Raw genomic sequence first — 64,317 nt, forward strand, 5'->3', positions numbered from 1 at the left:
GGCATCAGCTGGTGCTGAAATGTGGTATGGCAGGTAAGTAAGAGCAACCCTCCATAAAATTATGAACTAGCACAATCCAGCTGTCACCACTGAGTTTGAAGTCCCATTAGAGAGATGGAAAAACACTGCTAGAGAGCAACCAAATCAGTCATACTTTAGGTACTCGGCAGCCCAAGTAACCATCACATGGAGGAAACATCTTCAGCTGACCTACTTGTGCAATGGGAGCTGGAGTCCTGGTCTGGACTCACACGAGGAGCCAGAGCGAAGGAAAAACTTCGTCATTCTGAGCAGCTTTAACACGAGTGTGAGTGCTGCTGGGTGGGGAAGCCTTCAGTTCACAGATTGCTCTGCACAGCAGAGCTGGTGCAGGGAAAGAGGGGTGGCAGGAGACATGAACACCAGAGCTCAGGGCCAAGCCAGCTGCCCTTGCTTGCCTTTGGTGCTAGATTTGAGGTACTCTCCCATTACATGTCCTGCAGCACCATGTGAAGCACTAACCCAAAGCATGCAGCTTGCACTGAACAGTTGCTGGAAGCAGAAAGAGGCAGGAGAGGAAGGGTGTTGCAGGCATCACAAGGGCACAGGGCCCACGGAGGACTGCGGTGTCAACTGACCACAGCAATACCTCCGCTGTCCTTCTCTGGGGCCAAAGAGATCATCCTCAGCTCCCAAAGCTCAGCCCTGGTGGCCCTGAGCCAGCCTAGACCCCTGCCCCGGCTATGCCCCTCATGCCAGGGAGCTGCTGATGAGCCACCTTGCTACAGTGCCGCTCGCAGCTCAGCCACACACTGGTCCATGCCATCACCTCAGTGACACATCCAGGAACGTCTGTGGCTAACGGTAAGTAGTGGTTGTAAAGCAGGGGATGTTCATGGGCTTAAACTTTAAGCTCTGTCCCTAAAATGAATTGGAAGCATCTGGCTGTTTTGCTGTTGGTGGGTAATGATGCAGCCCCGTCACAAGTCCAGATGTGATTCTACATTCCTGCAGCTGTTCTGGTGGGAGTTTCAACACCCGAAACATCTGCTACTGGGAATCAGAGGCACGATACTTACATGATCTTTTAGGGCTGTTATTTTTATATGTTTGCGATTTTGTTTTTTCCTTTCCTTTGGAAAATACATTTTCTTTCTATAACGTCATTCTCCATTTGTCTGGCAGTGACGGCTCCCCCAGTGAGAGGGGATCCTCACGTAAAGTTGTGCTATGCAGCACTGGGCACAAACCGCAGCAGATTCAGGGTGTCACAAATGAGGTTTATGGGGGTTGACGCTGCAGAACGTTATGGTCTGTCATGTAAATATATATGTAGGGAGGTGCTAAAATGAAGTCATTACTGTCGGCTGCATAAATATGTATTTAGACCATCTTAATAATACAGAAATGCCCATCTATCAGGCAATTAAATATTTAGACTGTGGGAGAAAAGGCTGTTTTGACATCCAGTAGTTACTTACATGCATTAAAAAAAATAAACCATCTAGGCAAAAGAGATGAGAAGACCATATCATGACTTTACAAGGACAATAAAGGGAAGATGAAAGTATGCAGGAGAAAGCGAGCTCTGGACTGTGGGGAGTTGGTAAAGCCTTATAGTGCCCAGACTGATCTACTGAATTTTGTAGGGGGGAAAAGGCAGTCCAGCTGGGACCTCTAAATACCAGGATTAATCCTGAAGTGAAAGTTCATTTTCGTATTACTCAAACCCATTAGAAACAGATTTTCTAATGGAAATGCTGACTTTGCACTGTAACACAAGCGGTCAATATTATAATTTCTTATTTCCTGTTACTAGGGACAGTTAATACACTGTAAAGAAACAGAGGACCTGGAAAATTTATACAAGAGACTATATCGTGCCATTTGTTACCACTCTGATAATCACACTTTGGTTCTCATTGCGTGACTCGGCGCAGGCTCACCAGCCCCCTGCATCTGGAAGCCATCCCTTGCCCTCCCGCTTCAGGCAGTTAATCCTACACCTTTTAGGTGCTGCAGAGGACATGCTACCCCACCAACTCTTCTGCATGCTGATCACCTCCCAAGCACCCATGAAAATGATGATCATCATGCCTCTGGTCCCCATGTTACTGTACGGAAGTGAGGCACCAGGAGGCCATGGTGGTGGTCGCTGGTGGCAGGGTCCACCTGCATGGGACTGGCAGGCAGCACTACACTCAGGAGAGAGGGGAAAAAGCCAGAGTAGGTGATAAGAGAAGTTGGGGACACCAAGGACAAGGTGATAGGTGCAGCAACTGAACGGGGCGGAAAAGGCAAGGAATGAGAAGATGGGAATGGTAGGTCAGAAAAGGAAGGAAGGCAGCCTGGAAAAAACTGTTGCCCTCAGAAACGTTGCTTTATTCATGCAGTTCATGGTGGGGCTGCCTGGAGAAGAGCCACTTCTGGACAGGGTAAGGGCTCCTGGGACAAACTGGGAAGCCCTGAATTATCCGCCCCAGCATAGGGAAGTAATGAGGTAATGGAGCTGAAGGGGGAAGCAGGGGAGCAAAGGGAAAGGCACATCAAAGGGATCAAGCAGAAATATTATCTTCTTTTGCAGTAGGGGAGGAAGCCCCCATTTAACTTTCCGATGTTTTTTTTGGATTGTTTTCAAGCAAGGCACTCTGGGTTGGTGCTACATCTCAGGCAAAGAAACTCCAGCAAAGCAAGCCCAGCTCCTCGCTTTGGCATCTCAGTCAGCAGTAATTTATATCGCTGTTCCTCCTTAATAAAATCCATCGTGCACTCCAAAAGAGTAACTAGGACACTTAGTTTTTATTCCACATGCATCTCATTTGTCTTCAGCAGGTTCTTCCATAATCTCATCATTATTGCAATCACCCTCTGAGGACAGCTGACTTGCATTAATCAGCTAGGCCTCTCATCCCTCACTAGATTCTTTACAGTTTTACTGTGCCCTTGGGCATCCTAACTTTACTTGAAAAATTAATAAACCTCCCCTCTCTTATCTTACCTTATTAATGTCTGTCTTTGTAACCCATTATCCCTGCATCTCTTTGGTGACCATTTGAGAATGTGGTTACCACCAAAGGATTGTGCCCTGGTGAGGCAGCACACAAGAGTGCCCTACATAATTGAAAAAAAAAAGAAAGAAAGAAAAAAAAAAAAAAAAGAAGAGTGGGTGTGATGAGAGAAAGAAGGGAAAAGACCCTAAAAATTTTCAAGTTCAACATCATTGTTTACAAGACAGAATAAAAATATAGGAATTGCTAAGAACCCAATATAGACTATTAAGACTCATCAAATAGTTCCTTCTTGCCTTATTCCTCTTTCCATGTAAGCAGCCCCTTGCCCTGCAGCTCTGCCCTCCCCCCCCTGCCCCATGCATTCTCCAGTTCTCACCGATCCCCTCCTGCTCCCTTTCCCTCTGATGTACCCCATTAAACCTGACTCAATCGTTTTAGATGTTTTGAAATCCTGGTACATTAATCATTTGTGTTTGCACACACTTTATGTGGGTTGTTGGTCATGGTCTGTAGTTATACTGGCTGTCTCCCTTGCTTACTTAAAAGTACAATCCAATTGAAAATAAAGATTTTGCAGGTTTGCTCATTTCACACAGCGATAGCAGCTGGTAAGTGTCTTTTGCAATTCATCAGAGGCCTCCCAGACCACCTGCTCTTGGCATCCTGCAAACAGCTGGCTCTGTGTAAGTACCATAAGCTATTATCTTACTCAATAAATAATGAAATAAAGAAAGAAAGCAGGACAAAACCACATCTTTGTGAGCAACATACATTCACGACTAGCCATCTATCCTGTTTCGGAGAAGAAAATCAAGTTAAGATCCTTTGCTGGATTTAGCAGTACCTCATGACAGAAGAGGGAGATAAATCAGCACCAATACATAGGGCTCTGTATTTTCTTTCTTTCTTTCTTTTTGAAACCTGCTCTATTTCTAAAAAGGCCATAGGGAGCTTTTATGAAAATTCAGCTAATGTCACCAGATGTCCCACTATTGAGAGGTGACTCTTGGTCTTTGAAAGACTGTCCCACTTAACATTTTTTTAAATGAACTTTTGTCCTCTCTTTCTGGTCCCAAGAGTAGATACGAGGTCACTTTCTCCTCCCCAGCGCTCTGCTGCCCGTGAGGCTGCTGCCAGGTCTCCTCCAGGCTGGGGGAAGAGCTGCCAGCTTGTCGGGCAGGAGACAGGCTGGAGCTGAGATCAGAAGGGCTATGAGCTGCCAGAGCTGGAGCATGAAACGCATCCCTGTGACTGGGAAGGAACTTCAGAGGTGAGAAGGAGGAAGAGAATGATGGGGGAAACAGTGCCAGAATATTCCCTCTAAAGACAAATAAAGGTTTTAATAGGAAAGTGCTGCATTTTGGGCACAAAGCCTTTATCTTGTAAGGATTTTTATTTTTTAATCTATGAATTCTACGAGGCGCATCTAACAGATTTCTTGTGCTGCAAACAAAGGCAATAAATAAATGCAATCTGTTGCATGAATGATTTATATCAGCACAATTTAAATTTAGGGTCTGATTTATCTTATTTTTTTTAAATGGCCTCCTGTTTTATGTTTGCCATAAACTGAGGATGTGAGGGATGTCAGTTGGAGATTTGACTGCCTGAGCAGCAGAGAAAACTGGGAAGTTCAGTGTCTGCCACGATTTGCAGACACAGCCGCTCTCCCTCCCGCAGAGGAAAGCCTTGCTCGGTGGGCTGTCTCATTCCCTTTAATGGCAGTCCTCCTGTAGCAAGTTATTAATCACTGCGAGAAAGGATGCCTGATCCCAGCTCCTGTTATTGCAAGTGGGGACTGGGAGAGGAGTGTTTAAGAGCTGGCTTTTACATCCTGTAAAAAAGCATACTTGCGGTGGTTTTCAGAACAACTATTTTTTTGCCTTGCAACCACCATAGGGGATTTGTTACTGAAACTGCAGACCAAGGTATCATTCCCTCTCCTTAAATCAGATGGAGTGGCTGGTTCCAGAAGTGGGGTGGAAGGAAAGGAGCCCTCGTTTGATCTCATATGCGCCAGGCAGCACAGCTGAGCTGGCGCTGGGATGTTTTAGTTTGCTCTTGTCATAGATCAGTGGTGTGTTAATACCTTTCTGACATGGTGTGTAGCCAGGAGGGGGGCAAGGCAGGTACTCTGCCTCAGAGAGATGTCTCTGATGGGCCCCTTAAAATCCTGTGATTGACAGGGCCATGCCATGCACTTCTAATGAAGCATTAAAATGCCCCGGTAAGTACAGCAAATGTGCATGACATCCCTGCAAGCTTTCCTGTTTCATTTCAACCTTTCTGCCCTTTCCAGTCCCTCTCTCCTCTTGTTTCCAAGAGCAGTCAGTTCCGAAGGCCAATTTACACATAAACATGAGATGCAAACAAACCTGCCCAACACTTACCGCTCCTTTGGGCAAATGCTGGGGACAAACAGCTGCAAAGAAGTCTTTGGAAAACCCTGGTGCAAACATTACCAGTGGCTGGTTTCTGGGAATACTTTTCAGGACTGACTTCCAAGCCTGTGACATGGCAGACCATCTTTTTGGGCCATTGCTGTTCCAGCGGCAGGGCGGCCCATTCAGGGAGTGTGGCTGGCCAGAGGTCTTAGCAAGGGAACCGCTCACCCCAGTCCCTGCAGGCAGGGTTTTTCTGATTAAATGGGAGTGAAGGAGCAATGGCTTTGACAAGCATTGAGCAGTTTGGCTGCTTTGATGAATCCCGCAGTCTCAAGAGAACAGCAGAATGGATGGCAACATCTCTGTGATGTCAATGGGATCTGCAGAGGGTGGAAAGATCTGAATTGGCCTCAGATACTAAACGTTTTGCAACTCCTCTCCTGTGGCATTTATATACTTCTGCTACTAAGGAGATGAATACTGTCCCACTGAACATTATGTGTTTCTTGTGCTTGCAATAAACTGGAGCCTGAAGCAAAAGCCCAGACCTAAATGTTCCTCCATTCTGCGTATCAGATTTTCTTTATGCCCTATATCTTGCAGCTTTTTCTCTTTTTGCCACTAAGCATTTTCTGAAACTTGTGGCTAGAAGCTATAGTTTTTATGATATTTTTAGTACACTGCATGGTTGTTTAAAGTGCACCTTATAAAACTTCAGTCCTCAGCCAGCTCCCTATAAACTGGTTCTGTTTTACATCAACAGGCTTCAAACCTTCCTAGCTGTTCCCCACCCTCCCCTTTTAATAACGAGGCAATCTATAGCAACAATTTCTCTTGCATGTGGTGATGCAGCCTACTCAGAATTCAAGACGGGAGGCTTTTACTTTATTATTTCACCAAGACTAAAATCCTCCAGATACTATTTACATTTTTAAGAGCAGCCTGGGTAAACACTGAAGATAGAATTAAGAATTTTGCTCTTGACAGAAAGAAACTGAATAAAATGAACACAGGACATAGCGTAACCTAGCCAGGAACCTGAAAAATTAGCTAGGGGGGAAAAAAAAGAAAAAAGGCTAGCAATTCACTATGAGCACAGGCTCACTCTATCAGAACTCAGGCTCTAAAAGTCCTGAAACACGTGGGCAGTTCAGATCTCATTTCTGATCTGGCCAAATATGTGGTCGAACTGGTCTTTCAATATTAATTTTGAAGAGTTTGGCTTTGCAGCCAGCAGCTTGTGTTTTTCTATAAAAAGCAACGATGGGCCAAGCTTAAAGCGTATGAGCTTTGGCTAACATCTATTCTTCAACAGCAAGGCTATTTCTTTGAGAGTTAAGTGAACTACCTACTTCAAGACCTGCAAAACTGGGTTAGAAACAGCATGTTTTTTCCAATTATATTGACTGCTTCTTTTCCATCAGGACAGAAGTATACAAGTATCCTCTCCTGTATGGTACTGATGCCTCTAATTAATACATTACAATACTTCAATTTCAATACAGTAGTATTGGAGACTGCCTAGAACAATCAGCCAAGCCTAGAGCATTGCTGCAGTAGGCTCACTATATATATATATTTAATAGGAAACTTAACGCTGGGAAAAAATAACCATCAGTGAATCCCATTCGCCACTTTTGCACCAGCCTCAGTGGAGTTTCTTTTATGCTTGGACAGGGGGCACATGCTTGCAAAACTGGAACCTCATTAGACTAAGAATAACAGAAAGGAAGTATTTTTACTTTCTCTGTCATGGTTATTGTTACTGTTTTGGTTTAGTGTTATTTTCACTGAGGGAATGGAGTAACAAACTCTCACCTGTGAAAGTTCCTCCTAGTCTCTTCTGCAATATCATCTTCCACACCAGCAATTCAGCACTTGCTTCCCTTTCTCCGAGTGTCATCACGCACAAGGCAACATGTTTTTCAAGCTGCCTGCCACTGCAGTTGAAACTCCCATACTTAAAAACTAAAAGTAGATGGAGGATATGGAGTATCAATGGGAGGTAGCACTCAGGCTGATGGTGCAGCACTGTTAATTACACAATACTTTTATAGAGCAATTCAGTGGTAATTCTTACTGCTATTCCTCCTTAATAAGATCCATTGTGCACCATAAAATAGTAACTAGGACACAGTTTGTATTCCACATGCATCTCATATCTCTTTAGCAGGTTCTTCCATATCCATAATCTCATCATTATTACTATTACCCTCAGAAGACAGTTGACTTGCATTAATCAGACAGGCTGCCATTCCCTTGCCAGATTTTCTGCAGTTTTATTGTGCTTTTGGACATTTTAATTAACTTGAAAAATTAATTAAAAATCTTACCTTATTAATATCTTCTACCTTCCCCCTACTCGGTAATCTATTATCACTGTTTATCATCACTGACCATTCAATTCCAGAATGGTCTTGTAATGGAAGAGCACACTAGAATGCCCAGGTAATGCTAAAATGATAGGGTGACTCTGAGACATCTTAAAATGCTCAGTTTGCTCTTTTACTTAAAGTATACACGACCGTCGGAGAAGTAAAACCAAACTGCTACAGCTCATTAAAGACTATTCCAATTCCTTCCCACTCACAATCCAGTTTAAATGCTCAGACTTTTCTTCTGTTCTTGTAAAGTTGGTTGGAGATTGCCAGAGAACGGACTGAATGAAATGAAAGCAAACTCATTTAAAGATGCCATGACACATCCCTGAAATTTGGTGACCAACCACATTAGTGTTTTACAATCTTCTTTATGAAAAAAAGAAAATTAAGCAGGGAGCTATAGAAATTAATAAGGAGTCCATGGAAATTACTCTTAAAACATATGTACCTTAATGGAGTAAAAAAGCCTTTCTACTGATATTTTTAAAGCAAGCTACAGGAATTAGTAAAGAACAGTTGCCCCAACACTAAATTCTTTAGGGTGGTTTAAAATTCTCAAAGGCTGCAATATTTTGTGCAAAAAATGCAGTGTTAAGCAGAAAGGGTATTTTTCATGCATTTTTTGTCTTTTCTGCCGTGTCTCTCTGAGTCGCTCAGCACTATTAATATGTAAATTATGATTGTACTAACATGAGCCAACTAGACTAACTAGACTAACACACTAAGAGTGCCACATGCCACAAGGGTGCACAGACCTGTCCTCAGCACTTCTGTTTGAGGTGACAGCTGGGATCTCACCTCTGTTCTCCAGCTCATACAAAGTGTGATGCCTGGACTAAGATTTGGAAACAGAATATAAGATTTTTTATTCAGTGCATCGCTACTTTTAGTGATGATCCAATGATATGTCAGTGGAGCCACTACATATTACCTCAGCTTTAAAAACCTATTCAATGTTGTATCTTGGTCTTTTGTTAAGAAGGGCCAAGAGACACCTGAGTCAGTTCCTCAGGCTTAGGAATGGGAGCCCTCAAGCTGCTGAAGTGATAAATTATCACACACACATCCTGCAAGGGTTCATCTCCCTTTGCCCTGGGAAGAAGAAAGATAGCACCTGTGTACTGTAGTCATCCACGCAGGGTTTCAATAGTGAAAATAAAGAAAGAAACCCAGGTTCCTACAGACATTTCTTGTGATGCTGAACTTCTTTTAGAAAGAAACAACACCTGCTGGAGACGCAGTGAGATTCAAGGTTTACTTTCCCTAAGAGTAAGAAAAGATTGCCCCATGGTAAAGGCACTTGGCTCATGGCTTAGGAGATGTGGGGTAAATCCTACCTATGGGCATCCTATGAGTCTAAATAAAAGTAATTTAGACATTGCCTGTCTCTGTCCCTCACCTGTAATCAGAGACATGTAAACAACTATAACTAACACTACTGCTCAATGGAGAGTCCCAACAGCAGAGAAAAAGTTAATTGATTATTGCTAATTAAAAAAAAAAGAAAGTTAAAAGTTCCCAGCAGATAACATACAAATATTCACAGCAAGAACAGCACACTTCCAGCTCCTCCTAAACAGGACAATTCCAAGAGCTCTCCATAGAGGAGGATGATCCAAAAAAGAGATAACACAAACTGCCTGTGGTTTCAGTCCTTCCAAGAACAAATTTGTTTTCTAATTAATGTCAAAGTTTCATGCACAAAGGCATTCACCTACTTTTCATCCAAGTAAGCACCCAGATTACCAGAAGACAAAGAAAAAGGAGTGGCCAGTATAGCTTATTTCCTAACAAAAAGCACTTTGAGGTAGTTTAAAGCTGTGCTTACTATCACAGCCAGGAGACAAGCTTCTGAATTATTTAGTAACCTCAGGCCTTTCAAAAGGAGAAGAAACTCATTGCCCGGTTCCATGGGACTTAGATGAAGTTGTGTGGGTAAAAGTAGTAGATATTTATTCACCATGGACTTTGATAAATAATTTACTGGTTCAACTGTGACTAACAAAATCGCTGAATGGTGAAATCTCTGCAGTAAGGAAATAGAAATGTTTCCTCTGCCAACTGCACAGGTGAGGTCCCAAACTCATCAAAAGAAACCCAGGCTGCATTTTCTAAAAGTCAGCCAGGTAGCCAGAAAGCTTTAGGGCAGTGGACAGAAGTACTCTGCTTCACAGTTATCATTATGGACCCAGTCTTACCTGGCATATGGTAAATTAATATAAGCCTGCACTACTGGGTCAGAGGGGCCCTCTGCCCAGTACCACAGTGCTTTTCACACAGATGTGTCAGAGAGATGAGGAAAGTGTCTTGTTCTTACAGCAAGCAAGCAAAAAGCATATGAATCCTTCTCAAACAGCAGAGCACTTTCAGCCATGCGTACAGAAGGGAAGGGAGTTCCCTTCACTAATGCTGCTAAATGTACAGAAGCAGAATTTATGTGCATTCCTAAATAGTATACCTTTCTCATTCCTTTTAAATAGGTGGCCCAGAGGCTTTCTTTAACCCCCCTGTCCCGCTCTTCTTTTGAACCTACCCCATTTATACTCTTACAGTTACATGTACATTGTCAAGCAATAGTGACATCAAGTGGCCTAGTTCAGCTGATGGCTAGCATTTTTGGTTCCCCACTCATCTGGAGGCCAGATATCGATCGTCATCAATCCTTTGTGTAAACAGATCTGAAATAAATCCAGTATCAGACATTTATCCTGTTGAGAGTATTGCTCATCAGCTTGATTTAAGTTATGTTTATATGCGAGTACAGTATGATTTACAAAAGACCTCCCGACTTTTCACTGTATGGTAGTTTAAAAGTTCTCTATCAGAAATATACCAGTATAATCCTGACAGTAAGAAGATTAAGCACCACCTTCTTCCATCTGATCTATAGCACAGGTAGACCAATGCAGCAGGAATGAGTATTATTTATTGTTTGTATTTCCTGACTGTCTAGTATCCACCAGCAGAGATCAGGGCTCTGTTATGCTAGACACTGCAAACACATGAGGAAAAATGATCCCAGCACCAAGAGACCTTGTAGTCTCCCCAGTGAGAAATGAAAAAGGCAGAAGCAGTCAGCAGATGGGAAAGCACAAGGCTATGAATAGACAAAAGCAAGACAGCAATGTAGTCCTGCCCCACCAGCTCCCTAAGTAACAAGGAGGCATAAAACCTTTTTTTATGGCTACGCAGCCCCTAAAACTATAAAGACATTGTGATGGCAAACCCGCCACCGTTGGCTGAAGGTATCTGGTAATGGAATGAACTTCCAGAAGAGATTAAATGATTCCAGGGTCTAACCATCACCTGGGACCACAGCCAAACCTTCTCCTCTTCCCTAGTGACACCTGCAATGGCAGGTCCACCTCACCTTCTTGAAAACAACAGCTGAAAATACTTATCCTTTTCCTCAAACCTACCAGCATTTTGAAGATTTCAGTCAGATGCATTAGCTGATGAGTACAAACTATTTTTACACTATTTTCAACATATCCCTAGTGATATATTCAATTGGTTATTTCCTGTGAGCTGTAAGTCACCTGATGTATTTGAATGGCCACAAATGGTACTTCAGTAAACTGCCCCTGAATTCTGAAAGTTTTCTGGGACAAAGGGTTAAATTCATACAGGTATCCATTCTTCAGAAGTACTCTGACCAACATCAGACAGTAGCACGTGGAAAAGGAGTCGCTTAGCAGACAATGACTCCACCACACACATTTTCATCTTAATCACAGCATTTATGGGCCCTAGCAGCTTTAACACGTGCCTTCGGTCCCTTTGGAGAGAGGGATTAGCGCAGCATACAAGGAGGGTGAGCATATGCTAGTGCATGTACTGAAGATGTCAATACAGAGAAATAAGTATAGATGCTTTTGAAAGCACACTTCTTCATCAGTGACTGTGATGGTGTATATGAAGTATACTCACCATCTTTTTAGAGGTACCTTTGGGTTTCAGATGGGGTCCACCATCAGCGGTGGATGTGGATGCAAAGCAAATTGGGGGAGGTAATACCATGAGCCTGCCAGCTTTAATCTAGTAAGGCAAGTGTAAGATCATGGAAGGCACAAACGAACATGCCTAAAAAGGTTGAATAAGGGTGGTAAGAAGTAGAAACATGCAGGGATGCTTTTTCCTTCTACATTAAAGGTGATGGTCACAGTCATATGACCGCACAGCCTGTCTAGTCTGGCTGCAGCTGTCCAACCTCCAAGCTAGTCACTGGGCACATACCCGAGTCCCTGGTTGCCAGTGGGTGTTGAAGCCTGTGCAGTGCACCTTCAAGGCTACTGATAGTCATGCTGGTCAACTGGCATCTGGCACTGGTTCCTCTCCTTGTGCTAAAACCACACCTGCAGTTTGTTATGGAGGTACATCCATGGCACCATGTGGTTCCTCTGCATCAGACCCGCAATATGTGGGAGCTGGATTTCCAACAAGAGTAAAGTGTGAGGGGCTGGGCTGACCGTGGTCTTGTCCTGTGCTTCTTTACTGTTTCCTGACACCTAAATAGCAAGATTCCTATTTCCTTCCTCCTGTATTGAGAAGTTAGCTGTGGTACAGCCCTCATGTGGGTTCTTGAGGCCCAGGTCCAGCTGAGCAAAACAGTGGTGTCTCGTGGCACACAGCAACACGGTGCACTACCCAGAGTGACCTGTATGGCACATGCACAGTGTCACAGCCAGGGGAAAAGAGGCCTTTGCAGCTGGGAGGTCCAGATCATGGGTCCCACTGCCCCATGCTGTCAGACAGCCCTGGTTATTGCTGAGTACAGGCGCAAGTGAGAGAACATGTTCCTGGTTATTAGCTATTCACCATGTGTGCTCCAACATGCATTAGTCTCCTGTTTAACTAGAGTTATTCAAGTAAGGAGCAGAGACAATACCATATGATTTATGTGAACACACACACGGTGAATAATGAATAGTGAATAGCCAAACTGAACCTCTCACTGGACTGAAAATGCTTTGTCCAAGCTGTTTAACAAATACTTAGGAATAATATTCCCATTGACAGAAAATGGATCTTGTTGAGGAATAATTGATGCATGCACAGAAGAAATGGAAAAAAAATAACCTTTACACACACAGTTTACTGAATTTTCTCACAATGAATAACCTCAGTAGGCTCTATTTTTCTGCAACTATGGAAATCCTTCCTTGGATCCACAAGAGGGGGAAATATATAGTTTTATATATCTACGCACCATACTTTTTTTTGTTGCTGTTACGGCTTTTTGTATTTTTCTAGACAGCAATAGTACTGAAATAGTTTCCTCTGACAGCAGACTATTAAGTGGAAGCACAGTGGAAAAGTAGGACAATGTTGCAGCCATGCAGGGGCTCATTCATCCTTTCAGATTTCGAGGGGAGGGACGTTCCTTCCAGTAGCAAGTTGCCCACATAGGTTGTAGGGACTATGCAAAACAAACAGAGATGCCTGGGCACAGACTCGCTCTGTCATTCTGGTCTGTCAGGGGATAACTTTTACTCCAGCTTTCTCATGTTGGGTTGTCATGTTGTGTTGAATTCAGTACTCAACCCAGAAATGAGAGGTGGCAGGATCAGAACGCTGAGACAGCTAACAACAAAGATTATATGAGCTGGAAATTATCTCTTACAAAGCAAAACCGTAAAACTAAAGGTAGCTGTATCTCCTGGTTATTATACTAATAACAGGTAGGCTGGATAGATGTTCTACAAGGTTCAACAAGGCTCAGTGCTGGCTCCTGCACTTTGGGTCACACCAGCCCCACACAGCGCCACAGGCCTGGGGCAGAGCGGCTGGGAAGCGCCTGGCAGAAAAGGACCTGGGGGTGCTGGTCAACAGCCAGCTGGGCATGAGCCAGCAGTGTGCCCAGGTGACTGACAGCATCCTGGCTTGTATCATAGATAGTGTGGCCAGCAGGGCTAGGGCAGTGATTGTCCCCCTGTGTTTGGCACCTCAAATACTGGGTTCAGTTTTTGGCCTCTCACTACAGGAAAGACACTGAGGTGCTGGAGCGTGTCCAGAGCTGGGCAACGGAGCTGTTGAAGGGTCTGGAGCACAAGCCTTATGAAGAGAAGATGAGCGAACTGGGGTTGTTCAGCCCAGAGAAGAGGAGACTCAGGAAGGATCTTACTGCAGGTAAGGATCTTATGACAGGTGGGGGTCAGTCTCTTCTCTCAGGAAACAAGTGATAGGACAAGAGAAAACAACCTCAAGCTGCACCAAGAGAGGTTTAGATTGGATATTAGGAAAAATTTCTTCTCCAAAAGGGTTGTCAAACATCAGAACAGGCTGCCCAGAGAAGTGGTGGAGTCCCCATCACTAGAGGTATTTAAAAGACATGTAGATGCAGTGCTTAGGGACACACTTTAGTGGTGGACTTGGCAATCCTGGGTTAGTGGTTGGACTTGATGATCTCAAAGGTCTTTTCCAACCTAAATGATTCCGTGATTCTATGATTCTATATGCACGGGCTATGCACAATGCATTGGATAGCAGCTTGAAAGCTGCTCCAAATGGCTTAGAGAAGCTGCTGAGGAGAAACTAATGTGTAAGACTTTTGAAACAATCAAAACCCTAACAGAATCTGAAATGGTTTCATCTTCTGCATTGTGTTTTGAATTAAATGACAGAGACACAAGCTGAAAATGAGGAGCTGTAGCCACAGCTTGATCCCTATATAAAGCTTACCTCACCTCACCAGAAGGATTCAGGGTAGTGTTATAAGCCAAATATTCACATCCTCTGTACTCTGGCATAACACACAGCATCATCTTTGGAAAATATATGACCTACCAGAAATAGAAATGTATAGACCCAGGATGCTGAAAAAATGTACCCTTTGCAATCAGGATCAACTTTTGTTCTTAACACACCTCTTTGTCCATTTCATTTCATATCACTCTGGTTTTTTGCACAGGAGCCATGCATAGCGCTGCAGATAGAGAGTAAAATCCCAGGGCTGTGTTAAAAAAATTCCAGATGTAAAGCAAAATGGATTAATACACTTTTCTACAAAGTGGTAAAATGAAAACACATCTGATGGACTTCCACACAGTTTGCCTCAGGCAAAGAGCATTCCATTAAAATAAAACTACATTTGGTTAGAGCAAATTAAATGTTCCCAAGGAGGAATAGCTTGAGGTCAAAGGTGAAGCCACTTTACTTGCACACATGTTTTCAATCTGTTTGACCTCTGTGATCAGCAAAGCTCAGATGTGCAAAGGGGAAGGAGCTTAAAAGAGATTGGGAAGAATAAAAAAATAAAATACAAAGAAATGCATAAAAGATCTGCATAACATAGCTGTAAACTCCCTGTACTGAAAGACAAAAAGTTGTGAGTTTTTCTGTGATCCTTCTCTGGGTAATAAAAGACCTGGAAGATCTTGACCACATTGCAGAATAATGTTTTTTCTCATCAGCTGGGACAGAAAGAACCACTCTTAAGCTGTTGTGGCAGGGATTGTGTGGCTGATGGTGAGCACACCTGAAAAGACTCAAGGGAATTGGATCAGAAAGAAGAAAAAGAGCAAGTGAAGGACTTTCTGAGGAACCAGTCCCCCGTTCGGCACACACTCCCCATGGAATGTGCTCTGGCTGCTCTCTTGCAGGCAGGCTTTTGGGGCAGGTTAGTGCCCAAGAAACCAGGGGGTTGAAGCAATCAGGCAGAGAACAGCACCCTGCCAGCTGGCCAGGTGACAACCTCCAGCACAACTTTCTCAGTGGCTTAAATCCACAAGGGATAAGCAGTGCATGTCCTGCCTCCTTTATGAGACTAACCTAAGCCAGGGTCTTATTCCTGCACTCCGGAGAGATTCAGCAGGCAGGGGAAACAGGGTGAGCAGGGGCAGGAAAAACGGGATTGTGTGTTTTGCCCCTCAGCTGCTTCCCATCTTCTCCTCTAATAGACATCATGAGTCACGATCTTCTTCAGCACAATGTGAATGTTTCAAACCCAGGCTCAAATATGTCCAAAGAAAAGTGAAAAACCCAAACACACCTCAGCTGAAGGCTCTTTGGAGCTTGCTCGCTTCAGCATATGTAGCCCAGAATGCTACAGACTACAGACGCCTTTAGTGCCAGCCACAGGTTTATGGTGCCTGCTAGCGCTGCACGTTCGCTGCCCTGGCAGCCCGCATCAGACTGGCTTTCCCCTGCGGCTGGTGCTTGAGAGAGGAGCCTCTCAGCAGTAGCTGTTCCTTGCAGCCGAGCCTTAATTGGGTCAACAAGAATGGATTTTGCTTCACTCTCCCAATGAAAGGCTGTCACATGAGCAGACTAGAAGTCCACAGATCCTTTGGACAAACTAGACTTACCCAGGAGCCACATTTGGTCGGATTGCTGTTTTGAAGCCAGTTGGTTTAGCTACTCAGTATTTCACAACTCATCTGTTTGCTATGGGTTAGCAAATCCATTGGCCCCTCTCCATCTATGACAGCTGTGTTATTGCCTATACCACTGCAGGAAAAAAGAAAGGTGCTTTACAACTTTCCCAGGTTATTACTGCAGATTGATCCATGCAGAGTGCTGCAGCTGCAGGTTGCATCCTTGGTGGCACACTACTCACCCACATGCTAGCAGGCACCAGTGCAACCAGTGCATCTGCTATGCAAAGCCCTGGGCTCAGCTGGGGCTCATGGCTCGTCTGTGCACCCATCTGGGCTCAGAAGATTTGAGTGGTATTTCCACTGGGACTTTCAGCACTCCTTCATCTTCTCAGCTGCTGCAAAGCAGCAGACAACCACAAACGCATTTTTCAGAAGGGGAGTGTGTCAGCATCTCTACTAACTCCTGATCAAGAAAAGCAGCTCTGTCTCTGTCACAAATCCATCTTCTCGCTGGTCCTGAAATCCCAAGCCAGCACCTCAGCCAGCATGAATGAGAGGACCTGAATCAATTTCAACTATATGATATGGGTTAAAATCAGCTGAAAATCTGGGAGGCATGGGAGGCAATGTTCAGAAAGTGCACAACCAACTAACGTGTGCTTCAGCTGCAAATCAACCCCAAAGTTCTGACCTAAATTCACCCTGCTTTGAGTCAGTCCCAAAACTCACACCCCGGAGCTTTGGGGCAATGGGGATCCTGAAATCAGACTTGAATCATTTGCAAGACCAATGCTATTTATGCCTTACCTGATGGCAGCAACACACCCAAAAGGGATTTGCTACACCTCTCTTAGAGTAGCCAGGATCTGTGAGGTCAGCTTTTTTTTTAACAGGTAAGTGTGTGCCATGCGAGGAACAGCAAAATTTGCACTTGCCATCTGCAAAATGAATTACATGTTCCAGGCATCTGCAGCTTCATAAATTATAACGCAGTGTCAACAGTGCACCTGTGAAGAGATTTTAGACAACAGGAGCAGAGACACTGCCAGGGCACCAAGGGGATGCACAGGCAGACATGCTGGAAAGGCATTTGGATGCTACTTGCTTCTGCTTGCTGAGCTTTTCCCTCCCGTGTGCTCATCCACCAGCAGATTTGCACCACCAAGCTTTTCCCTCCTGGCAGATTTGCACCACCATCACTGACAGTGCACACTTTCATCAGCCTTTTAAAGGCTCAGCTCCTCTCTGTAATTAGGCGTGGTGATGAAGCTCTGCTTGGCATTCGGATGTGGTCCCCCTTGAGCACCGCTGGTGCGGGGCCCCTGGGGGAGAAGGGGGGCAGGCAGGGGGCGGCGGGGGCTGAGGTTTTGCATATGAGATTAAGGACTGAAGATCTCGTTCATTTCCCTTTTATCTGTCTGTGTGCTGCAGCACTGAAGTCTCTGCTTTCTCTGTGTTATATTCAGTGTGCAGTGACTCATCTGCAAGCGCAAATTACCTTGCTAAAGTATTCTTAGGAGAAATAATTAGCCACAAGCACCTCCTCTCCAGCCTCCTGTATGTGCCTCCGGGGACTGGGGCGCTTGACATAAATCATTTAGTCCCGAGCCCTAGCACACACCTTTCCCAAAGGACTCCATAATTGGCAAAGTAGTTGCCAACCGGGTTTAAAGTGATTTGGAATTGTTTTCCATACAGCCTTGCTGATAGCAAAAGGTTTCCCCCTTTCCTCAAGCATGAGTTACAGTAACATGATTGGATGTAACCCGTTATTCAGTTCAAGCTGTGATTCTGATACGGTATAGACAATATAAATTCCCCAGAGGTCTGTGAGGCCACCTCAATGGTCCATTTAAGTCCAATTCAATTAGGCTCACTATAGTTCTTAGGATTTCTTAGGTATGTTTGCAGCAGCCTTGGGGTTTGAATGTGAGAACAGTATTCATCTAGGAGTTTTAAATTAGGTCTCAGGTGTCATCATTCTAAATGAATTATTACAGTGGTGTGTTCATGCCATTACAGGTAAGGTTATGTTAGTATCTCCACTCAGCCATATTAATGCACCAAGGGTTGGAGCTTGGTATGTATGTGAGGTCCTTGCCTTACAGTGACTTTTTTAACCCACTTTTCAAAATAATCAGACTGCCGGGCACCGAGCGGTATTTAAAATGCATGTAAATAAGTTGTTTACTTTCAGTTTCTGACTGATTGTCAGCAATGTGGTGTAGGCGACGACGCACTGCCAGGGCATTCCCCTCCACAGAGAGTCGGGGGAAAGCATCCCTGCCCTGCCCAGCTCGCTGTCACTGCCTGTGGCAAATAGGTGGCCAGGGGGGAAGGGAGTGCTGGGATGGGCAGAGTAATGGGGGAAGGAGTGCAAGCTGCTGCCTCACTCATGCCTTCCTTTCAGTTGTTGGATTTTGGAGTCCGTCTGGTTTTGCTTTATTTCCCTAGCTACAGCTGGTGGGGAGGGAAACATAAAGATGTCCTTTATTTTGCTTTCCCCAGCTTTTCTCCATTTGTATCTGAATCCAATCTCTCTCTGATGTTTAACACTTTCAGGAATGAGTGTGGGGAGGGGAGGGAAGCGCTTCAGCAGCCCAAATGGCTCCTCCATATTTCGTGTCTACAGATGGACACCGTTTGGTTCCTCTAATAAGGCAATGCAAACGCCAGGTATGCAGATGAAGCTTACTTCAAAGAAGGAAGAAAGGACCAGAGAAGATGTTTAATTTTTAGCAGGTAACTCTGGAAATCTGGCATTTTGACTGAATCCCAAGACCAGTATTTAAAGGGGAAAGATATGTCTTTATTGGCTTAAATGGAGAAATTATTTTCATTATTTCACTCTGGTCCCATCGAGTGGTTCCAACAGAAAGTGAGAGCCCCTTGGTCCATCACTGTATTAACAGGAAAAAACAGTCCTGCTAGGGCTAAATAGAGAAGGGGCAGGGGATATGTCATGGGGGGGAGCTGAGGAACAAAGCAATCAGCTGTCCTTTACATAGTTTTACACAGGCTGTCAGGTCTCCTGGATCCAAGCCCCCTCAGACCTGTGTAGTACTTTCTAGAGGAGTATCTTACCCCTCATAGCCGTAACCTTTTCCTATTGCTTTTATCCTAGAAATATCACTTAGTTTCTCTCTATTCAGATATGCTATGACCTGCTCCTGTGCTCCTGGGAGAGATATGCCAATATTTTGCCTGTGTTGTGTAGGGGAATAGTCGGAAAAAAAGACTCAAAATCTCTTTCCTCTGCTCTCTGTCATATCTTTGCTAGGGCCGACTGTAGCCCTAAGGTCCTTCCAAGATCAAATAAATGCCTCCAGGAAGAAAAGATCAAAGGAGAAAAAAGCTTAAGAAGTCACTAGTCTGGATATTTCCTCATATTAGAGTGGCCCATCATGATTCAAGCAGTCTCCTGGGTTACAAAAATTAAGGGGCAAAGCATCCTTCTCTGGGGACAGAGGTCCCCAGGTGAGGGGGAGGATCCCCTAGGGCACACCCATACAGACAGGGCTCACTTTTCCTTTCTCCCAGCCATCTAGAAGAGTTAGACCTTATCCACAGGCCAAGTAGCAACATTAGTACTGATTATTTCCAAGATTCACAGTAAGGTTTGCGGGCAGTCCAGCACTAGCAGAGGCTTGGAGAGCCACTGCTTCTGAGTACCTTGCTGCCCCTTCTGCCTGCCACAGCCAGGGTCCCATTCTGGCTGAGCACAGAGACATGGGGCCCGGGAAGGTCATGGTTCCTCCAAAGACATTTGGGGTACACATTGAGGAATGGCTCAGTTGTTTCTAGACCTGGGCTGGGATATCCTGACTGTCATTATGCCATGGGAGCTTTTCTGTGGGATTAACACTAAGTGGGGGATGCCTGCACTGTGCACAGATTACAGTTTAACCAAACATATTAGGCCACCTGCTAGGTGCTGGATGTTTTCCAGGCTTTCTTCAGTATCTGTTTCTAGTAACGGAATTTCAGCAATTAATTTTCTTTTTGCCAGCTTCGCTTTTTCTGTCTTAAGGTTTGTTTCCTCACTCTCCCGTATCATCTTCTTTGCTCCTTTTAACACTGCTACTATTAAAGTACAATCAAGATCACTTTTGGGTGTCACTCATGGGACTGTCCCTTGTCTGCAGAAACCCAAGGGAATTAGATCCAAATGACTTGAAGTTAGTCACATAGATGTCTTATTGGCTCAAGACTCCAGTGAGAGGGAATGTGTTAAAAGGAAAAATAAACATCTCCTAAGGAGCAATGTTCCTTTGCAAAGTTTTATCTTGTTCAGCAGAATGTTTTTCCTTCAGGTACTGGGAAAGCCTATGCCTTTCTGAAGTTTTATTTAAATAATTAGTTTGTATGGATGTATTTTCTTACCATTTAACTATCCCCTTTTGGAAGTTTTTGCATCAGCTGGAGAACAAGGATTTAGTAGGAAGACATCAGGTGCCTACTTTATACCTTAAGAAAGGTAGGACATTTCACACAAGAAGACAAATCTTGACATTTCTACAGAGTTAATCTAAAGTCAGACTGGCAACTGGGAGCAAAAAAACTTCCCTGAAGCAAAAAAGCACAACAGCTCTGTGTTGGACTCTCAGATCTACAAATTGATCCTCATCCGTGAGGGACCTGTGTTCGGCACAAGTATTGGGGAGGAAGGAAAGAGAAGGAAAATTACTTCTGTCTCTGCTTCTCCAGTCCTAGAGCCTGCTGGGGCCTAATCTGTTCCTACACAAAGCAGGAGCATTCACAGCTTTGCCTAACGTTGTACTGGCTGCAGGCACCCTCGAGCGCTCCCAGTGCAGGCACAGGGCACGGGGAGCAGCCCCAGGAAAAGTCAGAGGCACCCTAAAGCTGCTGCTGGGGGATGCTGCTGGCTGTCTGGCCTGGACCAGCTGAGAAGAGGCTTTGTTTGGGCCAGAGATTTGTTGCCACGTTTCTTCACTGTTTGTGCCTATTGCATTTTCGCAAGCTGTGAGCCAAGAAGCTGTGAATGTTCTGAAGTGGTCCTCAGCCCAAACCTGTCACTTCAGGGAAGCTCTTTCTGCCCTGTACCCAGCAGATTTCGTCAGGGTTTGCTTCCAGCATCGGTAAGGAGCAGACTCTATCACCAAACAACGCATGGCACCAGCAGGGCACAGTCTCAGAGCTTGCAAAATACGGCACCCATAGCATCCATACCCCACACCCACCGCATCCATGCGGACCCTTTGCGTGAGACGGGACTGCTCGGAGCCACTTAAAAGCAGCAGATTCCACAGAGGGTGTGAAAATCTGCGCTGTGCTCTGCCACCCCTTGCCATCAGCTCTGCTCCGGCGGCGGCTGCCGCGGGGGTTCCGCGGAACAACAGTGACATCCAGTGGCCGCGGCCACCCAGCCGAGCCGCCTAAGCCCTGCTGCAGGCGTCACTTGGGAGCGGGCGGCTGCTTTGCCTTCGTTATGGAAAAAAAAAAATAAAAAAAAAAATGTGCAAAGTACAGCCAGGCTGGTGAGACAGCAGCCTTACGGGAAATACAGATCTCGCTTTCCCGCAGCAAACCTGCACGCTGCTAAAGGCAAGCAAAAAGGAAGGGTCGCGGTTCAACCAGGGGACTCGGGAACAGAAACTGCACAAAGAATGCAGACGGAAATATTTTGGTGACAGAGGAGAGGGTATTTCTGGAAGGGGAAGGTTACCTCCATGCCCCTGGCCGCTAACCTCCAAAGCCAAAAAAGTGATGGGCTGTAGCCTCATATTAGCAAAATTGGCTTGGTGTAATTTTTCCGTCTCCTCCTTGTTTCAAATCTCACGAGTGTGTCTGTAAATCTTTCAACCATAATCAAGGGGCTTTAAAAAAAAAAAACAAAAAACAAATGCTGTGACTGTCCTGATACCTGCCCATCACTGTAACCTAGTGAGTACTGGGAAACAGGCAAAATCAAAGGGTTGGTGATGTTGCAACCTCTCAGACTTTTTTTTCCCCCAACAGTCCAGCTTTAGTGTAAACGCTGACAAGAGCTACCCTTACAAAACTGACCTGAGGCTAAGTCTGCACTAGAAACCTCTATCTGTGGAACCACATTGGTTTAAGCAGTGACATTTTTATTCCTGTTTTTTATTCCTGGTAAATCCCTAGAGCAGGATTAGCTGTACTAGCAAAAGCTCCTGTGAAGGAGTGACAGGAGGCAAGTTAACAGGCAGTAGTCTCCGCTCACTAGCGGTGCCTGGGGCAGCCCTAGCTCAGCCTCAGTGTCCTTTCCTCCTCACCTTCCTCCCTCTGAAGCGCATCCCATTGCCCGTGAGCTATGCCTCTGCGGCTGCGCCAGCTCGGCTCTCCCGCTACAAAGCAGCCCTTCATCATCACCCTTGCCTGCGAGATCCCTTACACGGCAACATGCCAGTATTTCCAAGCATATGAATTTACTGGCAACAGTACCGATTACAAGTGCTTCAAGGTAATTTACCATAAAGCCTATATCAATCTTTCCTCTCATAAGATCTATAATAGTAAAAATACTCATCAGGTGGAAAAATGCCATCATAAAGGAGGGAGAAGGGCTCTGAGCACCAGAGTCATTGCCTGTGCATTAAAAATCAAGGACTGGAGTAACTACCTGAGAAGCCACTTTCCAATGTCATCATCCTCGGTACATTGTAGATATCAAATCTTTAACATTTAAAAAAGTTACATGGCTGTTGAGAGAGGAATCCATGACCCATGAATGTTGAGAAGTGGCTCCTTGGTTCCTGAGAGGAAAGAAAAACATCATTAATTAAGGTAACTAGTAGCTTTATTTCTAGCTTTCCCAGCAGCTCCAGGGTCATTCAGGACTGTCAGTGAATTGGAAAAAAAAATTAATCAATAACTAGTTGAGAATTAAACATTTGCTGCTACAGGTCATCCCATGCAACCTTAAGCCATGGAAGGGGAACTCTATTCTTGTAAGATCTCTATCCCTGGGGCAGGTTGAAGACATTGGCAGGGCATTAGTATGGCCACCTCCCCCGACCACACGATACCCCTGAAGGAGGACAGGTCCCCTTAGGGCCTCCTACTATAGCAGGAGGTTGCACTGTCACTCCAAATCATCGCCTGCTTCTCCCATTTGTATGCCACTCAGAACAGTGCCTGGGACATCTCCCTTGCCCCAGCCATGCTCCAGCCCTGTTCATGCCTCCCAAGAATCACTTGCTTTCTAGAAATCCTGTAGGTGGTTTCTTCACTAGCAGTGAACATTTTGGGGATGCTATGGGTACCTAAGCAGTGCCAGACCTATGCTGGATGAGACGGCACCAGCAGGTGACTGATGGCACAGGAGGGCCTGCACAGGTGCCAAATCCAGAGGCACATCTGTGGATGCACACCCAGCACATGAAAAACTTCCCCTTCTGGGGAATACCCTCCACTGATCTCATGATGATAAAATGACTTTTTACCACTGCTGCTTTCGTAGTTACCACTGCTGGCTGCCCTGGCAGGCAGGCAGAGGGATGTGCTCCCTGTCCTCATCAGAATGCTACTACATCAACAGAGCACCCACAACTGCTCCATGCATGGAGGCCAAGGAAGAAAAAGGAGGACAGACTCCACTTTTCCACCCCTCATTAGCAGCTGCAGTGAAAGATGGACTGACCCTGCCTGTTAGAAAAACCCTCTCACCCAAGTTGCTTGTTTAACAGTGTTGGCTACTGCTGCTGCCTTTCCTCCCAAAGCCTAACAGGGAAAAACCCACGAGAAACCAGCTGCTGCTAGGTGTGCAGCAGTTCCAGCAAGGGGCCTGGGTCAGCGACAGTGATGGTAATGTGCCAGGACTCCTGGAGCCAGGGTACAGCTGTCAGCACAAGAGGTGGGCGCCAAAATTACACCAGCACCTCATTAACCTGGAGAAGCAGCTCTGCGCAGCAGAGGAGGCAGGGATGGCCGAGGAGGGGGAGGCCAGGCTGCTGCTAGGGTGTCAAAGCACAGGCGATAATTGACAGCTCCATGCTGGCAGGCAGCAACGAGGGAGAAATCTGTAGACCTGTCCTCCCAACATGAGGAAAGAGCCGCGTGGTTCTCTAACAACCTCGCTTCTGCATCGCCTTCCTTTTCATGTGTGTAATAGTTACCAGCAGCAGCAGCAGCAGCATCTCCTGTCAATCGCTGACAAAGGATCCCACCTGGCACTGTGCAGATGCTGCCTCACAAACAACAGGCCACCAAGAGAGAGGTGTTGAGTGTCGGAAGATTTATAGGAATCAAACTCTTCTTTGTAAAAGAGAAAAAATGTGGGTGGCAAGAACAAAAAGGACAGGAATGAAAAAAAGACTAGGAGGAAAACCTGCTGTGAGGAGGTACAATAAGGCAAATAACTACAGGAAAGAAGACAGTGGCCCAGACGGGCTGTTGTGGTGAATTTTAGTGCTGTGCTGATTTTGGTCCCCCCTCCTGGTTTGGTCCCGCACTGATGCTCCTTGTTGTTGCTGGGGCCCAGAAGTGGAGCTGTGATGGGCTTCTACTGCAATGCCAGTAAAGTCCATCGCTTGTTGCTCTTTGCTGTCACAATACTATTGACTCCAGGTATATTTAGCCAGTAGTTCTTCACAAACTCATGATACCCCAAGTGGGGAACTTGAAATTTTTTGCTTACGTATGCAATAACTCACAAGTCTTAAATAAGTCCAGATCCATCTTGGTCTGGCACCAAGATAATGATATAGCAGTTCTGTAGTCTCCCCAAGTCTCTATTGTCAGCAAAAATGCGCAAATTTGCTGACTTCTACCCCGTTTTGTCTTTTGCTATTAAACTATATCAGGATCTTCAGTCACGAATACTGCTCTGTAGATGGAGGCCTGAATTTCCACAGATAGCTCCTACAACTCTCTTTAACTAATAAGATTTCTAAGTAGTTGTCATATCCCTTTCCCCAGGAGGGGCCAATAGGTGAGGTGAAAGATCTGAGCAGTGGCATTTTACACGGATACTTCTCCATCCTTTCTTCTCCTCAATTTAAGTTTCAAAGGTGCTGAGGGCTTTTCCTTCCCTCTAAATGTCATTAAGTGTTGATATTAGGTAGCACTGGATCTACAACCAAGACATAGCTCTACAATATGTCTTCATTTTTCACCTTTTTGTTTTGCAGAGGCACAGCCCCTCTTGCTCACCTGGTGAACTGAGTCATCTGACATTACATTTGCACTTTCCCAGAGGCCAGCAGGCTTCAGCTACTAAGCCATCATCATCTAGCGTCCCCCTATGGGCGTAATATGCTAATTTATATCCACAATCAAGCATCTGTGATACCATTTGTGCTGCAGATACTGTGGAGGGAATTGATGGTTATTCAGATCTTGTGTTAACTGAGGAAAAACTGATTTATTTCCCCACTGAGTGGAGCAGTTACTAAAACCAGTGTGGATGAACTCTCCTTTTTCACTGTGCTTTGGCTGCATGCTAATAGTTTGGAGTTTAGGTGACTCATTCATTGGAGAAACTTTGCTCTCTGAATTATTCACTTATTCAGCCTACTAAGCCAGATAATAGGAGATGGCAGAACCTTTCCTCATCTCTCAGAGGGTATATTAATGTCTTTTAAACATTCATACTCTGCCCAAATATATATATTTCAAGACTTATTTGTGCCTGTGTTCTTTTTCTTTAGTCGGCTTGATACTCTTTTGTTCTAACTTCGCTTGTATCAAGAAGGTTTGGCTGAGAATAGAGCCATGCTTCCACACAAAGAAAGGAGATGGGTTTCCTTTTTTACACAGACAACTTATATGTGAGGATGCTTGGCATTTATCCCCAATGATGGGGGAAATCCCAACACCACCACCCTCTTTCCTGCCCTATAGACATTGTCTGTACCCTAGGATACAGTCATTTCAAATTTATTTTAGAACACAAACATTTCTATATGGTTGAGTCCTTCATCATAATTTATGTAGTTTACATCAGCTTTTTTCTAAGATAAAATCCAAGATGCACGTTACTTTTTGTCTCTATTCAAAACGGATTTTGTGACACTTTTGTAGCCGTCTGTCCTTTTCCTTATGCTGATCCTCATTTCAAGTCCACCTCCTGCCTTACAGTCCTTTGCTGTGCCAGGGCCAAGCTTCCCAAAGTGCAGACCCCTTCCGCCTGCCCTCCTCTTACCAAAGGCCCTTGTCCTCTGTCTGCTTTACTTCCCGTTTGAGCCACAAAAAACAACATACTACTCCCACTTCCCTCTTTTTCACACCTTCTTCTGTGCTGATCCCTCCTCCTGGAGCACACTCTCCCCACCACAATGTGGGTCACTCACTGTGTCCCCAAGCTGGTCCCAGCTCCTCCAAGGTGAATCACCGAAACACTGCATCAGGGAGATGCAAGCCCCAAAGGAGAGAGAGGTACCAGAAGACCTTGCACACTGGCAGGGATTTTAGCATTGCTCTTGCTCTTATATACATATCACCATATATTTATTTATTAACATGTATTTCATTAATGAAGAACAATACTGAATCTAACATCAGAGAGACAAGATAGGTCTGACCCACCATCCTAAATCTCTCTTCAAGACCCACTTCTTCCAGGATCTCTGAAGGCTGAGAAGGAGTCACAAATGGCTGAGATGCTCTTCATTTACAGGTTTTATTTTATTCTATCACATACCAAGAGTGTTAACAGTTTTTCAGGCAGGGAAGAGATCATTCTGTGATTATAAAGCACCGTTCTGTAATTGTAACGGCCAAATCTTAGTCCAGCTTGTCTGCCAGCTCCCAGTTACACAAATTATGATAATATCTGACTTCATGCCTCTCCCTTTGTCCCTCCCTTGGAGCATCCCATATAAGAGTCAATCAGGGAGCAAACCACCCTTTGCATTCTCTGTTGCAACAGACTACTGTCCCAAGTTCCTCTACAAAATTAATAGAACAAAATAATACATAGAAAGTCTTCACTCATACTGCTTTTTTCGCATTTACTCTTACTATAGGAACTTAGCAAGGTCACATGTAATGATAATAATCATGAGATTAGGTGTAATTTTGAACATATATGAGGACAGTTTCTGATCACAGTGAGGTGAAACATACCTTTTTTTTTTTTTTCCTGCTGAGGCCTATTTGCTCTGAGTCATTATTTACCTCTGGCTCTTCACAGCCCTGCTGTGCTAATACTGTTTCAACAGAGATTTTTAACATTTAATCGAAGCACTATGTTAGCTTTTAACCAACTGATTGTTATATTCTTCATTGCTGAACTTAATTTTTTCCCCTTCACTTTTTTCAGGTGAAGCATTACATTTCATCTCAACCTGTCTCTGAATAGGCCAAATTTAAATATGTGCAAACTTTGTTGTGTTTTCTCCACTTCAGGATAATAAGGCAGCACATGAAATTAGTGTTTCTGAAGTTTAGTGCTGAACGACACACTGAGAAATAAATAACACAGACAGTAATGGGTGAGAGAAAGAAACAACATGGTGAGTGCTGTTTTAAGAATTAACACTTTCAAGGACAACTGGAAACACACAGGGACTGTGCCCATCCCATGGATATAAGCATAGGAGGGACCCAAAGGAATTTTTGCGCAGCCAGTGTAAACCACAGCAATACCCTTTGTGCCTTGTTGCTCCTTGCAGGGTCAAGAAGCAGTGAAAACCTAACACATATAGAGAGAGACACAGGCAGAGCCAAAGAAAAAAAAAAAAAGGTCTTTCTCAGAGGTGTCCAAAGCTCTATGGGTCCATGCTATGGTACTATCTAGCACAGAGCAATATGCCAACCCTTTACAGCAGGTAAATAAAGGAGAGACAGTGTTAAATTTTTTGGCATCCAGTTTAACACATGTTCCATTCTGGGACCTTAATTATATCCAGGTGGTGTCCAGGTGCAGTTGTCTGGACTATCTCCATTGGGCACATTTGCTTATAGAATAGTCTGGTGGGTGGTTTGGTTGGGTTTTTTTTGTTGTTTTAGAAAAATGCGCTCTCCTGGCCATTCATTATGGGCTTCCACTCTTCCCAAATTTTCCCTATGTCCCCAAACTGACTAACAGCTAATCAGAACCATAAATAAAAGAAGCCCGCTTTGAAACTGAGAACACTTTTAGCACAGTTTATACAGTATGCTTGGCCTTGCTGATTTTTCAGAAATCCACAGCAAGGGCATATTTCAAAGCATGGAGTATTATTCCTGAGATTAATATAGCTGGGGGTTTTCTTTTTGTTCTTGATACCACTGAATTTCACCATGAAATTTACAAAATAACCTGAAATTTATAAGGCACTTATAAAAGAAGAAAGCCATAATAAGAAAGAAGGATGATACCAATATAAAAGAAGAGCTTGAGGACAAAAATAAATCACTGTTGAGTGACAAAGGCATTTTCCAATGATCGGCCACTGAATTCCACCACCACATTCAGCTATGCCCAGCAATCTCACTAAGGTTGCTCAAGAGGTAAGTGCTGTCAGAAATGTTATTTTAGCAAACACTGACAGCTTAGATCTAGGTTAGCAACCAAGTGCTCGTATGGCAGTATGGTCTGGCAATACTGTTAGCTGGGATGGCCAACAGGTATCTTCAGCCTCAGCAACCTTTGTTCAGTAAACATGAGATGATCACAGTCTAGACTTGATTTGGTTCATACTATTCATACTAAAGGCATTGTACAAGACAGCTGATCATAGAAAATACCTTTTATGAAGTTATTACAAACTGGTTCAGCTTAAACTAAATGGGAAACACAGCAAAAATGTTTTCTAAGTTAGGTCATTGATTTGAAAGAACAAAAGTGCAGGTAAGTCTGCCAGAATGAATATTGAATACAAAGAAAATGTTCAGCTTCCCTAAGACAAAGGTGACCAGCGTGTTCAAATAGGAAGGATGAGAAAATATCCTGCCTTAAGTTAGGACAGCTTTGTCATATGAATTTTTAAGCAAACCTCTTTGTTAAAGCAATCGAGTTGTGGACAGTGGCATAGGATTGGGAAACAGCAAAGGTATGACCTACAATTAAGAAGGTGAAAAAACTGACCCATATTTACAGATTTATTGGAGCCACTTAAGTAGCTTGCTAGGCTTTAAAATAGCATTCTGTGGGGAATCTAATTAATGATGCAGAGGTAAAAGCAATATGGGATAAAATGCAACATGGGTTTACTAAAGGTAGACCTTGCCAGACTCATTCCATTTCTTTTTTTTTAAAGGTAACTATGAGGGCAGCAGGGGAGGTATTTCCAGTAAAAATAGGGAAGCATTCATGTCACTGTACAAGGCCCACGTGATACCATATGGAAAACTGCATACAATCCTGGTCACCCACATTTCAGGGCGATACCTTCCAGCTGGAAGAGGCACAGAGAGGTCAGCAGGAAGGTCAGGAAAATGGATGTGAGATGTCTGGCTGTTCAGCCTAATGAGAGGTGGCTGACTAGGGATGTGTCTGTGAGAAGCAGCCTGGGGGGAGGAGGCGTATCTAAAATAAAAGACTACACTGCCACAGAACCTATGCATACAAAGTGGTCAAGAGTGAATTTAGGTTTGAAGGAAAACGAGCTGCAAAAGCTTTGCATCTCAGACAAAGGTTTCCAAGAAGAGTTGTGAGACAGCAAGCTAATTACATCTCAGGATGAGCAGTGGGTATGCGAGAAAGGATGGCCCAACAAAGTGACCTGAGAGTAGGGAACTGTCAGACATGCAGGAGTTGTCTTTTATTTCCTTAGTTCTCACTCGGTGCTTTTCAAAGACCATCACTATGTTTTACATAAAGCACGTGCTCTGAACTGACTTTCAAATCAAATTATTCAAATTAGATCATGTTAAGAAATACAGCATAAAACTAACATTAGGTTTGCACGTTAGTTTTGCAAAATGGCAATTGAATGCAAGGTTACTTGAAAACTGATATACATGGGTCGTTATAATATTTCACATAATTTCTATTTAAAAAATCCTGTATTTTAATATCTATTAATATTATCTTTAAAACAATTTATCACATGAATAAGTTAATAAAAGTAGGAATAGAAAAAAAGCCCAGCAGCAATACATAGTTATTGGTATAGGTATAGGCTGGATGTTACTAGCCATGAATACTGACTTCCCCTGTGAGTAAGAGGAGATACAAAAAGTCCAATTCTGTTTCCAGTTAAAACAGCTGGACAAGAGTCAAGCACTCCCCCACATTTTGATTTGGTTTCCCCACCTGTAGCACTGTAACAGGGCATAGCATTTTCAGTCAAAACTTTATTAAGGCTGACCAGGCTGTGAAAGAAATTAGGATGGTTCACAGTACTCTGTAGGTGCACAAAGGCTGGGAGACTGACATAGCAAATGGAGGCAAAAACCTGGAAAGAAACAGGGGGAAAATGTTGTTTTCATGTTATGTCCACTACCGCTTCTAACATTTGCCACCTTTAGTGTCCAGTTTTCACTAGACACTGACTACGTTATCTAGTTATTTTTGTTATTTTTGCATATCCATGTTACCTATGTGAACTAGTCAATAAAATAGGGCCTGCCAGCAGTGGCAGGCCGGGTGTGAGGTGGCAGGGGATGTTGCTGGCTGTTGGCAGTGCCCTGGACCAGTGAAAGCCCCTGTCTTATGTCTCACTCTGATGGGGCAGGGTGCTCTGAGGAGGTAAGTACCACACTGTGGTGGATCCCATGCATCGTGATTCCCATTTCACCACCTCAGAAACATTCCCCACCATGCAAATTCTGTCTTTCTTTACAAGTCCCTTAAACAGGAAAACAGTTGTGAATTGTAGCACCGTACTTCCTGTGCTTTCACTGCCTTGGAGAATCAGAACTGATACAGAGAAAGAAAAGACCAAAAAAACCCCCAAGGTAAAACTTGTTTGCACATTTAAAGTGTTCCCTGTCAAACGAAATGACCTTCACAGGCCCACTCCAGCCAAACTTATTCTGCAGTTATATAAAGTGGCACTACATCCCCCTTCAGCCTCTTCTCTCAGCGGAGCACTCTCATGGAAGCTGGAAATGATGTGGAGCAGGAAGGCTCTGCTCAGCGCCCGGTACAGTATATCTACAAAGGTGACACTGCAAGACCAAGCTGTAAGAAAACTACTCACAGAATCCCTAAACTCATGAATGTTTGAGGGGAAAACCCCAAACTCTGGTTAACAGTCCATTTCAGTGTCATAGATCACTTTGAGAGGGACATAATGTATAACTATATATGTATAGCTATGAAACATGCTCGATTTGAAAACAAACTCTGTTGCATGAGGAAGCCTTAAAATTTTTGATGTCTGAGGGATAGCCTGCAAAGCTGCAGCTAAGCTGCGTTAAAGATTTAAAGACAATTTATTATTTCCTACTGATCTAAATCCTTAAATCACATTAAACTCCTACCTCACCTAAGACCTTAAAATAAAAGAACTTAAACTCCCTGTGTCACTGTATCAAGCATTAATCTGATCAATATGTATTAAGCTTAAGTATGTAAATAAAAGTATAAAATTTATATTATTAAAAAGTTGTGAGGTTTTAGAAATGTCATGACTGACTGTGGGACACAGCTGCCTTCACAAAGGCATTCATGTAAAGGTTAAAACTTCAGAGAGAGTTTACACCAGGGAGAGTTTACACTCTGCATTGTAGACATCCTTTAAGCCTGGGGATCCCTCTGTCATTTATGAGGTTGGGGACCGCTACAAAAAGGAATAATAAAATGACACCATAGCTTTTTGGGGTTGCTTGTTTTTATGAGTAAAGAATGCATTCCACATTATTTGAAGCTTCACTCTATCATTTCATTTTCCTTCGGTGGGGTTTTAGTCGCACATTGCACCTTTGTCACCATTATTATGAAACAAATAGTCTTGCAGCTAGACTTCTGCTTTCTTTTTCAAATCTTACCTCATTTTCCAGAGAAAGTTTACTTTCCCTACTCAGTGTTAAGTAGACTTGTACTTCCTCCTGTCACTAAAGGAGGTAGCTTTTCTTCTTCTTTCTGCTCCGTTAACAAAACCACACAGATGGAGAGAGAATTTTGCTTTCCCCAGCACTGAAAAGATGTCCAGGGCAATTAAGGATGAGAGAAGGAAAATAAGGAAAGAAAAGAGACCTTAAAGGACTAGCAGCTCCTGTTACTGGAACCACCCTGAACACTGCAAGGGGTGGTAGGTGGGGGTGGTGGGAATTCACGGCTCAGCAGAGAAGAGGGACAGCAGCACTTTCATATACCCCAACAGCACAGGGGTGATGGGACAGCCTAAGGACCTAGCCAAAGTGTGTGCTCAGCCAGAGGTCTTCCATGCTGGCCCTTGTCTCTTTGCTTCGCCCTTCAAGCAAACACCTCAACCACACTGACTCTTGACCAGTAAATAAACAGATTATAGCCTGGAAACCTCCTGAGACAGCATTTGTAGCTTAATTGGAGGTATTAAAGAGGAGTAAGTATACCTTTTGGGTGTAATTGGAGCAGGAACTGAACATAAGTTTGCAGGCAAGAAAAAAAAAAGTTATTTTTTTGTAAAGCCTGAAATATAATGAAAACCCAAAAGAATCAGAGGACGTTGCCCAGCTTTGAACTCATAAGCCCAAGGCAAATTTTAAGTTAGGCAAACCTGCCCTAGACACATAAAGATAATTTAGAATTGGGGCCCCTGCAAGCTGGGCCATCCAGGTCCCCATGGACAGGGTACCCAGCTCTTGAAAGGTGTCTCCTGGGCATGGTGCCATGTTGCCTGCCTTACATCTCTGCCCTCTCTCTGGGGCAGGGCATGTCTTTCAAATTCATCTCATAGCTGTGGAGTCCTTTTTGCTGATTGCAAAAGCTAGATTGGATACTAAGTGCTCTGACTGTCAGCAGAACACAGCTGATGGCAAGATCCACTGCAGCAGTCTGAAGCATAGCACTTCTTTTTGCAGGCTGCTTCCCCACCACAGGCTCAGCCAGCATCCCTTCAGGTGCCATGGTGGCAGCTTTCCTTTCAATTAAGAAATCTAAACTGGTAAAAGCCAAGGAGAGGCAGGAATTATGCAGGGCAGTCAAAGGCGACAAGGCAAAGTCTTGCCTAAAACAAGAAAGAGAGACAATCCAAGATTAAAAGATCCTAACCGCAAGGTCCACCAAAAAGCATGCACGGGAGCTCTTACACTGGTGATTTGTGCTTTGGGAGGGCCAGGGAGAGGGAGAGGAGGCAACAGCCTACACAAACACTTGTGGCCTCAAGTGTAAGAATAAGCAGACTTGCTCCAGGAATACTAATCACTGCCAAGAGACGCTGAGTTACTCCACTGTGGGTGAGGTAGTCCCCTCTCCCTGACATGACCGTAAAGCTGTGATATTATCAGCAGTGCAAAAGTCCAGCTCACTTTTTTTCCCTCTCTGAATATTTCTTTACACAGCTGACATGAAAAAAATTACAGGAATATTTTTTTAAAACCCAGCAATATAATAAACTACACCCATGTTACTAGCATCATTTTTTAAAGGCCCTTAGTTAAAATTCTAGCAAATTGGGGGGCAGAGGGAGGGGAAGGGGAGGGGAAGGCAGGGAGAGACCTTATTTAACCTGTCAGATATTTTTCAGCACAGAACTAGATATAGCGTAACACTGAATCACACCTGTTGTTCTGCTGGTTCCATTTCTCATGAAAAATACATCCAAAGAAGTCTGCTAGGTATCTCTGTGGTAATTGATTCAGCTGATCTTCAGTTAGTCCTTCACAGCATCTAAGAAATTATGAGAGAAGAGACATTCAGATACAGCTCAAGATCTTTACCTAAACCAGAGGGGGTTTGCCTGTTTGCTGTTTTAATAGGCAACTACTTACTTTCCCTTACATCCCCCATTCGGCTCAGGCTTTTCCTTTCTACCTTTCAAGATCAGTGTGGTTCAAGCAGAACTACAGCAATTCAACAAGTTACATTCGGATGCGCCAGAAGTCTACATATGCTAGTCTATGTGTCCTTTATTCATCCATCAAAAAAATATGTATATTTATCCATTGGAGCACTGGTACATAAAATGCATTTTATTGCTCAATATTCCAGGTCAAAAGTTAAAAAAAGTAAACAATATTTTTGCTGAATTAGGAGTAGCAAAACTCCCCTGGAGCTGACCAATAGTACTGGCTCCAGCATCCCAGTGCAGCAGGAACAATGCACACAAACACCCCTCAAACAGAGCTACAGTTTTGGTGTCATTCTCCTCCCACCTCCCAGTGTCACTGGAAAACCAAAGTCCTATCAATACGAGTGTCAGTAAAACCACTGATCTCAGCCTGTGAGCCCAATCAAATTGGACATGAGTTTTTTTCCCTAATAAGCCCTGTCCTGCTCAGCAAGGGACCAGAAGAAACCTCCTTGACTCAATCTGAAAACTCATTGCCCTCTCCGAGTTGGTCGTGGGTTTATTATATGTTTTAAATGACAAAGCGGCTCCTCAGCTCAGCATCAAATGTTTTTGCAGGTCTAATACCTTGGTGATTTGCTCTCCATGCTGGCTCCCTAATGGAGTTCAGGTCTCTCTTTTAAGGCTCAAAAGCTGCAGTAAGTTTAATCCAAGCCTCCTGCTTTTCCTCCCTGTGCTTATGTGCCCTCCCACAATACCAAGGAGCAACAAGCCTAGTGACTTCACAAGAAATAATTTGCACAGAGAGCAGGGCCTAAGCTCTGGACATGGCAAGAATCTCTGAAGGAAATTAAAGCTCCTTTTTGCCTCGATTTTGTTTCAAACTCTCCTTTCTTCAGTCTCTTATATGTACAGGTTCAAGTAGCAAGGGAGACATAAGCCTGCATATTAGGTGGGAAGAATATTACAAAAGATAATATTGCCATTCCTTATAAAAAAACCCCAACAAACACAACAAGCATTTACATACAGCTCCTCAAAGGACTCTTTCCTGTTCCTCCGGCATGGTGGAGAGGAAGGGTGCAACCCCAGCTGTGAGGCTGTCAAAGGAGGCGAGTCAGAGGCCAGCGCTGTTTGCTTCTGGCGGGATACACGTAGCCCGGTGGTCTGGTGCAAAGGGGCAGCTGCCCAGGCAGAAGACAGCAAAGGAACCTGGTGTATAATAATGAAAAAACTAACCAGTGCTTTCTGACGGGAACCAGTGTGAACAACCCGCAGATAGAAAACAGAAAATAAACAGTGTGCTTGTCAGTATAATGCCAGAAAAGCCGGACAGTTAATTAGCCTGAAATAGTAATAGTAGAACAATTTGGAAATTAATTGATCTGCATACACCAGAAATTGTTACTGAAATACAAATAATGCAAACAGTTAAACTCCAGAGGCTATACCCATTAACTTCCATGGCATTATTCCAGAAATTAATTTGGCTCATGTCCTATAACACAGGCATTTGCACTGACACACTGTCTTTGTATATATGTGAGGACTGACTGTACTTGCAGTCAGCTGTCAAAAGCAGCAGAATAAGTTGAATGTAAATGTCTCAGCAGGAAACCACACTAATTTCAACAGTTACGGGCAGTTTCCCCCATACAAAAGAGCTAAAGTTGCTAAGGCCCTTGGCACGCCAGGGAAAGCAATGGAACTGAGATCTGTCCCTCTGGGGAAGCCCCTCTGCCCCAAAAGCCCAGCTGAGCAGATCCCCTTGAAGTTGTCTACCATACCGATCAGGCAAAGTCTGACTCCATTCTAGTTGGGCGCAACTTTGCTAAAGTCGCTGGAGGTTTACCAAGACAGCCAGGCTAAAGCTCTGATCTGTAGAAAACGACTGAGAAACATATCCAAGTACCGATACCCAAAGCCTTCATCACTGCTTTCAGCTGACCCAAAAGCAAGCTGCTGACAAAAGCAGAGCTGTCACCTCTTCTGTTACACCAGCAGCTAGTGCTTCTGTGCTTGTGTGATAAATTCACCCTAAACTAACCAATCAAACAGAAAATTGTTACAGACTGACTGTCCTGTGCAGCTGCACAAGCCCTCGCCCAGGCCAGCAGTGGGGCAGGACTGCGGGGCCGGGAGCAGCAGCCACAGCAGGACGGGTAGGAGGGATGGGACAGCTTTTAGAGCAGCACTCCGCAGTTAGAATAGTTTAAAGAAATCGTGAGAACAAAGCCTTTTATATCAGAGGAGAGGGCACATTTTTTCAATGAGCCAAGGCTGAGGACTTGCTCCCAGCTCAGCAGGACTCTCCTCTTCCACAGGCGATGTAAGGCTCTGCTTTAAATGCAGAGCACAGGGTGATTTCTGCGCAGGGCAACTTAGGAAGAAGTCCTGCACTGATTTATGATTATCTGCATGACTAAAATCTTCTTTTCTTTGCCAGGGTAATAAGTCCTTCCTCTAACATTTTCGTAAATATTAGATGCAATGTAACACATTCGGTGTAATTTTTAGCAGAAAGATGCCGGTGTCATATTCATATCATACAGGATTGTGCGTATTAATGGCACCTTTTGAAAAACCCACGGATTTGCAAGGTTTAAAAATACCGTGTAGCACTAGTGACACCTGCAGGAGCATCTCAGTTGGAACAGCGAGAGGAAAATGCCAAAACTAAGGCTTCTGTGAGAAGCTATGATAAGGAAAAGCAGCAGATGCACTCACAGCACCTGCCTTCACAAGTGTACCCGGGGATGAACAGGCCCTCTCAACTGCTGTCTCAGGGGATTAAGTCAGACCCCTCCTCTAAATCACCCTCTGGAGGAGCTTCTCATTTAGTTGGCACTGCAGATGGTTGGGGAAAGCTGGCCTCCTGCTTTACAAGGCACGTACACAGCAGTGAGACTGTCCTCCTTCCTAGGAGTGAGAAATGTGAGCTTCAGGGGGAGGTCGTGTGGCTTCCTGGGTCAGAGCTAGGTATGGTGACCAAGAGACACCAGTGGGAAGAGGACAAACAAATCATTGTACCTTGTCCTACAGAAAACAGGGAAAGGGAGCAGCTGATATTTTAATGTTTCCATAGCTTGAGAAAGCACATCAGTGAAGTGTCACTGTTAGTTATATTAAGTCTCATTGCAACTCATAGGTCTAACGAATGCTCTTCTTTAAAGATAGAGTGATAAGGGAGAGTTCCTACCAAAATAAAAGCACACCCAAGATACAAACGTCAGGCAGAGCTGTTTAACAGGGAAAGAAAACGAGTACACAAACGAACGAAGATCAGAGCACTGTGCAAACATCTAAAGGCAAGAAAGTTTGATACAGCATGAAGTATAGTAAAAAGATCCTGAAAAAAAGGCTTGAAGGGAAAAGTCTTGAGAGGGCAATACCTAGATTTAGTAATGTAAGGAAGGAGATAGTCTCTTTTTTCATTTCCCCTCTGTTCAAGAAAGCAGTCTATTCTGCACAGTAAAAATTGAACTTTGCCTTCATCCTCTCTCAACATATGATGCTGTTCCAGTTTTATCATATACAAATCCAGCCACTCTACTATAGAACACTTCACCCTATTTACACTAGGGGTGTAACTCTACTTCATTAACACTACAATTAAAACATTGTTTTTAAATTAAATGCACACAAGTAGAAAACAAGACCAAAGAGGAATTGGGTTTTTCTGGTCTGGATACATATGTTGTGTTTCTTTGCTTAAAGTGTCTTCATTTCTGATCTTGGTCGATTATTTTTTTAAACACTTTGTCTTGAATAAAAATTTTGCATTTTACATCATGTTTAACCTAAGTTTTCAAAACCCTTACAAAATACTGTGCCAGAACCTCCACAACATCAAAAGGAATCAGCTATGATTGCTTGTATTTGTTGGGAACACAGGCTGTTAGGTTTTGGCATTTGTGAGATAAGGCAGCAGTGTCATTTTAGAAATACTAGGGATGAGACCTGTTCTGAAGCGATGATGTGCAAGAACCCTGTGTTCTACCCCAGAATGACACCAGCCTAACAGCAATTAGGCTACGACTGGTGAAGTTTGCAAAGTTTGCATAAGGTAAGAGGAGGTATTTATAGTTGTCTTAGACTGCTAAACAACAGGTTTTTCAATCTCTGTGTAGATGTCTTAAAAAGAAAGATGCTTTTACGGTACAGGAAATGAGAAAGAAAAAGGTGGTGTAAGTGAGAACAGGTCTGTGATAGATTTAGTGGAAAAGCTGTACCAATATCCCTAGGGAACTCTCAAGCAGGGCACACAGAAATATGTGTCACAGCAAATCTATGGACACTACAACAATATGGAGGAACACGAACTACCTGATGCAAAATGGGAAACCAGGTACTGTAGGAATATGAGAAATGGGGAGACTGTAAGGAAAAAAAAAACAGCTTTGAAGGATGCAGTTGAAAGGAAGACTGATACAACAATGAAGTATTAGGATAGCACTGATAAAAAAAATAAAAGGAAAGGGTGGGATCTGGAATTGTTTTGGGGAAAAAAGGACAAAAGATGCTTGGCAGGCAGAGCTAAGAACCTCCTGGGGAGCCCCTGATCAGACTGGATTTGCTCTACTCGTGTGATTCCTTTTCTGAGGGACAAGTGATACCACAGATTATGCCACTATAGGTGACTTCAGTTCCCCAGGTATGGCTGGGGGAGAACATGACACAAACAGGAGGTGACAAGCTGGGTCTAAGGCCAATCTCAGAAGTCCAGTCAAAACGTCAAAAAAGATGCAAAAGGCAGAGCTGAGAGCAGCCTAAAGGCACCCATGTAGCTCAAGCCAGGACCACCCCAGCCCAACGGTGCTCTAGCGCCCAAGGTTGATGTCAGGGGTGGGAGTCCAGTTGAGGATGGTTGTGGCAGTTAAGGACTATTGGACACCCACAAGGCCCTCACACAAACAGCAATAAAACTCAATTGTCCTTGACTAAGATTTGCTCAGCAAGAGGTTCTTCATCAGTTCTTTTGTCAGAGCCCAAAGAAGATATTTTATGAATGACTATGCTGTTGTTCAGTAATTAAACTAAAAAGCCATGTCTCCAGAATTCAGACAGATTCCTCCTAAAAAGCATGACAGTTTATTCAACTTTAGCTTTTGCTCTTAGACACACATCTGAATTTTGTTTATAAAAGCTTTTTCTTTACACATTTTCATAGCAATTTTCAAGTAAATTCTGTACTTCAAAGTAAAGTTTTACTCTGGTAATTTGAAACAGTTGTTTGTTTTTTTTTTTTTTTAATGTGTAAGAAAGTCAGGAACTTGCCTGGGCACTTTCAATTACCAAATGATGCCTATGTGAAAAGTCCCTTACGGTTCTGTCAATCCAAGGGAGAAGTGAAATTTGCAACTGACAGCAGTATCACTTTCCCCTCTAACCAGCGCCCTTAGTGATGCCTTTCATCAGCATGGACCCCATGACATGGTTTGCAGGACCTGCACTGACCATGAGCTCCGATCAGGTGTAAGGAGACTTTTATGTCATCAGCACTTAGGTCAGTAGTGCAGCTTAGTTGTGCAAATTCCACAGGGACTCATGGTCCACAAGAACCTTCTTGGACTAAACCTTCCCTCTGACAGTTCCCAATACTTCTGCTGCCTGGCTGAAGGATAAGGAGCACAATGTAGAGAGATCCTGTGTCTTTCTTTGCTGGAAATAACTTCTACATCAGGAGAATAAAAAAAAACTAATCTAGCCCCTCACCTAAAACAATCCATTTTTCTTGCCCATCAGCTTCTTTCTTCCTTCTCTCTCCTACCAACAATAGCTCACAGAGAGTGAGGGAGACAAGTGCAACTAGATTCCCAACTTATTTCCCGGTGCAGTTGCAAAGGGTGCCAGAAATAAGGCAGAGGTATTACTGAAATATCTGCCCATGCTCCCAAAACCAAGTTTACATCAAAAAGCACTGTCCAGTTACAGTAATTATCTGTCAACTTCTAACAAGCCCAAATGGAGGCAGCATTACATGTTCCACTGCTCCTCAGAGGAGCTTGGTGTCTGCTCGGCATCTTGGTTCAACTACTTCAACTTGCTTTTCCTAGGCCTTGCACAGGGCACTGCTGCAGACTTCATGAGGTCTCAGGCTGTTTAAAAAGGAGTCCCTGTTGATGCCAGCATTCAGCTGTTGTTCTGGCCTGTACCAACCAGTTCTGGCAGAGACCAGGCTGGTATGAGAAGCAAGCAAAAGATGGGAGCAAGGAAAAGGAACAATAAAAAACCCCTAACATGTCATAGATACAAGAGTATGTGTCCTTATCTACACAAGGCAATGAGTTAAATTTGTAGGTATCTTTTTGATAAGCTAACCAGAATGAGATCTTTCACTCTCTATCGCTAACACTATCAAAAGCATGTCTTATAAAGCATTAAGGAGCTATTTGCTCTTAAAGCTGACACAAAAGTATTTGTTTGCACATGTTCAACATTACTGACTCTACAGGTTGCATTTTAGAAGAATGACAAAAGCTTTGCAGGGTAAAACCGATACACGCTGCACTTAAAACAGATGGGTGTAGTGGACTTCTGTGTTTTGTGTCCTGACCTGCTTTGCATATATCTGTTGAATTTTAGCAGCAATTACAAGCCCAACTCATTGGCCAAGATCCTATAATGCTAGGTGCTGTTTAGGCATCACCTAAAAAGATTGCATCTAGTTTAAATAACAAACCAGAAGTGCATTCAGAGAAAACTGGAGAGGAGGTAGAAAAGCCAATATGCTTTTGTAAACCTCCCAGTTACACCATAGGTTTCAGAAGTTTACATTTTAGATTCTGCTAGTCCAAAAAGAAATGTATCAGGGGAAAAAAAAAAAAAAGATCAAAGGAAATTATGATGGGCTAGAGTCTGTAGAAGGAAAGAACTTTTCACCTCAACAGCTGAGTATGACAGTGGAACAAGAACAGGTTGGGCTAGAAAATTATCTGGTCTGTCTGGAGACGATGCCAACAGAAGTACTTCTTCTTGCTGTATTTGTCATAATGCAGTTTATTATTAGTGATTAGACAGTCAAATAAGGGCTGTGTCCCTGGCCATCATTCTCCTGACACTGAACTCATGTTTATGTTTCCATCTGCCTGTTCAAGAACGAACCTTCTTCCTCAGCACTTCATACCTGAATCTTGGGCAAGTTTATTCCCAAAAGGCTGACTACCCATCAGTGTTTCCTAACATTTAAAAACTTTAAAAATATCAACATTGAGATTCTTCCCGCTAAGTTTTTTTTTCTTAAAAGTTATATATTCCTTTCACGTTTTCATTGCATTATGTTATTTTCTGTTCATATGTTGTGTCCCATGATTAACATCTTCAGCAGAGAACACCTTCACTTGAGTTTTTAAAATAGTCCCTGTATTCCCCTGATGTCTGAACATCCTTGGTGAAAGGAAGTAATCCTGCTATGTGCCTGACAACGAAAGTCATAGCTTAACTGGATGTTTTACGATAAGGAAAAAAATTCTTCTGAATGTACTACAAACTATTCAAAAGAAATACAATAGAGAAGATAATAATTTTAGAATACTATTGACCTTATGGCAAATACCTACCTTTACTGTATTTTTAACTACTACCACTCATGAACATAAATGTAAGTTGTACTGCAATTGACGATAGTATCTTCAACAACCAGAATGAAGATAATGTGGATTGACTGCTAGGGAAAGACAGACAGAGGGAATATCCCTTAACTGGCCCGTTGAAATAGCTGGAAAAAAGTACACAAAATTGAGCCTGCATGTCTGTCTGAAGGAGGACATATTTCATGAAGGCTTATCTAGGTTTTCTAACCAAACTAATTTCCTTGAAGAGACTAATTCTGATTTCAAACTGTGGCTACTTACATCCTCATCCAGCTCCTCTTGAGTCTTTTTTTTTTTTTTTTTTCATTTTTCCTTCTAGAAAGAACCTAATCTCAATGTTGCAAACTTTTTGGGACATAATATATTCATGAAAGCCATTCGAAATTTAACATGACAGAGAGGGTAGAGAAATGGGTTCAGAGAGGAATTGATCCACAAAAGCCAAAAGGTTGTTTCATACAAGGAGCTATGGATGCACTTCCCTTGACAGGCCCCACGAATAATCATCAGTAAAGTGTACGGGGCCCAGCAAATGGCAAACACACACACAATTATGGCAAGCGACTTTGCTATTTTCTTGTCCTGCTGCAGTTTTGACCCAGTTCTTGAACGGAAAGAAACAGAAAAGTCCTTTTTGAGAGCTGTGGGGCTGGTTTGTGTTGGAGATGGGCGGTTAGCCATCACTGCTGGTCTCCATGACCTTCTTAATGACGAAACACTGTCCTCTGCTTCCGACTGAGACGATGCTTCTGGCCTTGGCAAGAAGCAAAATCTCCAGGACAAGCTGCTGCTCCTTGGAGGCTCACAGTCCTGCGTGCTGCCGTGCCGCTGGCGCCTCTGGATACTGTGGAAGATGTGCACGTTGAAGTAGGTCACCGAGAGCAGCGGCACAAAGAACTCCAGGGTGGACGCGCACAAGAGAAAGTACCAGTTGTCAAAGAACTCGGCGTAGCACTGATCCGGCGCTACCACGCTGTGTCCGGCCACGTGCTCCCAAAAGAGGATCGCTGGGCAGTAGAGAAGGAAGGCAAAGACCCAGGTGGCCACCATCTTGATGACAGGGTTGGATGTTATTCCCTGCCGGGCTCTGTAAGATACCTGCGAAGGAAGAAAAGAAGGTGGTCACACCTGTAGATAAGTTTTAGAACCAAGAAAAGCAGCAGGAGAGGAACTCATCAGAGTGCTGGTAATTTAGAGCTGCAAATACACAGATCGGCTGAAGCTCATCCAAGTATGTTTAATTCATCGGTGTTGGCATAACATAGGGGTGTCTCTCTATAGGCTAATGTAACTGTGCTAGGGTCCTGGTCCAGGTGATGAAATGTGATCATCCATCAGTACCTATAATTTGGTATGCCCTGTTGGAGACACCTGTGGTCCTGAAGTGCCAGAATAATTAACATTGTATAGTTTTTCAGAGCATGACTCTCATTCAATGACAACTGCATTGCTTTTTACAGCATTTTACAAGTAGGACTATATGCCTCACAGTGGTCAACAGAAAATGTGTCACATATTTAACACCCCCCTTTGGGAACATTATTTATTGCATACTTCATGAGGAGGTAGGAATAGATTCCAGCTCTGCAATGCAGCCTTTAGCTGATGAAACCACAAAATCATCCCTTTTCCCCCCACTACAGGGCCAGTACATATCTTCCACTACATGTGGCAAACAGACAAATACATAGTATCTCACATCCTGCTCCATCCCTTTCACGGGAGGACAGGGTGAACATGTAATTCTGGGAGCTTAGACATCCAACTGAAAAAACAAAAGGTTGAGTTAATGTCATTAAGGACTATCATACAAATGCCCATAGGTCTTAATTAATTTGTGCTCTGAATTTTGTGCTTTGTAAATACCGAATCTTTCGCTTTCCAGTGTAATGTTTCTTACATATGATATGTTTTGGTGTTTGATTGCCCAGAATTTTTCCTTAAAATGAAACAAAATAACATAGAATAGTAAAATGTAATAAAAAGGTGATTATTAGAAGAAAAATAACTATAATTAACAAAAATAAAATTTAAATTCTTTCATACAACATTATGTTGACACTTTCATACATCACCAAGGGGTAGGAATGTTTAGCTCTCCCTGACATTTCCCTGCCACTCAAGCTAACTGTGTGGCTAGTGAGAAATGCTGGCCTCCATCCTTAGCATGAACCAAGAGATAAAGCACACATATGGTGTGTGGGATGCTCTGCAGAAAGCAGAGACATAAGTGTATCTGAAGTTTGGGGTTCTGTTCCAGGCCCTGAGGGGAGTTTATTGCCACATGTCCACAGACAGTCGCTGCAGTCTGCTTCTTGTCCTACTCTCTGCCCTGTTTGTTCTTGCTCCCAATCTTCTCCAGGACCATTCAGGACCATGTTTCAGGTCACTACCCTAGCCCCACTGCCTTTTCCTTCCATGCCTGATTTGAGGTCCAAACCCAAATCCAGCTTATTTTGAATTTCCTCTTTCCTTGGCCCCTTTTTACCAGCCTCCTGCCTTACCCTTTTCACCCGTCATCCTCCTTTCCCTCAAGCAGTAGCACAACACCAACCTGCAGCAGCAGTCGTGAGAACAGCCCTGTTTGACCGGCTCTGGGCTGGAGCATGCTCAGTGCAGGATACTCACCACATCTAGCTGCAAATATCTAATAATTTCCACATACCAGCATATTTTTGAGGGCTATTATCTCAATTAAATTTGGGCTTTTACTCACCAACATGGGAATGGTTGGTGAATATAACCCTCCAATGATCTTGCAACAAAATCAGAGAAGCTATAAACAGGGTACTTACAGCTTTAGTAACGGAGAGGAAACGGTCATAGCTGATAAGAACAATGTTAAACACTGAAGCTGTGCACAGGAGATAGTCCATAACTAGCCAGAGCTTGCACAGGCCTCTTCCCAAGTGCCATTTCCCTGTCAGGCTGTAAGGGATGTAGAGAGGCATGCAGAACGCACCTATGGAAAGCAACCACAAAGACACCATATGGTTCATATAGATTGCTAACGGTACTCCTGGAAGCAGAGAGAGACACTATTCTGGTACTTGGCTAAAAAAATAAATATATATATTAAGGTGAATATGTAATTTATGTACAGAATTCTTACATTCTCATGAAATCTGACAGTGACTTTATGTATTAAATCTTAGTGAATTTATATATACTGATTATTGGGAATAAGTTCAAGGTAAATCAGCAAAGAACGATCTGCTGAGGAAGAAAACTGCAGTCTAACCAACTTAAGAGTCTCTAAAGGTATATGATCAGTGCTGCAGCATATTTGCACTGTGTTGCACTTTAACATGTAACCTCATCACTGTATACTCTAGTTTTTTATCTGTGTTAGAATTTCCCCCAAAACACATCTACAGATGTTGCTAATGTCGGTTATTATTGTGAGATCGGTTAGTGTGTGTAAGCTAGAGGCAATAGGTTGGACAGTGTCATGGTTTAACCCCAGCCAGCAACTCAGTACCACGCAGCTGCTGGAAAAAGGTAAAACCCGTGGATTGAGATAAGAACTGTTTAATAACTGAAAAAAAGTAAAATATAATACTACTAGTAATGAAAGTAATGAAAAGGGAGATAACAAATAGAGAAAGGGGAATAAAACTTAATAACAAAACCTCAAGCAATTGTACAATTCAATTGCTCATTACCCACTGACTGATGCCCGGCCAGTCCTCAAGCACCGATCTGCCCCCCTGGCCAACTTTCCCTGTATACACATATATAAGTACACTGAACCATGTATACTGAGCATGACATCATATGGTATGGGATATTGGGGTTGGGGTCAGCTGTCCTGGCTGTGTCCCCTCCCAGCTTGTGTGCCCCTCCAGCCCTCTCGCTGGCAGGGCCTGAGAAACTGAGAAGTCCTGGACTTCATATAAATACTACTTAGCAACAGCTAAAAGCAATTGACATTATTCTCATACTAAATCCCAAACACAGCATTGTACCAGCTACTAGGAAAAAAAAAATAACTCTATCCCAGCCAAAACCAGGACAGACACTCTGCATGGTGTCTGGAAACATCTTGTACCAGTGTCAGAGCAGACACAGCAGAGGTACGAAACCCTCTCCCCTTCCCCAGCTGTTTTAATCTCATGTTTGTTCTCCAGCTGAGATTAACTCCAGAACTATATTTTGGTTTGTTATGTTTGTTTTTTTGTCAAAAAGGACTTCCACTGAAGTACTTTTATAAGAAAGTCATGTTTGTGGTTTATTTTTAAGCCAGCAACTTCTTCATTTTACCACTAATATGATTGCAAAGGTATGGTGCAATATCTGATACTACATTCCTGAAAATGCTGATCTATGAGAGACAAACAGAAAACTACATGCAGCTTCAAGATCCATTTTAAACTCCTCAGATTATTCTTTTCTTAATATGTCCATCAAGATCTTAGAAGTTACTAAGCATATCTAGGCTGATACGGCCCACTGACAATAAATCTCTGGGCAATGCACTGACGGTCTTGTCAACAGGGAAAAGCATACAGAACCTTCAATACTGATGGCTTGTTTTAACATACACCTTAAATACAGGCGACATCCTTTTGTACAAAGTATTCATTTTTCATAGTCGCCGGTGACAGCTACTGCTCTTATCAACTTCAATGGGATTGATGTTTGGCACCATGTCAAAAAGTAATGACTGCTTTTAGCTATGAATACAGATGCAAAAACCAGGTTTTAAGCATTTATATTTGCAACTATTCTCCTTTTTCCTAATCAGTGGATGCAAAAGACACAATTCACATGCCTGGAAAGATGACAGCCTTCTAAGAAATTTAAAAAATACCACAGCAGCTTCAGAAAATAAAGCATTTTCTGACTGATCCCAGAGGCAGTGTCTTAGATTTATATGGTCTATAGGCCAGCATAACACCGATACCAATCATTTCCTCTTGGTGAATTTAAGACTCTATAAGGCACCAGCCAGAAACAAGAACTGATGGAGGAGGTAGACATTTAAATCTCTTGAGTAAACTGTAAGATAACTAGGAGAAACATTCTTTTGCAGAAGTCCTGTGCAATGCAATGGCAGCTCTAGCAAATTGCCTGCCTGAAGCAGGAAAGCAAAGGCTCCAGCACACGCATCATTTGGTTTCTGCCCCGTGGAGCGAGCCCAAGAATTAGGCACACAGGTTATAAATTACATAAATGGAGGGAAATCTTTAAAACTAAACTAATGCACTTCACTACACAGCACTGACAAAGGAATAGCAGTTAGCAGGGACAGTATTGCCAGAAGTGGAGTAGGTTGATGAGTGCTATTTTCCTCCACGTGATTCACTGGTTTCCGTGACTGTCCTGAAACGAAAGCCCTTGGGTGCAGAAATACCTCCTTGCTAGCCTCAAGTCAAGATGTTTGCTGGAACATCTGCCACAAGATCGTGGTCTTGTCAGGCTTTCTCTGATGCACTGGCTGTTTCCCTGGCCTGAACCCTGATGGAGTGCTGACAAGGCAGTCAGGCTTCTACCTCCTTGCCTGACACCAGCCACCAGGACTGGACCCATGGCACCTCCAGGCACCAGCTCTCCTGGACTTCTACAATGGCACTGGAAAGAGGGGACTAATAAGGAAAATAGATGGAAGATGCCAGCAGGCTGTTACTGGCATCAAACAATCCATTTGATCTATAACCTGCATTGAGCTGAAGGCAGTAAAAAGTCATAGTGGTAAAATGTTTTGTCATAGTGTAATACCCTGTGTGGAGAAGTTATTAATTTACCTGGACATGCCACAGATAGCTGAATAAGAACAGTTACACTGTCAAATATAAGGATGTTCTGAAGTGTGAGATGAACAATCTTACAGGAGGAGCAAAGGTAAATCATAAACTTTAGCAAACAACCTCTTCCCTTCGATTGGTACTCACATACAGTAAATTGCTCATTTTTCCTGAAACAACATTAGAAGTATTTATGTGGAAAAGGAGGCATTTGTCATTATAACTCATAACAGATATGTATACGTATATTAGTTATAATCTTCATTGTAACACACTTTGTGAAAACTTATAGGCTGCTAAAACACTTCACGCAGCTTCCACCATTCCTTACTCTTCCCCTAGACACACAGCCGGGAAACAGCTCTCTTAGAAGAAACCACCCAGAAAATCAACCCCGTTGCTTCTCCTAAGATTCCAAGGAAACCAAGAGGACATGCCTCCACAGCCGTGACTTACCCACTGCAAAGTCAGAAATGGCAAGATTGAGGAAGAAATAGTTACTCCGGTGCCTGAGGTTCCTGTCCATGATGAAAGCAAGGATCACCAGGATGTTCCCAAGGATGGTGACCAGAGCTAGCAACACCATGAGGAAAGCCAGCAGCACCAACACGCCCAGCGAAAACTCGGAGCTCGGGGGCTGTGTGGGCAAAGTCACGTTACAGCTGCCCGCTGTGTGCGGGGTTTCGGCGCTGCTGTTGTGCATGTTGCGTATCCAGGTCAGCTCAGCCTGGGGAGAAAATTGCATCTGGCAGAGTTATCCAAAAGGCTGAGACAAGTCTTTTCGTAGGCTGGGCTGAATATTGACACATCCAAAAAAATTCACAGTATCCAAATAACAGAGCACAAGTTTCCAGGGCCTGAAGTCTTTAATGTTCTTTGATCTGAATGCACCTATTGGCCTGAAAACAAAATCTATAAAATGACACCGCATAAGCAGCAGCAAGTGCACACTTCAACATAAATTATCTGTTTGTCTCCTGAATGCTGATCCTTATCTATTGAGGTCAGAAAAGTTAGTCTGAAAACAACTCTTCTAACAGTCAAGCACTTTGCATTGTGTAAGCATTTTTACACATTGAATTCTGCTGAAGCTAAAAACAGATCTCATTTTCACTTCCCCAGTGGTCAACAGGATTTAAATTATTACAATTCTATTTCTCTTACAGTAAAATATAGGCATTGTTGCACTTGCTGCTATACCACTTACTAAATTTTACAGTTAAGAGCAGATGTGTATTTCTTAATGCTGCTGGTTACAGAGCATTTTAAATCGTTATGCATAGCAGAAGCATCACCAATACATTTTCAGCTCATCCTAATCAAGCAAGTCCCACTCATCCTAATCAAGCAAGTCCAGCCCTAGGCACAGCAAACCAAATACTTGGACTTTGGAGGACTTTACAAGCGTGGCCCATCTAATCCTCCACTTCCCAAGTAATTCCAGGTAAGCTTCCACTCCACAAAGTGCCAAACCCATAGCCTTTTGCAGGGCTGAGAAGGTATATCCCTTCCTCATCACAATTTCATTTATTTTTGGTAAGAGTGCACAGAATTTGGCAGGCCCTGGCTGTGACTCATGCCTGCAGCTCACCAGCTCCGTAACACCACGGCACACCCCACGACCAGCTTTTTGGACTGCAGCCACAGTGATGGGTGCTTGAGAAGATGTAGGGCAAGAAACAAAGCAAGAGAGGGTGGACAAGATGTGCGGAGGAGAGGCTGCAGTGCTCTGATCCTGACTTAGGGAACAAAGGGAAATACATCATAAAGAGTAATTAAAGCAAAAGGTATGGGGCAACAGGAACAGAAGAGGCCTCAGGAACGATAAAATGTGGCAAACAGGCAGCTGCCTCAGGTGCACATGCACAAATGCAGCTGAGGAAACACCCAGGAGGAGCTAGAGCTCCTTGTGCAGTCACAAGTCCAGTGATATGGGTGACAGAGTGGCAGGAGTGTGTTGCAGAGCAGCCAGATCAGGGTGAGGGAGATGAAGTAGTCATCTTTAAGCAAGTCAAGGAAGCCTCTGGATCATAGACCCTGTTTCTTGTGTAGGACTTCTGTGTTCATGACATCTGCTGGAAGGGCAGCGTGGCAGGTACAAGCAGTCAACAATCCCTGCAGAGTGTCAGGGAGAACTTTCTGACACAAGTACTGAATGGGCTGGCAGGGGCAACACACAGCTCCATCAGCCCTTCGCTGGTGAAGAGGAGCTGGTTAGGTATGTGTGACCTATGGCAGCCTTGGCTGTAGCAACTATGAGTTAGTGGGGTTTAAGATCCTAAAGGGGGTGAGGATGGAGAGTAGCAGTACAGACCACAGACTTCAGGTGAGCAGACTTTGGCTTATTCAGGAAAGTGGTAGGTGGGATCCCATGGGAAGCAGGTCTGAGAGCAAATGAGCTCAGGGAACCTGCAGACCTGTAAGGACAGCAGTCTCTATGCACAAGAAAAGCCCATTCCAATTTTCAAGAAAACAAGTAGATATATGAGGACACTGGCTAACCAGGGAAGCTACAACGCAAAAAGGCAGTGTGGAGGAGTTTGAAAAAGGGACAGGCTACAAAGGAGGAATTTAGAAATGTTGTCTGACCACATAAGTATGATGTTAAGAAAACCAAAGGTCACCTACAACTGATGCTCGTAAAGGACACAAGAACAACGTGAAGAACTTCAGCCACCCCGTTAACAGTAAAATGCTGAACAAGAAAAATGTAGGCACTCTGCTAAATGGGGCTGGTGATCCAGTGACAGCAGTTGTGGACAAGGTACCCAATGCTTTCTTTGCTTTATTCTTCACTAACTAGGTCTCCCTTTCCTCTGTGCTTAGTGAATGAGTTAAAGGAGGAGACCTGTCAAGAGCAGGTGAGAATAAGGCAGAGATTACTTCAGAGGACTTCACCTATAAAAGTCCATGGGACCCAATGGCCTGCACCCAAGGCAGCTGAGAGAATCAGCTACCGTTCTTGCAAGGCTCTTCTCTTTGAAAGGTCATGGGCATGAAGGGAGGTTCCCAACAACAGAAGAAAGGCAAAAGTTAAAACCGTCTTCAAATGATGCCACAAGGGCAAAAGGTCTTTCTCTCTTTGGTCCCTAGGAAAATAATGGAGCAAGTCCTCTTGGAAGCCTCTTGTGAGAATTTGAGGGAGGAAAAGGTGAGTGGAAACAGTCAGCATGGGTTTATCAAGGATACATCATGCCTGAGCAATGATTGCCTTCTTTGGTAAAGTGACTAGATCAGTGGACAAGGGGAGAGTATTAATTTGCTTTTTAAAATTAGGGAATAAATCAAATGTTGAAATTTTAATCATAGGCCTTCATGGGGCTGAGGGAGGAATCTAAGTGCTCTCTCCTTCCTTCCTGTGGAGGAAAACCATAGCCTAACATAACGGAGACAGACATTAGGAGAATCATTAGGGTCACATATTTGTCTCAGAAACAAACAAATGATAACAAAATTTCTGCCAACATTTATGTTTTATTTGGGTGTTTGGTTTTTTGGTTTTTTTTAAGACCTCAGAGGGTCAGGTTAGAAAAATACTGCTGTGGTTTGAGTTAAACCTAACTGTCATCCTGTATTTACAAGACCTATTGGATGTCTGCAAAGGCAGAAGAAAATTCAAGGACATGAAATGGTGAAATGGATGAGTGAGTGGACAGAGAGACTTGGATTGGAAATTGCTTTGGCAAGCAAATTCCATGTGTCAGTGCATGAAAAGTATGCCCAAGAACAAATGCTGAACAAGCATCTTACCATAACCCTGCAAAATGTCCAACAGAGGGAAGACTTAGGATGCCACTTGAACAAGACAGCTTTAATGCTGTGAGCACAGCAACTGAGTGCTTGACTTGTCCTGGGAGCATTAAGCAAAACTTTCAACAATTAGAAAAATACAATGTAAAGTTCTTCAAATGTACAAGAGTGGTGTGGCAAAACAGTTTGAACACTGTCTGTGTGATATAGAACATCAAAAACATTGATCTCTAGTAGCTTCGCTATGCAGTTTCAAACTTGCTGCACATTGTGCTCTGTGACAAACTCCCTGACAAACTAGTTTTCCAGCACTGCAAAATGTGGATACAGTTTACCTAGTCAATTTTGTAGGGCACTTTCCCAAAGTAAACACCACACTCTTTAATCATAAAATGCAAACTCGATTTTCACACTAGAAGTGTAGGGATAGAAAAGCAGACAACTCACATACTTCTCCATTTGGGGCCCACCTTCAGCTTCCCTGTTTAACAGATGTTTATTCAGTACACCAGCTATTCTGTAAATGTTTTAAATGTGCACGTGTGTTTGGGTTTTTTAAGCCTCACAGAAAAACAAACCCCACAAAATCTATGCCAGCACCTCAGCTGTGCTGAATCAATGACCTCCCCCTGAAGCTGTACCTTTCTTAGCAACGAGGCTCACAATCCCTAACACTATCCATGTGAGGCAAGGAAGCGTAACAAGAATGAATGGTCTAAGATAATCTTCCAGCAGTGTGAAAACTGGCAAGAGAAGCATTCCGTTCCAGACCTCTGAACAGAATAGCATTTTAGCTCCTCAAAGCCATCAACTTTTATGCTATGATTAAGCTGCTTACATGCATTTGAAATGTGCTTGCAATGGAGTACTCTGCTTTTGCAACACTTCCACAGCCAATTTCAAATTAGATTAAAAGTACTATATAAATTGACTATTGCTCGTCATTGTTCTGTGCATTAGATTTCTCTTCCCATATTTCATACATTTCTACATACAAAGAGGAAAAAAATACGTAAAAGGAGAGGAAAAAATGTTTAACCAGCGACTCTTACTTACCCATCCATGAAAGCTTTCTGGGCGAGTTGCAACACACAACACAAGGTAAGAAAGTTTAGTACATGGAATGGGTTATAATCAAGCTCCATTGCCTTCTCCAACATATCTACCCACTGCTTTCAGCCCTGCATATTCAACTGCTTTGTTTATTAAAAGCTGCTTAAGACACCTCTGTGTCAACTTTCAGACCTCTGTGAATCCCATTCTCAAGCAGTGAATATGGCCCCTCTTCAGTGATAGAAAACGTCTAGCTTGATACTGGTTCAGTGGCAGAGAAAATCCATATAATGTCACAGTAACGGGACACAAAGAACTGACCTAGTGTATAAATCACTCTGTCAGTTCAAATTTGTTCCAGACGTTTTGATGGAATATCTTTGCACTTGCAAAGCTTTACACCTGAGAGGGTATTGTTTATTCTCGCACAGCCAGCCAAAATCATAAATCCAGTATGAACTCTGTATTGCTTGCCCTGCTAATTCAAAATGAATGTGATCAGGTGCCCAAGCCCAGCCTACCTTTTAGGAAATCAAATACTGCACAGATCTGGCATTAAACATCATTTAAGCATGACCAAAGAGGCAGCCACTGTCAGGAGAAAAGACAGCACTGGTGAAAAGAGTAACAACCATTTATGCCTGTGACAATTTTGATAAACAATCTTGAAATTCCTTTACCGTGGAAACTTTCTTCCTCTGTAAATCAACCAGAATTACTAACAATGTGTACTGCATCCTGCAACACCAGATATGAACTATATTAAAATTGGAAAAGGACAGATATGCCAGATTAGGCAATCCATTCACTTGCATATTGCTAACTGTGGGAATTATGACTACAGGACACTATCTTGTCTTCATAATGTTTTTTAAAATGAAATTGTACTGCTCCTTTCAAAAACAGAGCAGAACTGCTTCTTCACTGATAGCTTTACTTTCACAAATAGGACATAAATTTATTTTAACTCAACACACACAAACAGGAATCTCGCTCCAATGAATCTCTATGGTGATATCTATAGAAGAGTTCTTTCATAGTGCCAGCTTTATATAAAAAAAAAGTTAAAAACAAACAAACAAAAAGATACCTCAAACCCACAAACCAAGAAGAACATCCAGCAAAGTTTGTTATTCTTTTCATTGCACTAGATGGTGTTTAGCCTGGCATTGTATCAGCAAAAACAAAACCAAGATCCTGAAAACTAGCAAAATCAGGCAAATACATACCTCTGCTGCTCTCTTAACTAATGCCATTACTAAACAAAAGTTTTTTCTCTATTTCTATTGAAGATACATGTGAAAAATTAGCACTAAAGAGGAGAGGAACCTTATCTGTAAGTTAATTTATTTTAACTCTAAAAAAAAGATGTGTTGCATGATCTCAATGTTGCAAATTTTTTGGGACATAATATTTTCATGAAAGCCATTCGAAACCTCATATGACAGAGAGGGTAGAGAAATGGGTTCAGAGAGGAATTGATCCACAAAAGCCAAAAGGTTGTTTCATACAAGGAGCTATGGATGCACTTCCCTTGACAGGCCCCACGAATAATCATCAGTAAAGTGTACGGGGCCCAGCAAATGGCAAACACACACACAATTATGGCAAGCGACTTTGCTATTTTCTTGTCCTGCTGCAGTTTTGACCCAGTTCTTGAACGGAAAGAAACAGAAAAGTCGTTTTTGAGAGCTGTGGGGCTGGTTTGTGTTGGAGATGGGCGGTTAGCCGTCGCTGCTGGTCTCCATGACCTTCTTAATGACGAAACACTGTCCTCTGCTTCCGACTGAGACGATGCTTCTGGCCTTGGCAAGAAGCAAAATCTCCAGGACAAGCTGCTGCTCCTTGGAGGCTCACAGTCCTGCGTGCTGCCGTGCCGCTGGCGCCTCTGGATACTGTGGAAGATGTGCACGTTGAAGTAGGTCACCGAGAGCAGCGGCACAAAGAACTCCAGGGTGGACGCGCACAAGAGAAAGTACCAGTTGTCAAAGAACTCGGCGTAGCACTGATCCGGCGCTACCACGCTGTGTCCGGCCACGTGCTCCCAAAAGAGGATCGCTGGGCAGTAGAGAAGGAAGGCAAAGACCCAGGTGGCCACCATCTTGATGACAGGGTTGGAAGTTATTCCCTGCCGGGCTCTGTAAGATACCTGCGAAGGAAAAGAACATGTCACATATTCAAGACATTTTGGAACAACTACCTCAAAAAAACATAGGCAAGTCAAATACAATATGTTTTCTGTAATTCCCCAGACACCTAAAACATCTTCACTTGTATAAGGTCCTGAAAAATTCTGTTAGTATTGCTCATCAAATACAGTAGCTCTGTGATTGATTTTAATACTTGGGATTGGAAAGGAGCAGAAATTATGATGGCCAAACTACTGATTGGCTTCCAGGTGTGAAAGGACATGGCTTGTTTTCACCACCACCACAGTAAGGCAGCGGTAAGGAATCAATTTATGATTCATGAAATGCCCAGGCTCAGAGCAGAGTGAAAGCGGCTGGGGCACTCCCTTCCTGCACAGGCAAAAGCAGAAGCCTTCTATATTAGATGGGTCACCATGTGAGACTGCAAACACTAGACAATGTCATTTTCAATACTGTTTCCCCTTGCTATAGCAGAAAATTCTATCTCACACATGCTTTAACATCCCTTACTTTATTGAAACATTGTTTTAACACTCACTTTACCTTGTAAACAGCTCATTGCATTACTGCAAACCTTAACGTTTTTACGTCTACCCAGACTACATTAATTTATTTTACTCTCTAGCCATAAATACCTCTTTGAAAAAAATATTAAGAATTAAATCATGTCATGTAAAGTTAGGAAATTCGAGATTTTAAAAAGTCCTTAAAATAGCCCAGCCAGTATGTGCAATGCATACTTCTAGCTCTTCATCCCCTGCATCTTTCAGAGCACAAGGTGATCAGTTAATGAGAAGCTGGACAATTTTGTTCAACATTTGTCATCCCAGGCTTTACTCAGACCCAGAACCACTACCTTCCTCATCAGCTTCCTAGGCTGTTCATTAGCATAGCATTTCTATGCTATACAAATATTAATGAGTGGTATCTTCACAGCCACATATGACCCGATGGACTAGTAACAGAGCAGGAGTGCAGTGTTACACACATTATTTTAGATTCTCTTGTCTTAAACACCTATAGCCTGAAGATTCAGACTCCTCTACATCTTAAAGCATCCTACTGGGTGAGAGTACAGCTCCAGTTCTGCAATAATGAATTTGCAGCTCTTTGCAAGACCACAAGCATCTCAATTTAGTAGCAGAAAACAGGAAGCTCAGGACAGCTTCACAAATATTTATGTCTGAAATGGCCCCTGGCCACAGGCTAGGTTTTCAGCAGAGGCAGATGTGGATCCATGAAGTCCATGAAGAAGCATGATCTCTTTTCTTTGGATAACAGCCCTATGTTACACACTCCTGGACACGCTCTATCCTAATTACCTAAAGGAGAAAACCAGAATGTGATCACATAAACAAAGACCACCAATAATGCACAAGAACGTGGAGCTCAGCTGGGTTGCAGAGGCTCTTTTAATTTACATTTTTCACATTCTGATCTCTGCAAGTTTATTAATATTTTTCAATATTATTATTTCTTAAATACAGGCATTTTCATACTTTATCATTTAGCTTTAAAAAAAAACAACAGCAACAACCAAGCACAACATGAGAAAGAGATTAGGCATTGTATCAGCACTTTCAAAATAAGAACCTCCCAATCTAACACAGCCTATATCGCTTGAGCTAGAAGACTCATCAAAACCAAAGGATGTTGATCGTCTTTCACCTGGACGAAACACCAGGTAGAGCTCAGAAATGATGAGTGATAATATTTACCACTGGATTTCTCAGATATCTTCTGAAGCAGAAGAATGATAATACTCAAGGAACACCTCTTCCATCTCTGCATACTTTGATTCAGTCTTTTTTCTGCTTCGAGGGATTAGTTGCCCCCCAGTTGCCCGCTGGCAACACATGGTAGCACCCCCTATGCTAACACAGATCCTCATCTGATCTTCAGTCAGTCCAGCCCACATCTCTCTCCATACCCTCTACTCCTTCTAAAATTTATCCCAAGCCTAAGCATATCCTTGACTCAACCTAGTTTTTGTTACCACTCTTCTAACGACCAAAACTCAAGTTCCTCACACTCTTGCTGCCCTTTTTGAACCTGGACTTTCCCACCTTCTCTGTAATGTAAGCAATTTCTAATCCAGGTGGCAGGAAGGAAACATGGAAATCATAGGCAAGGCATCGTCTTATCTTAAGTCCCAATGCAACATTGAAGCATCAATGTTTCTCCAGGAAAAAAAAAAAAATGGTAGAGTAATGAAGGAGTATTTAGCTTCTAGTGCTAATCATGAACACTCTGAGTTTTATAGAAATGTAAATATATATATAAAGCAATAATTAGAAATGTTCTTCTTACAGCTTTTGTAACTGACAGGAAACGGTCGTAGCTGATAAGGACGATGCTAAACACTGAAGCTGTGCACAGGAGATAGTCCATAACTAGCCAGAGCTTGCACAGGCCTCTTCCCAAGTGCCACGTCCCTGTCAGGGCATAAGGGATGTACAAAGGCATACAGAACGCACCTATGGAAATAAACCAGATGCACATGTCAGCCAGCACTGCAGGCAGTGCTCGTGAAAGCATAGAAACATTTCTGTGGTATCTGATAAAAGCACAATACTGACTAGAATTGCCATGTGGAAGGCTTTGTATTCTCAGGCAACCAATGAACACTTCACTACAAATTACCAGTAACATTCTTATAATTAGTACCTGGAAGGTGTACCATGTTTATTGTTTATCATCATTACTTCTCCTGTTTATATCAACTCCTAAAGGAAGGAGCAGCTGACTTTACCTGCTGAAGTAAATACTGTTCTGTATTAACTACTGAAATTAAAACAAACAAAAAACATCTTTTCCCCTGCTACTGTGATTTACTGACTGTTTTCTACAATAAATTGTCTAACTGCTATGCTTCTATCCTCTTGAAAGCATGACATGGTGTCCAAAAGTGCTCCAGAAGTAACTTTTATAGAAATACAATATGAATTTCAGACTAGTTTTTTAACTGTATGATCAAAAGGCTGACAAAAGCTGAACAGTTAATTAACTGTCTAACATTTCTTCTCATCATAATTCTTGATCATAACCACTTTTCAGTGGTGAGCTGATAGGGTATTAACTATGGGAACACACCAAGCAGTGGGAACAGACATGAGTGACCCACACCCATAGCTATCTAGATTTAGGCTGTTAAATCTAAATGTTGTGAAAGTGCCAATATAATCTCATTTTAATGAATTTCTAGGGGAGGCTGAAGAACTAGTGGTGTGGTTTGCTATGATGCAGAAATGCAGAGAACAGTGTCATCGCCATAATGAAATGGAATTACTGCATCTGCAGAGCAACTAACAGTTCCTCTTTTGAGTAAAAATTTGTATTATCAATTTTAACATTCACAAGGGAGGAAAAAGAGTATCATTTCAACGTTAGGTTTACTTCATAATAGTGAGTACTCCTGTAACAGGTACTGAAGAGAATGTTGAGAGTTTCATTTCCCTAAAAATATTACAATTCCTGTTATTCTCCCTCTACTAAGAAGAAATCTCTATTCAAATCCAGCTATAGGTCCAGAAGCACAGAGATAAAGCAAAAGTTGTTGAAGGTCAAAACCGGGTTGATTACATATATTAAACGAATAAGCAAAGGCTCTGCAAGCATGAAAATGTGTGCTTTTATCAATTAGGATCAAGCAGAAATTAAATAGGTAATTTAGGTATACCCTGAATCTAAATTACGTAGCTACGGAAATACAAATCAGTTTGACTTTAAAGTATGCAAAGCTTTTAACCAAATTGAGAATGAAAACCTAGACATTCAAGTACACATAATATCACAAATCAAAAATTTGTGGAAGTTAAGTAATGCCAGGCAAGCTCTACTTCCTTCTTTGACAGAGGACATTGTTTACTTCTTACTTCTCAGCTAGATGCTGGTATTTGTTCAAGATGTGCTAGACTGTGAGCCAGATGACAGAACACCACTGTGTCCACTGGTTTTCTGTTGCCTGCTCTGTGTTTTTCCTGTGTACGTTAGCTGGACAGCAGGCAGCAAGAGCTCTGTGGCACAAGGCAGTTATAAGCTGGAAGACATTGAGTGTATGGGAGAAGGAATCAGAACATTATACAAGGGGATCTGGGCATCACAAGGACTGAACTATTAGTAGCTGTACCCCTAACAGAACTTCTGACAGTGGCAATAAATTTGAAGAAGAGTTTATTCTGTTCTTCTAGTATCCTTTTAAAATGTGTAGACATAAAAAAAAAAAGTAGAATAAAAACAATTTTAAAAGATTTTGTTGTGATGTGAGAAGTCAGAATATAGATTTACTGAAATAGTCACACCTGTTCAAAATCATCCTTCTGCATACTCAATAATTTAACCAAGACTTTTACCAGAGACGCTATACCTCACAGAATACTGCAATACATCAGTCTGCAATTGCACATCACAGTAGTTTGAATTGTACTTTTTCTCAGTACAAGTTTCAAGATAAGATGGGTCCCTATGTATAAATGTATAACATCAAACTTCTTAGAAACTATTTGATTTGTTATTTTTGTTTACCTATACAAACATATATTCTAAAGTATGACTCTAGACAGAGCAAGCACAGCAAAAATACTATTCATCACTATTTAGCTGCAAACTTCAGGTGATTATCTGTATTGTGTGAGAGCAAATTGAAATAAAAGATATCAACCATGTATGCAAGATCTGCCAGGTAATAAGTGCTGTATTTTATTTGACTATATAGACTTTAGTCAAGACTCTTTACAACCAACCACCATTCTTTGTTATTCCACATAGATTCACGCACAGCAGTATTTTTTCCTGAAGCACTAACATTAAACATTACCTGTTTACCCGATAAAGGATATGTTTCTTTCTGAAAACTTATAGGCTGCTAAAACACTTCACGCAGCTTCCACCATTCCTTACTCTTCCCCTAGACACACAGCCGGGAAACAGCTCTCTTAGAAGAAACCACCCAGAAAATCAACCCCGTTGCTTCTCCTAAGATTCCAAGGAAACCAAGAGGACATGCCTCCACAGCCGTGACTTACCCACTGCAAAGTCAGAAATGGCAAGATTGAGGAAGAAATAGTTACTCCGGTGCCTGAGGTTCCTGTCCATGATGAAAGCAAGGATCACCAGGATGTTCCCAAGGATGGTGACCAGAGCTAGCAACACCATGAGGAAAGCCAGCAGCACCAACACGCCCAGCGAAAACTCGGAGCTCGGGGGCTGTGTGGGCAAAGTCACATTACAGCTGCCCGCTGTGTGCGGGGTTTCGGCGCTGCTGTTGTGCATGTTGCGTATCCAGGTCAGCTCAGCCTGGGGAGAAAATTGCATCTGGCAGAGTTATCCAAAAGGCTGAGATTCAAAGGACCGTGTACAGAATGAGCCAAAAACATTAAAAAAAAAAAAAAAAAATTACTCAGGAGGGGAAAAAGTTGAAAGGTTCTGATGCTAGATAAATCTAGTTTTCCTAAGATTTTTAAAATATGTGTATCTCTAAAAGAATTACTCGTAAGAAATATGCAGGTTTTCAATTTCATATTTTAAAACACAGGGGTTTTATGCAACCTGATCCTTATCTGGGGAGGTCAGGAGGGCTGATTTGAGATTCTGTCTTGCTTTCCTCCCTCCCTCCCTCCCTCCAAGAAGTGTTTTGCTTACTAGCACTATGGATAACAACTTTTTTCTAATTTTTTTTTAACCTTGTATATATCTTTATGAGAATTTAAACCACTTTCTAATCTCATACTTGTTATTTCAGCAAGTCTGTAGTCCCTCTCTGTTATGTTATACCTTTTTGTTGACCACGAAAGGCACGGTCAACTTTCTTGTTGTTGCCACTGTTCCTCTTTCCGCAGAACCTAGGGCTGAAAACTGCTATGCTGTAAGTAAAATACAGTTACTTACCAGAGCAGTTAACCAGTAACAATGCAACCCGAAGAGATCAGTTGCAAAACTGCCGTGGAAATTAGTTTCAAAACTTTTAGCAGCAGCCCCAGTGACACAGCATCAGCTGCTGCTGTCCCAGAACCAAGGAATGAAATATTGACTCCCTGAACGTGAATGAGTGCTTGGCAATTAACTTTAATAGGACACGGCTTTTCTTTCCATACTGGTGGGAGAAATTGTGCGTCTTCCACAAGTGCTTATATTTTGTATGAGTAATGAAACCACTTGCAGAGAGCTGTGAGTATTCCACAGTTGTAAAAATTCAATCATTTTTATTATGGGTTCTAAAAGCACTTTGGTGTCTAATTTTAGACCATTAAATTTGAAAAATGTTGGCTGTCATGTTTGTTCTGTTGTGGGAACAAATTCATTAGCATTTGCCAAGTGCTTTTACTAAACGTTTGAATGGCAGCAGTACAAAAAATGCAAAAGTTTATTATCCATACAAATATCTTCACAGCATGCATGTCCATTACAACTTTAAGCTTTATTTCATTTCCAGGTAATGCTAGAAACGTAGAAAACACACTTCGGCAACAACTACTTAGTAGTACCACTAGACTTTCTTCTCCTAGCAATACTGAAGCTGATCTACATGAAGTCTTGGAGATCCACACTCTTACGTGGTTGAAAAGAAAATCAAGTGGTAAGCAAATGTGAGGTCAAATTAAGGGTTCAGACAAGTCTGTATTCTGTCTGTCTCAACTGCCTGTAGCCTAAAGAAGAGTGTAAGAACATGGGGAAAATACACTGCCGGTGTGCTCCTCCAGTGATTTGTGGCCCAAGGTGCCAATATGGTACCAGAAGTGACATTTGATCATTTTATTTCCACTTCATCTTCCAAACAGTCATCTTACCCCCAGAATTTCTGCTTCTGCATTTTTTTTTTATAATAAAAGACTCTACAGGGCTCCTATAGGCCTCCGAGGAGGGTAACAGTCCTTGTGTTATTGCTACCCTGTATCCAAATCCATAGAAAGCAGGAAAATTGCCATGGATACTGCCAAATCATGGATCCTAGATAAACTGTTACCATGTCCCAGTTATACTTTTTTGTTCCTCATACCTAAGGCAAGCAGTCCTTTTTGACTGGTCTCACCTATCACGAGAGCAACAGATCATTCCTGTGCATTCAAAGTGACAATCCCTTGGAAAGAAGCACTGAACCTGGGGCAGCTCATACACACACACACGATACACCTGCTGCAAACCTTTGTCAGTGGGAGCTCAGAAACTGCACCAGATCATATATGCTAGAGAATAGTATGTAAAAGGTTTTCTTTTAGACATGAGGCCTGCTCGCCCTCAGCCAGGGATGGGTTCTGGAATGGGTTTCTCCATCCCAGTGACATCCCTCCTTTTCAGCTGCAGAAGAAGGGGGAAGACCCAAGCTCTTAAGTATTCTTTTCTATGGGAAACTTTTGGATATACTTTTGATTCCTAGCTTGTCCCTGAATGGCCTAGCAGCATTTCTACAGACTGGTGTCTATGGTGAATCAATGCACAGCCACTAGTGTCAGAAGAAAAGAATTTGTTAAAATTTCCCAACAGCCCCATGAGGACCAAAAGTCTTCAAAATTCTTATAAAAGCAGAAAAATCAGATCAAAACTGTGTTCCAAAAGAATAGTTTTGTAAAAAACACACAAATAGACAAGCCATGAGGCTGAAAGCCACTGTTGGTAGCAACTGTAGTTTTAACTGGATCCTCTTAATTGCAAAACCCTTACTCAAGAGTTACACTTTTTTTTCTTCAGTGAGAATCTATGCTAAAATAATTAAAGCTACAGTGGCAGTTAAGTTACTGATGTCATTTGCAACTACTGCGCCTTAGCATGGTGCAATTACAGCTCTTTGCAGAAGTGAGTATAATGTTTTGGACCCTCTTCTTCTCCCTCAAGCTGCTCTACAAAGTTTAAATAGAAAGGTTCGCATCTTAACCCAAAATAGTCAGTGCTGAGGAACTGAATTAGAAGAATATTACTCCTCTTAGAAGAGGCTGCCCACACAATGTCTTCCAAGATACGATGACCACATCCTACATTCTCACTTCTGTAGCATGCAATAAATTGTTGAGGTTTTAGTACACGCATATAACAGCTGTGCTATACCTTGTTAAGGTAAGAAGAATCTAAGCAGTTAAGTTAAAAAATACAGTATCACTTTGAATTCCCTGCTTTTCTTTGATATTGTGTATTTATTGCTGCAAGAATTAAGACATCATCTTAAGTGCAATAAAGTTGAGCAGTTATAGAGCTCCCTGGGAACCTGGAATTTCTGAGCTCCACTTTTGGTCCAAGTGGACACACCCACCCCCACCCACCTTGTGACTTTTCAATCTGTGACTTGAAGTCTTTGTTTTAGTTTCTTCAGCAGTAAGAGGAAGGTAATGCTTAGTGAGCTTCTCAAAATCTGAAGGTAATTCTGCATTAATTAATAAAGTATTTCAGTGGAAAAGAATGAAAGATACGCTCTCCAAAGTACCCTTAATCTATTAGTTAAGATAACTCATGTGGGAAGCAATGAAGCCAGATTTCACAGCCTCCAAAATCTAGCTGAAGACAGGATTCATCCTAGCTGAACACCCTACCCATATACTCTCCAGTCTCAAGAGGAGACTCAACAGCTTCACTGTTTCTCATGAGAAACAGCTGACCTTGCCAAATGGCTTCAATCCTAGGGTGCCTGCTAGGAGCATATAGCTACCTAATCCCTTTCCATCTCCCTCCCTCAACATTTCTTCTTGACGTTAACTTAGATCTAACTATGTTTCCCAAAATCTTAGGTACCTAACTTCCACACCATGCTTGGAAAGCCTGCAGGACACCTAAAAATATGGATGCTACACATGTGCCTTGTCAATATACATCCAAGATTACAGACATATTTTGCACAAGTCATGATGTCACGTAACTAATCTGTTCACATCCAGAACATAATCTACACCAGTCAGCAAGTTTTTTTAAAACATCAGTAGTGTAAGTGAAGTTTAATAGAAGATCCACTACATAAGCTTTTAGCAGACTTTTTTTGTGTGGCTGTAACTATGATTAAACCAGTCTAGAACACATGTCTAGCTAGAAATATATCTGAAGTAGATAATAAACTGCTGATTTTCTGCTGATGCCAGGGCAGTATATGAACTGTTCAGTGATAATCCTATAAAAAGATGGAATTTTCATTCAAATAGACATGCTAGACAATAAACACATAGCACAGATTAATATACCAAAAAGATCCACAAGTAAATTTTCCAGCTTTCTCTTCCCTTTCTTCTTCCCCAGATATTAAACAAACAGTAAAAGCACAACCCTGAATTACCTGCTTATTAAAGTGTTCAGACTTTATTATATTAATAAATTGCAATTTTAATAATTAATACTTCATTAATTAATAATTAATAATTGCAATATTAATTATTTCTTAATGATTGCAATATTAATAAATTACAGTCCAGAATCACTACACTGCAATTAAGAAAGAGAATTATCTTCAATTTAAAAGTTAAGGGCAATAGATTTTAAAAACAAGTGACCTTTCGATATTCCAGCATGGAAGATTTCCAGATATATGATAGGACATTTAGACTAAATGTTCTGTCTCATCACCACTCTTGAAGAGAAGCTTTTAAGAATGACAGGAGCTCTTTTCCATGGCTCAATTGTCTTGAGTTCATTAAGGCTTTTCTATCTGAAGTCTGTTTAAAGAGAGACCACACGGCAGCTCTTTAGCAGGTGTTTTGCTATCAACATACCCTGATCACAGACCAGATACAAACTCCAGCTCTTGAGCAACAAAGAAAAATAAATCATTCTGATACTACCTTGCAGGAGACTGCAGTCCTGTAACAGCTAATCTGGTTTGAGACACACTCCTGATTCATTTCCTGAAGAATAAAGCAAAAACTGTAAAAGAAAGAGGTAAGACAGAGTGGCAGAAGTCACAATCTACCTTTTTCTGCTAGTGTTTGATTCTACACAGATACATTTTTATGACAGCCAACTGTACTTTAGGTATGAATTAATGCTATAAACCTTTTCTTCTTGTAATCAGCTCTCTAACTTTTCCACAAGCAGGGGATATGTATACAGTTTATATTGTCTTAAACAAATATACAGTATTTCATAATAAAAACTGTTAAAACTGCTGCTTCAGTTTAACATCATATATTCTGTTTGGACATTATTTTTAAAGTTAGCGCTGTTGCAAGCCATTTTTGTAATCTCCCTTGCTGGATCCC

General features: G+C 42.6%; 2 protein-coding genes across 5 annotated transcripts; both read right to left on the reverse strand.

The window, feature by feature from the left end:
• Positions 1-34,025: 34,025 nt before the first annotated feature.
• LOC130146526 (histamine H3 receptor-like) lies at positions 34,026-48,779 on the reverse strand. Its single transcript, XM_056332742.1, has 3 exons — positions 47,655-48,779; positions 44,247-44,413; positions 34,026-42,549 (listed from the first exon to the last, which is right to left on the reverse strand). The coding sequence occupies exons 1-3, from the start codon at positions 47,941-47,943 to the stop codon at positions 41,767-41,769; spliced, it is 1,239 nt and encodes a 412-aa protein (XP_056188717.1). The 5' UTR covers positions 47,944-48,779; the 3' UTR covers positions 34,026-41,766.
• Positions 48,780-50,725: 1,946 nt separating this feature from the next.
• On the reverse strand, positions 50,726-60,030 carry LOC130146525 (histamine H3 receptor-like). Of its 4 annotated transcripts, none has more exons than XM_056332738.1 (4): positions 59,880-60,004; positions 59,176-59,485; positions 56,462-56,628; positions 50,726-54,150 (listed from the first exon to the last, which is right to left on the reverse strand). In XM_056332738.1, the coding sequence occupies exons 2-4, from the start codon at positions 59,462-59,464 to the stop codon at positions 53,359-53,361; spliced, it is 1,248 nt and encodes a 415-aa protein (XP_056188713.1). In that variant the 5' UTR covers positions 59,465-59,485; positions 59,880-60,004; the 3' UTR covers positions 50,726-53,358. The 4 variants fall into 4 exon arrangements, with proteins under 4 accessions (XP_056188713.1, XP_056188712.1, XP_056188714.1 ...); XM_056332739.1 differs by having other exon boundaries at positions 50,728-54,150; positions 59,176-59,446; positions 59,880-60,030; XM_056332741.1 differs by having other exon boundaries at positions 50,728-54,150; positions 59,176-59,356; positions 59,880-60,003.
• Between the last annotated feature and the right edge of the window lie 4,287 nt (positions 60,031-64,317).

Source organism: Falco biarmicus, chromosome 3, assembly GCF_023638135.1.
Source record: "Falco biarmicus isolate bFalBia1 chromosome 3, bFalBia1.pri, whole genome shotgun sequence".
NCBI lineage: Eukaryota > Metazoa > Chordata > Aves > Falconiformes > Falconidae > Falco > Falco biarmicus.

Excerpts from the sequence above, each read along its gene's own strand:
- LOC130146526 (XM_056332742.1), bottom strand. The coding sequence starts at position 47,943 with ATGCAATTTTCTCCCCAGGCTGAGCTGACCTGGATACGCAACATGCAC. Across the intron at positions 44,414-47,654 it reads CATTTCTGACTTTGCAGTGG|GTGCGTTCTGCATGCCTCTC; the intron begins GTAAGTCACGGC and ends TGCTTTCCATAG. Across the intron at positions 42,550-44,246 it reads TCCTCTCCGTTACTAAAGCT|GTATCTTACAGAGCCCGGCA; the intron begins GTAAGTACCCTG and ends CTTCCTTCGCAG.
- LOC130146525 (XM_056332738.1), bottom strand. The coding sequence starts at position 59,464 with ATGCAATTTTCTCCCCAGGCTGAGCTGACCTGGATACGCAACATGCAC. Across the intron at positions 56,629-59,175 it reads CATTTCTGACTTTGCAGTGG|GTGCGTTCTGTATGCCTTTG; the intron begins GTAAGTCACGGC and ends TTATTTCCATAG. Across the intron at positions 54,151-56,461 it reads TCCTGTCAGTTACAAAAGCT|GTATCTTACAGAGCCCGGCA; the intron begins GTAAGAAGAACA and ends TTTCCTTCGCAG.